This window comes from Carcharhinus amblyrhynchos, chromosome 24, assembly GCF_965287045.1.
Source record: "Carcharhinus amblyrhynchos chromosome 24, sCarAmb.v2.hapA, whole genome shotgun sequence".
Taxonomy (NCBI): Eukaryota; Metazoa; Chordata; class Chondrichthyes; order Carcharhiniformes; family Carcharhinidae; genus Carcharhinus; species Carcharhinus amblyrhynchos.
The window spans coordinates 21,548,079-21,620,167 of NC_137347.1; the positions used below are offsets into that span (position 1 = coordinate 21,548,079).

At 40.2% G+C, this 72,089-nt stretch overlaps 1 protein-coding gene across 1 annotated transcript; it reads right to left on the bottom strand.

The window, feature by feature from the left end:
- Positions 1 to 13,085: 13,085 nt before the first annotated feature.
- psmb2 (proteasome 20S subunit beta 2) lies at positions 13,086 to 49,331 on the bottom strand. The gene is made up of 6 exons (XM_080211129.1): positions 49,156 to 49,331; positions 42,585 to 42,707; positions 36,803 to 36,873; positions 15,686 to 15,848; positions 14,152 to 14,201; positions 13,086 to 13,271 (listed from the first exon to the last, which is right to left on the bottom strand). The coding sequence occupies exons 1-6, from the start codon at positions 49,244 to 49,246 to the stop codon at positions 13,170 to 13,172; spliced, it is 600 nt and encodes a 199-aa protein (XP_080067255.1). The 5' UTR covers positions 49,247 to 49,331; the 3' UTR covers positions 13,086 to 13,169.
- Between the last annotated feature and the right edge of the window lie 22,758 nt (positions 49,332 to 72,089).

Below are 72,089 nucleotides of genomic sequence, written 5' to 3' on the forward strand. Positions count from 1 at the left end.
TTCAAGCTTTTAGCTTCATGAGGAATTGGGGGATTATAAATTAAAGACCTTATAAATACAACATTGATACCTCAGACATTGGCTGTAGGAGCTACCTGTAATTCTGAAAAGATACAGCGTGTAACGTCAATAATTTAAGAACCGATACATTTCTGGGTGATCAGTGTTGTCAAAGTTACATTACTCAATTTTATATTTCCCCTGTGCTAGCGGGGGGGGGGAAGGGGGGCAATAAGATCTCCCACAGCAAAATAAACACAGGGTGCAAAATAAGTTTCATGTGTGGGTTAAAAATGGGATAATTTGGCAAGATGATGTTCAGGATTTTTTTAAAACTATATTTTATGTGTTTTTAAAATCTATTGAGCAAAATACTTTCTTCCAGTGACCCCCTGAGGTCCATTCCTCCTCTATACTGTCATGTTAAGTTCATTATTCCAACACCATTGGAATCACGAGAGCATTTATTTTTTATTTGATTTATTATTGTATTGGGATAGAGTGAAAAGTACTGTTTCTTGCGCGCTATATTGTTTATAGAGAAGGAAAGGAAGGTGCAGAATGTAGCGTTATAGTTTTTGATGTAATGTCGGCGGCAAAACAATTCACCTGAATGTATTATCATAGTACTGTGCACTCACCGTGCTGCATCTCTACAAGGTGGGCATATCTGGTGTGGGATTTTACCTTCAAACGTTTATGCATGAGTAAATCGTGATGGTGTGTATATTTTTGTTCCTGAAATAGATCCCTTGATAGATTTCTTTCAGTTCTGGCTTCTGACAATTGTTACTTGTGTCACAGGGTACAGCTACAACTTTCATTTACAAATACGATGTACTTATTTAACTGACAGGACTAATCAGATAAATTATTGATGTTTTTCTCTCCCCCCCTTCTTTCCGTCCCCTGCCCTGTGCCAGTTTCTGACTGCCTTTCATTCTGTTTACTTTTCCTGGCAGGGGCAATTCATAGTATCACAGCTTTCTCCTGGTCGGAGTATTGGGCTCACTCATGGCCCCAGCAAACCCAGTGATAGTTTTTCTTTTACAGACGAGACGTTCTAGAAACTATACCACAAGGGGCTGACCAAGAACTGGTGAAATCCGCTGATGGATAAGTAGGATGTCTCTGGAGTCAGGGTTAGCTTTCCAATGATATGCTTGGAAAGGTCAGAACGGAGTGCTTTCTTCACGGCGGACTCAGCAACCTTACACTTGACCAAGGTGAGTCTGCAGTAATACAATGATTCAGCAGCAATCAATCTCATCAATGGGGGCCAGAGAGGTTAGTCCAGACCTCTTTGCAATGTCGCTGAATAATTCTGCAAGACTAATGGGTCTTGCAGTAATTGGACAAGCATCAAAAGCTCACTAGCAATACGCATGTCTTTCATGAAAGATAGAAACTAGAAGCAGGAGTAGGCCATTCATTTTGATCATGGCTGATCATCAATATCCTAATCCCCCTTCTTCCATATCCCTCGATCTCTTTAGTCAAGTTGGCTAAATTCCAGTAGTGGTCCTGCCTGCACACACTTGAGAATCCGAAGTCTTGACCTTTGCCAACGTCTCCAAAGTTCCCTGGCCATAAATACCGGAACAAGATGAGAAATGGGGTACAGAGTATGTACTCTAACGGGTTAACGCACTTTGGATTAGAAGATGACGAGGCTCCATACATAACGAAAAGAGGAACCGCTTTACTGATGCTGTGCTTTTGATAAATAGAAATTCTCTGATAGTGACTGGGACTTTCTACCGGCCAGTGAACAGGGAAATTAAGTTCCATATAGAGGAGAGTGATGTTCTGAGGTTGCAGGTTTCATCTGAGTGCTGGTGTTCTGGACCACGGTATAAAAGTGGGTTGACAATAATATAATCCTGCCGAGTATAATGTACAGTATTCATTGCCTCCAACCAGCGCAAATGATCTAAGCTCCTCAAACGTGGAAACACATATTGTCCCGTGAGCTGCGTTAAACGCAACACAGAGCAAGACAACAAGGGGAATTGAAGATTTATGGCGTTGATAGGAGGACGGAAGGAGAGAGGGCGGCAGATCTTCGACAAAGCGTCACCTGGACTCGAAAAGTCATTTTTCTCTCCTCACAGATGCTGCCAGACTTGTTGAGATTTTCCAGCTTTTTCTATTTTGGTGGGAGATCTTCCCTAAATATAAAGTAGATTTAAAAACTGGGAAGTCAGGTTTGGAATGAGAATTAGATTTGTGCTGATCCCATCAGAGTTGGGTACAGACTAAAAGTCCTAAAAGTTACAAAAGGAAGATGGGTTCCAACATAGAAGTTTATTCAAGTTCAACTCCAAAATTATGGCCCGAAATGTGCTTTTAACGCTTAACTAAGACGTTTCCATTTTCTACTGGTTGTAAGTCCTAGTAATCAACATTAGAAAATTCGTTTGCGAAGTTTGAGAGTGACAAGATATTTTCAAGTGAAAATTCTCACTTAGATTTTTGAGTGCTCGGTATTGCAAAGTATTCAGCGAGTTAGAAATATTCGGCTGCACCCTGGACCATGTCATGAGCCGGAATTGAAGGACTCGCAACCAATCTCCCCTCCAGCAAACTCCCTGCAAACCCAAAATGATCAGTTAAATAAAATGAGAGAAATTCACTCCTAAACAAATATCCGCACAAGTTAAAAATTAATTACATCTTAATTTTGTACTGTAGATTTTTTTTATTCACCAATTAGAATGTTATTTGCATTAAATGTACCATATGGAAAAAAAACAAAATATAGGCTATGACTCAGGCCCTGTTTGTTTCATGACATCAGATTATTGGCAATTAATCTCTCTGAAGGCAGAAGCTCCTGTAGAGCGTTGATTTGGAAATAAATATTTGGGGGGTTGGGGGGACGTTCCTGTGACAGGGCCGCCAAGAGTGTTGGCAATGAATGGTGAACTGTGACAGGCCAGGATTACCCTGTCATTCTGTGCTTGATTAAACTGGTAATAATAGAGGTATTGTCAATGACCGAGTACCTCTGACCTCCACAATGGGGAGAGGCAGCTGACGGCTGCAGCTGTTTCCAAACACACGCACACCCTATCGAGTTCTAATCTGTCATCAACAATGCTATTTAACTGAAAAACTTCAGCGTTTAGAAAAATAGCCTAATGCTTCAGGACCCAATGAATTTAATGTGTATAATAGAATTAAGGGACACAGTCACACGAGCGTTTAGTTGGACTATTGAATCATTTAGCATGGCACTCCCCCTTAAACCAAGTGCCTTCTCCCGGTCTCCATTAACTTGACCTCGGATTTCCTCATGGTTTGTGAATTAAACATATGGTGCTGATTACAAGAGAAATCGAGGCAGCAAAGGCCAAGTATTATTGGTAGAGAAGAGCTAAATCTTTGTAAAAAGTAAATGATCGGTGCTGTTAACTATTTGAGATCTGAAGAATGTCGAAAATGAGTTTACATCGCCTTTCCTTTGTGCCATTTACACAGAAGGAATAAGGAATAGTAGACGTTTTGGGACATGGAACTATAAACCAATCGCTATACAGTACTAGCAGCCAGAAAATATTTCATCTCCCGATCTCTGCTGAGTGAGTGAGCATTTTTCAGGACAGCGATTGAGGTGTTTGTCCTTAGTAACACTGGGTCGAAAAATCATCCAGAGTTCTGACTCCTCATTGCTACCAATGATGCTCTCAGCTTCCATAGAATTATATCCTACCCTGTATCCAGGGTAAGAAAACATTATAAAAAAAAGCAAACATGAAAATGTTACCCCAGTTTAGGGTTGCGTGAAATGAGCCGACGGAATAAGGTCCTTGGGTCTACACATAGATAACACACAGACACAAACCCATTTTCTTCAGAGATTGCTACATTTCACAACAAAGCAAATCAGTGAGTTTGCATGTTAGTCAACATGAAGCATTTATGGAGATCATTCGCACAGTAAAGATACACTGATTATTGAAACACTTTATGGCGATTTTAATAATGAAACTGAATGAACTATGTTGTCTGAAGTAGTCTCACTTCCTCACCTTTTCCGTCCAAAAGCTTCTTTTGTTCATTTTTGACATATCTTTTGGGAGCTACTTAAATTTTTGCACACTTAGTGGATATAATCTTGGAGCAATTGAGGGAAATCCTTTTTGTTTCATTTGTGTCGCTTGTCCTGCAACCGTTAAAAAGATTAAAACATTTTGAACATATTCTAGGTTTTTGGAGTACAGATACACGGAATAGAGGGGAAATCAGCCTGTCTGGTCCCTGTAATCAGCCTTCTCAAATTAACAGAAAACAAAAAAAAATCTATTTATATAATTGTAAGAAATCTGCCATGGACTGGTTCTCTCACTGTGATTCAATGAAAGTACACCTTATTTGGTAAGGATGTGTAATTTGTTATATGTGCAAACGGATTATGTTGCGGACATTAAAGATAAATTGCTCAAAGCATCTGTTGAAATAGCGGACTGAGAAATATCGTGGGAACGCTTTAAGCATTCGTCCACTAGTAGCCGGTGGATAGTTCCAGCCTCTTGTCTATTAATTGCCTCCTCCAAAAAAAGGCTGATTGTGTTTGCAGACTGTTGACAAATCATGGTTTAAAAACGAGTTATCAGCTCTAGTTCGAGTCAGACATTAAGAAACTCCGTTTGCTATCTGTTGGAAATTTGGTGGGAAATAATTGCAAAATCAAAAATAGCCAACATCAAATAGATTGGAATAATGGCTTCCACTTTTTGCTACTTCACTTCAAAACAGTCAACAAAGAGATTCCCACCAATCATCCCAAAATGAATTTGTTTCTAGATTCATTCGAATGTCAACAATAAAGCACAATTTCAACAAAGCCCATCCAGATACAACACAATGCTTTGTGGGCAACCTAAAGAAAACAAATCGATTGTTACTTAGTACTTCCAACTGCTACTAATATCCTCAAATGTTAAACCTGTATTGTCACAGATACTCCTGTTAATTCCTGAAAGGAAGGTAAATGTCCCACAAAAACAAAATACTGCAGATGCTGGAAATAAAGGGGGGGCAGTTCAGAACGGAGTTGAGGAGGAACTTCTTCACTCAAAGGGTGGTGAATCTCTGGAATTCTCTGCCCGTTGAAGTGGTGGAGGCTGCCTCGCTAAATATTTTTAAGAAGCGGGTTGATGGGTTTTTGATAAGAGAGGGGATTAAGGGTTATGGGGAGAGGGCGGGAAAGTGGAACTGAGCCACGACAGATCAGCCATGATCTTATTGAATGGCGGGGCAGGCTCGAAGGGCCAGATGGCCTACTCCTGCTCCTATTTCTTATGTTCTTATGTTCTTAAATCGGAAATAAAAACAGAAATGCTGGAAATACTTGATTTGATTTAGATTTATTATTGTCACATGTAATAGTAGATAGTGAAAAGTATTTTTTCTTGCGGGCTATACACACAAAGCATACCGTTCATAGAGAAGGAAAGGAAAGAGTGCAGAATGTAGTGTTACAGTCATAGCTAGGGTGTAAAGACAGATAAACTTGATGCGAGGTGAGTCTATTGAAAAGTCCGATCGCCTCCGATACTCACTCAGCTGGTCTGACAGCATTTGTGGAAAGAAATGGAGTCAGGTCGTGATGACCCTTCATTAGAAAGAGTCTGAAGTAGTTCCAAGAAATTTTCAGTTGGATGACGATATGTGGGGGGTGGGGTGGACGATAAACGTGAGTTCAACTTTAGCGTTAAGTTCCAAAATGTAATTAAAATATGATCCTCGCGCAGTTTCAAAGATAAAATGCATTTTGCTCCACCGTCCAGTATGGCAACGGATATCTAGTGTGCCTCATGTCATGTCGAGTCCCATTGGCTTCAATGGAACTCGGTACCAATTCGGGAGAATGACAGTCTCAGAAACATCATGTTGTAATTCACATTGTAATGGTCATTCACTTTGTTATTTATAATTAAATCTTATTGCACATTCGTATCAAAGTTTAACTATGCGGGGAAGTTTGACCATTTTATGCGTTCATACAAAACGTTGGGAAAGTGTCTGTTTCTATGCTGGCGACGTTGTGGCTGCAAAGTCGCCAGACTTTGAACCGTAAGAGCAATTTATTAAGAGAAAACAATGAGATTATCGTCCCAACTGCCTGGACAGTAATATGGTAGGACAAATTGCCTTTGCTTTATAGAATATGCATCATTTGCATTCAATTGATGAAGGTGAGTTATTTCATCCACGCTGCCACATTACATCACAGACCATAAAGCAGAAATTTAAACTCCACGCTTGTCTTTATTTAATAGTTACGATTGATTTTCACATGTTAATCATACACACAAACGGTTGCCTTATTTACAGCATTATATCAGTGCCAATCTGAACGCTAACCTGAAATGACCAAATTCTGATGAAAAGTCCTAATAGAATAATGTCTTTCTTAGTTGCTGAATGACCTCTTGCCTATTTGCCTATTTAAAAACCGCACTCTATAAATTTTAATCAGTTTCGAAAAATTGAAGACTTTGGGACTGATTTAATTACAACTTCGTTGTGTAAAGTCAACCAATTGAGTGAACCAATCCAGTGCATCAGTTTTCTTCCATTGTGATTTTGCAACGCATTGGAGTTCCATCCTTCTGCACTGGTTTAAAGTTAAAGTTTATTTATTAGTGTCACAAGTAGGCTTACATTAACACTGCAATGAAGTTACTGTGAAAATCCCCTAGTCACCATATTTTGGCATCTGTTCGGGTACACTGAGGGAGAATTTAGCATGGCCTATGCATCTATCCAGCATGTCTTTCGGACTCTGGGAGGAAACCCGAGCACCCGGAGGAAACTCATGCAGACACAAGGAAAATGTGTAGATCCTACCTAGACAATGACCCAATTGAATCGAACATGAGTTCCTGGTGCTGTGAGGCAGCAGTATGAACCACTATGCCACCCTGCTGCCCTTAATCACCAAAAGGATACAGAAATGTTCAATTCCTTAATAACGTCTTTATTTAATGGTGAACGTTAAAAAGATCTTAACTTTGAATATAGATCATCAAACCAAGTTGTAAAATATACCTTGATGGTCAAAGATATACAATTGATCCAAAGTAGCATCAATTCTTTTTTTGAAAAATGTACCTCCTCTTAACTGTTAACCTTGCCATCTGCTAAAATTCCATTTATTCTCTGTTTACTTCTAACCAAGAATGTCCCATTGAAAATTAATGAATAGGTTTTAAGGGCTTTGACACAAGGAGGTCCAACTGGGCACTTTACAGCTTCTGTCCACAATATTGAATTCAACAATTTTAGTTCATAACCTCTGCCCCCATTTAGCTTTGTGTTTTATTTTTGGTTCTGTTTCTCTCATTCCTTCATTTTCTTTGTGTTTGGATGGCTGTGTCCTGTTATTTCCAGCTCACCCACTGTTTGTTCACTGTGTTGATTCCTGGAACGAAAGGGTTTATTCAATGAGGAGAGGTCAGGCTGTATCCATTTGAAGTTTAGGAGAATGAGAGCTGATTACGTTGAAACAGATCAGATCCAGAGAGGAGTCAGCAGGGTGGATGCTGTAAAGATATTTCCCTTGTGGGGAAAAAAAACCCCAACTGGTTCACTAATGTCCTCTTAGGGAAGGAAATCTGCCATCCTTACCTGGTCTGGCCTACATGTCACTCCAGAGCCACAGAATGTGGTTGACTCTCAACTGCCCTTGGGCAACTCGGGATAGGCAGTCAATGCTGGCCAACCAGCGACACCCTTGTCCCATGAATGAATGAAAAAAAAGAACCAGAGTGCAGAGTATTGCTGCCTCAGAGCACCAGGAATCTAGATGCAAACCCAGCATTGGGAGACTATCAAGTTTTCACATTCTCCCTGTCTATGTGTGGATTTCCTCCGGGTGCTCTGGTTTCCTCCCACAGTCCAAAGATGTGCAGGTTAGGTGTATTAGCCATGATAAATTGCCCCTTAGTGTCCCAAAATGTGTGTAGGCTAGATGGATTAGTCATGATAAATGTGTGGGATAATGAGGATAGGGCCTGGGTAAGATGCAGACTGAATGGGCAGAATGGCCTCCTTCTGCAATGTAGGAATTCTATGATTCTTGGGGCAGTTTAGAAATAGGGGTTTCCTATTTAAGGTGGGGAGAATTTTTTCCTCAAGTGAGTCGTGAATCTATAGAATTTCCCCATAAAGTGGTGGAGGCAAGGTGAGTGAATAGTTTTAAGATCGAGTTGGATAGATTTTTCATTGACAGAGGAGTCAAAGGGTATTGTGGATAGAAGGAAAGTGGAGTTTAAGGCACAATCAGACCTGCCATGATCTTAATGAATGCTGGAATTGGCCTGAGGGGTTGAATAGCCTACTCTTGCTCCTAATTCATGTTTCTTGTCCCATTACTTCTTCCTTGGTCTTTTGTATCATGAAACCATTTGTCATTTAATCTGTCCTGTTCTCCACCTGACTGTAGACCTTAACGTTTTTTGTTCTTCTTTTCATGCTCCCTTTCTCTTACTCATTTCTAAATTTTCTCAGCTCTGATGAAAAGTCAGATACCATTTCCCTACAGATGCTACCAGACCTGTTTGCTTTTTCCAACCTTTTCTATTTCTTTTATTGGATCTGCTTTTTATTTCATCCACTGCCATCAAGAGCATGGATGAGAATTTCTGCAGCAGATGGGCTGAGGCGGCTGGATGTTGAAATGTGCATGGAAACTGAAGCTATGTCGACACATGATGTTACCAAGCAGCAGCTTGTGTATGAAGAGGGGGGCAAAGATGTATCCATGGGGAACTCCAGAGGCAACAGTGCAGGGGAAGGCAGAGAAACCATTGTTACAGATGCGCTGACTACAATTGGTTAAGTGAACTGGTGAAACCAAATATGAGCAGTCCCAGTAAAACTGGACATGGAAAAAAAGCATTAGGGGAGGTGGGGTGTGTTTAGACTGTATTTCAGGAGGCAAATATCGAAGGGCAGTGATTATTCTGTTGGCAGTCCAAGGGGGCAATGGTAGGTGGAGGAAGTGGGACTGGAAATAATTAGCACTCTATACAAAACTAAACAACTGCCATCAGTATGCGTCCTGTATAAATAAGACAGCGACCATTTTAGGTTGCTTCAGGCTACAATTATTACCATCCTTTTCGTATCAATGCAAAGTGGTTCTGAGTGTGCATCAGTCCGAACGTGGCAGCACAACACTGGTGTCAGGCTTGCTTTTGACTGCACAAGATCCCATCTGGATGCTTATCGTGCACTTGAGATTCTTAGCAGGTGGAACTTAACTCCACTTCAGTGTGAACACAATTTCAAGTACTCAAAGGTCCTTTATGCCAGTTATAAATATCATCTTTCTTCACACTGAGTCAATTGATATTGGAAATATTGAAAAATGAATTACAGCAGTGAGTTCTATGCACATTAACTGAGCACTATTCTTGTAGGTTGGACACAAATAATAGCAAGGCACAGCCTGTATTGTAACTCCAGTTCTGCTTGTGTTTTGCATTTTGAAGTTGATAATACATTTCGCAAGACATCTGCTTGCATTATTGGCTCCCCATGCACAAGTTTCATGCAGCACATTCTAATATCAGATTGTACCAGATTGGCTAAGCCTGATGGGGATCTTCATGGTGGATGGCCTAAATGAATCTGGCAGGTTTACCATCAACCACCAAAGCAAAATAGATCGATATGAAAGGTTAACTGTTTCCCTTCACAGTTCCTGCCTGACATGCTTTGTGTTTTCCATTTCCTAGGTTTACTTTTGAATTCCAGCAAGCAGTGCAAGATCAGTATGTAAAAAAAAATGATGCTTAGAGATCTTGCATGGTATGAGTACAGCTTTATTTACCAGATTTATTTCAGTAATTCTGAATATCTGTATCCTGTGTGTGAATCAGGTGCATAGACAAAATATTCTTTGATATAACATTGGGAACAGAACAACTTTTGCCTTGCGTACCTTTTAAATGTTCAAGTTTGCTCCATGGCAGTTATCACCTCATAATTCCTCCCTCTGAATTAGCACCAGCTTTTCAGATATCTTCATTTATGAGTTTCAATAAATAATTCCACATTTAGCTTTGGCGCATTGTTCAAAAACTTTGGTTTCTACATATATTTTAGGTGAGTATCAATGATACTGCTGTCACTAAATTATTGATGCAAAATTGTAAAGCTTTGGTTTGAAACAGGTATTGGGAACAGGAGGCCATTCAGCCCCTCAATTAGTCCATGGCTGATCTGTACCTCAACCCCATGCACCCACCTTTGATTCCTATTACCCAAAACATTTATTGTCCCCCAGTCTTAAAAGCTTCAGTTGACCCAGAATCCAGCATTATCTGGGAAGAGTTTAACTTGCACAAAGCTTTGTGTGAAGAGGTGCTTTCTGATTTAATTCTTGAATGGTCTGGCTAATTTTAAGGTTATGCCCCCAGCCATGGAAATATATTTCTTTTATCTACCCTATCAAATCCTCTTATCTTAAACAACTTCCAAATGCTTTTTTTAATAAAAAGGTTTATACAACGACCTCAATCAAAATATTTTCTCCGTTTTAGACTTTGAATGCCATGAAATTCTCAATGAAAGCTGCTGGCTGGTTGTGTGTCTGTGAAGAGTGCAGTAATACCCTTGCTGCCTTGCAGCCTCTCTCAGCGGGGAAGCCGGAGGGTCTCCTGCCTCAGGCGAAACATATGTTACTTTCAAACTGATTAATACGAGTTTATTTTGGAGCAATAATTATCAAATGTCTATTAATCACCTCTGTGCACATGAGCACCACTGAATAAAGATCACCTCATTGAGACAGAGGCACAAAAAAAAACAAAGGAACAGGTGAACAGGCAGAGAAGAGAATTTTGTTACATCTCACCATATCAGCAATTGTGTCATTCTACTGAGCTGCTTAAATCAATTTAATGCAAATATAAACTGGAAAAATAAGTTTTGTTTCACATTTTTAAAACCAGAAAAACTTTAGTACATGTCCACTCCAATTAGCCACATTAATTAGATACAGTAGATTCACACAGTGACCTTTCCTTTAGTGACAGGTTCAAGCCACAAGGCTAGCTGCTAAAGACTCAATTTATCAGAGTAAAATGCTAGAACTTTCAACAGATGAAATAATGGAGCATTTCAAAGAGGGAAGGAACAGAACAGCACAGCCTGGTAGAAACCATGGTTCTTACTAACTGAAATAAAGCAGCCTTGGTATAAGTTATTGCAAAGTCCATGCTCTTAGCAATGGGAGGAGTTTAAGAGGGTCATGGGGTTAATGATGAATTATGAAAAACTATGCTAATAGACAGGACAAAGCAGCAATAAAATCCTGACTGCTGTGTCCTATAGATATGGGCAGCTGAAAATGTGATCGTTGGTTCAGTTTAAAAAATATGGCAAAAACATTACAGCTTCAACTATAAATGAACTATAATAACTACACTGCAGTCCTATCAGCAAGTCTCGATTATACTGCATAATCACCAGTAATGAAAATGAGTGGGGGATTGAAAGCTCCACATTTTCCACTTTCAGAATGAAAGTTCATAAAAGAAAGCCCTAAATCTCTGAGCTATGGATGGCATTGTGGCACAGTGGTTAGCACTGCTGCCTCTCAGCGCAGTGACCTGAATTCGATTCCAGCTTGGGTCACACACTGTGCAGATCTGCACGTTCTCCCGGTGTCTGTGTGAGTTTCCTCCTGGTGCTGTGATTTCCTTCCACAGTCCAAAAGACATGCTCGATAACTACATTGACCATGCTGAATTTTCTCTGTGTACCCAAACAGGTACTAGAGTGTGGCAACTAGGAGACTTCCACAGTAACTTCATTGCAGTGTTAATATAAGCCGACTTGTGACACTAATAAGTAAACTTAAAACTTACATGATGATTTTGTCATGACCCAATGAATGTTAGGATTACGCCAGTTCTGCATATTGATTTACATTAAATGATAATTTTCTTTAGTAATGTAGAAAAACCACAGTTTATAGATTGGCTCTTGACTGTGACTCGGAATAATTTCACTTTACTACTTATAGGCCACAAAGCTATTAAGGCCAACCTTAAAACCTTATGCAAATTAGTGGTGAACTGCAGTATTAACTGACCACGATTGTGAAAATCTTTCAATAATGACTAAGTTTGCTCATGGATGTATGTGATGCAATCAATATTGTTACTCTGATTAATATTTTATTGTAATGGCAAATCAGAGGGATCACTGCACAGGAAGAGACCACTGTCGGTCATGTCTGTGCTGGCACTTCACAATGACTAATTTCGTTCAGAAAATAAGAATGAAGTAAAATTTATTTGCAAGAATTCAGCACATTTCTATTAATCAGCAGAACAAAAAAAAACAAGTGTATAACATTTTATGAATTTCAGCTAACAGAAAATAGGTGTCCGGAGTTTCGATGTGGGTTAGATCACTGCAAACTGGGGAAATTGGGACAGGGCAACACAATTCTATCCAGACGCTGAGCTTTTCAAATTTAAATAAAAATTCTGTTGCCTAATATGGCGAGTTTCAGTTTCAAAAGTTTTTTTTCTAATTATATGAAAACAGTTTCCAGTTGATTACCTAAATATCTGTGATAGTGGTCGAGTATGAGAACATTTTTTAAATACATTTGGGATGAGTTTTATACAAGTCAATGTTCAGCATGAAACATTACTATTGCTCACATCAAATCATCAGGCACCCCCAAGTCAGGTATGACTGCATGGATCAGATACAAGGTTTGTATTGCTGCAACATCACTTAACACAAGAAATGTGGAGTTGCTCATAAAATGAGCTGAATAAAGTATCCCTCTTCTCTATTAATGTCAATTCAATAATTTAACACAGAATTCAATAGATACAGTAAACCTCTCCCCACAATTAGTTCCGAAACAATTCAATGCATAGTATTTCAGTAATGTTCAAATTTCATATTTTCCATCAATTCTTTAAGAACTTTCTACTTTCAAGGTTCACATGGCTAATTAATATTGTACCAATATAAATGCGAACTATACGCAAGTTTGCATGAGAACCACATTTTGAAATAAAACTTATTAAAACAAGTTCAAACTTGGTGTGAATCTCAGCCTTTATTCTGAGCTCATATACACAAATTTTAGAAAGTAAAAAACAAAAAAAAGCCCAAGAGTGAAATTATAAATCTGCCACAGAAATCTGCTCCAAATCATGAACACCGTTGTTATCAATGATCCGAACAGTGAAGGAGGGGAGATTCAGAATAAATCGTTTTTGAATCTGAGAAAAGAAACAACAAATAAGTGAATTCAATTAACGAACATTTCAGTTGATGAGGATAACATTTGAAGCATTTATCCTGCACAGGTTCATCAAGGAAATAATTTAAATAGAAAACATTGCATAAACTCAGCAGGTCTAGCAGCATCTGTGAAGAGAAAAAAATGTTTTGAGAAATGTAGAAAATTCAGATGGACTTGAAACGTTAACTATTGTTTCACCAGAGATGCTGGCAAACCTGCTGAACTTATCCGCATTTACTGTTTTTATTTCAGTTTTCTAGCTTCCGAGTAGTTTGCTTTTATTTGAGGGAAATTGCTATTGTAATCTCTAAATTTAGAGAGTAACAGGACAGAGGTTCATACTTGCTACTCCTAATGTCAGTTGATTTAAAATGCTGAGGATACTATAAATGTAATTCTTTTAAAGCAGGAACTTTCCTTTTGTGCCTCATACAGATACTCTAGAAAATTTGTTTATAGCAAAAATACAGCTAAATTCAAAGAGGAGTTCAGGTCAGGTGGAAACCCACATTCCCACTCAACGGTGCCAGAGAACACTTGCATAAAACGAAGGGTGAACACATTGTTTCTTTCTTGGATGCCTATCAACAGCAGATGAATTTCGAAACTCAGTAACTGCCAGGCAGCACTCTTAAAAGAAAGCAAAATCTTGCTCTGTGATGAACACACCTACTGCTACGTGATTAGAAAGCAGCATACAAGGGAAATGTCGGGACCAGACTTTCATATTCTCATCTGCTGATGTCGTGTGAGAAAGTATAAACATATGCATCCATTTTCAGAAATCCCACAGCTGAATACTGTTCCTTGTATTGAACAAATTTTCCTAGACAATTTTGTTCAGATTTGGACCTCACCTCTTGCAAGCACTTCTTCAAGAGCTCCACTGCCTCTTCGCGTGTGAGATCTGCAAACACACATTGTTTCAATTTTTGAAGTCTTCTCAAATAAAAACAACCCCCCACCCCACAAAATTAAATAAAGTCCAGACTTGAAAACAGAAGTTATCTGACTCACAGCTGAATACAGTCCATATGTAAAGCAGGGTTCTTAAACAGAGTCAGCCCCACTCAAGCCACAAGCTGGAACGAATCAATTAGTTTTTGGAAATTGAAGCGCATCAGAATCCGCCTCCTTTTCCTGGTCCGAACTCAGGAAAAGGACAGGCACCTCAGATTCAATTTATTACAAACAGTGTGAAAATGAGCTCCATCTGCAGATGCCGGCTGCAGTTAGCGCACTTCTTTCACTAGCCTCCTGCTGAGCACTAGATTCATCAATGCGTGTGACACGTGCTTTTTACTTCTAAAAGTACAGACCTGTGCTTCCTCTACTATTAATATCTGTGATACAGTCAATGCCACTCAAAACACAGAGCAAGTATATTCGTCAAGCACTTAAAATAGCTTAAAAATTAACTGCAAAGTTTTTAAGCCCTTTAAACACTATTTGTTTTAAATGGAGTGCAAAAGCATGAACTTGGGTGGTTAGAAGTCCAGTCAAAGTACAATTCTTGTGATTCCAAAATTGTTTAATTGGACAAAATCTTTTCTGTATATTTTCTTAGCCAATACAATTGTTTTGGTCACATATGTACATTCACTAAACTAAAAGATACTTTTTAATTTAAGGCTGCTGTAGGATTCTAGGTCATGAACATTTTTAAAAGCGTTACACATATTTTAGAATTTACAAAGAAAGATGAAAATCTAATATCAAGGGATTGGAAGTTGCATACAAGAGGGGACTACAGCAGGAGAAGAAAATGCTGACAGTATATTTTAAATTTGCTCTCTCTCCCTAAAAGGCAACCTTCTATGCTCTTAACGCAAAGACATCTAAACGTCAGCTTCAACTGAACTGCAACCAATTCACTAAAACATTAACCAAATGATTACTTTTGTCCCAAATTTAGATAACAGTTTAAGCATTGTTAAATTATTTGGTACATAAAGTTAATTTCTATCAGCTTTTCACAGGTGATTTCAGGAAATGTACACAGGATGCTCCAGAGGAAAAAGTTTACTTTTCACTAGAGTCTGTCTGGACCAGCTCAAAGTTAACAGTGTCCAAGGGCAGCTTAGTCAGTTAATATTAAAACCAGGCATAAATCTTGACATGAATCAATAAGTGGTAGTAGACAGATTGTCTTGTTGCATCAGAGTGAAAATTAACCAAAGTGGTGTATGTAAATAAGAGACTGAAGGAGCAGTGATTGCAAGTGGCAAAATGCAAATATAAACAGGTCAACTGTGCAATATTGAAGTTTAAATTTAGGCTTTCACATGGCCTGAAAGCCACTCTCAGATACAGAGTAACTGGGAAATAGGGCAAGCACATGAGAACCTGCATCATGACTCCAAGGTTCTTTCCACCACAAATTACACCCACCTGGTTTGTAGTATCGGTCCAAGATACTGACAGTCAGAAACGCTCCATATCCATGAGCAGCAAAAGGGGCTTTAGCCAGAGCTGCCAGGTAGTCCATGTAGTACAGTGCAGGGCCCTCATGCTCATCGCAGCCAGCTAAAAGCATATTCACATGGTAGGGTGTCTACAAAGTAAAATGGGTCAGACTCATGAGGAGGGAAATCACTGCTCAAAAAACAAACCGACAACTCTTCCAATAAACAGCACTTCTTAATTGTCACTCAATTCTGAATGCATTTCTTGCGTCCTGCCTAATGATTAGCATTTGAAAGCAGTTGAAATTAACTAAAAATTGAGGATTACTATGATTTATTATCCGACAGATTAGTTGGTGACCAAAACCAAGACGCTGTTGTGCAAGCAAATAACCACCCACTTCAATTAAGTGGATGAGTTGAAACTGTTATGCAAATACCCATTGCTGGCTTAAAGTATCAATGACATTCCTTACCTTTGAACATTTTGATATGTATATACTTATTGTTTCTTTGACCCCAATTTTTTTGTGTGTTTAGTTCACGAATATTTTGACACCGTATTATTCAGGCATAAATAAATAAAATTGAAGCACTGATTTTCCTTTGATACGTGTCAATGTCTGGCAAACATATACCTAATTTCCTGTTAATTCATTGGAGGTTAATCCTTATATTGAAGCTGACTCACGAATATATTTTAAAAAATACAATTAATACAAAGATTAACAAATACCTAGCATTTAGAAGACTTTGGAACACTTGGATTTTGTTAATAATCATTTCAGTTTGAGCACAAATTGTGCTTAAACATCTGGCCTCTCGTTTTTTGGAAGAATGGGATAATTTTTAAAATTCTATTCAAAAGATGGATTAGGAGCAAACTGATAACATGGCCCAGATTATCACAAAATACTGTGGATGCTGGAATATGAAACAAAAATTGAAAATGCTGGAAAGTCTCAGCAGGTCTGACAGCATCTGTGCAGACAGAATAGTGCTAATGTTTCGAGTCAGGGTCATCTTTGCCCCATAAATGCTGTCAGATTTGCTGAGATCTTCCAGCATTTTATGTAAAGGGTCCAGAGTTGTTTTAGACATGTATATCGACAAATGGCACAGCTACTTTTATACTTAAAAAAATCAGAAAGCAACAATCTCATGCTTATAGAACTGAATCTCAATGCACAGTTGTTTTGCATTTATCCTTGCTATTTTCCTGCTCTATCAAATGGCTGATGTGGGACCACAGGAACATGGATAACTTGGGTTTGTCAGTCATTAACAGTGGGGTTGTATTGCTGGCAGTGTAACTGAACAATGCATTTTTTTGCAGAACCATAGTTATACTGCATTTTGCAAAAGACAGTATATGAATGATGGTTAACTAAATAATCTTTGAAGTTTAAGGCACTGTCAATTGAAACTCAAACAAGGATTGAAGAGAATTGCTGTTATATCCAAATCCTATTGCATTATCGGAGCATCAGTTTTGGGACAGTTTTATTTCTAATGAATTTGTCACAGGCAGCTGTAAATAAAAAAAGCTTCAAAACTGAGCTGTTGAACATATTCAGTTTTAAAACAAAACACCTTTTCATTATCAATTCTTTAACAAATGCAAGATTTATTAGGCTTGGTTAAAGAAAAAACAAACACTAGTTATTAAAAGTTAGCAAGTAAACTGTGCGAACACAGACGCAGTAACAAAGCTAACAGAGTTTAATAAAGAAATTTAAAAAAAAAGGAAAAAAGAGGCAGGTTACTGACGAGATTCTCTGCGACATCTGGTGAAACAAGCTCACAGTTCGGGCAGAGAGCAGAGAGTGAGGAAGTATCCTACTGAGCAGCGGAGCAGGAGCGTTAATCTCATATTGGACCTCTTCCAAACCCCAGCAGCCATAATTAAATCTTTAGAAACTTGCACCACAGCCGGCACAACTTGAGAAAGAATAAAATACTGAAGAGGGAACACTCACTGACTGACTTCCTGACCAATTGCAGCAAAACAATTCAACGTTGCAACAAACGCCAACCTGTGCCAACCTATACCTTCTTATGTAACTCAGTAATCAAACCTTTGTTTAAAACAAAACAATGGCACATCAGATCTTTATCCACTGCCTTTTTTGAAGGAAGAGAAAGGGAGAAGAAATATATATCATAAGCTCAAGTTCAGGGAAAAATAATTGATTGATGACAGATATCTGCAGCTGCTGGTTCACTCTGAACAGAAGTTAATGATGAAAGGTTTGAAGGATTGGTTGATATCGGCAGAAGAATGAGAATAATCATCTGAAATAAGCAATAACAAAATTGCCATTTTAATCCAAAGCCTGGGTTACCTATCGACATTATTCTTTTGGTTAAAAAAAAAACAGGCCCAGGTATATTTAACCCGTGAAAACAGTCATTATCTATTGGCCAACTAGCTAGCAAGAATACCCTAATGTAGTATCTAAGAAGACCAGCCTTCAGATATTCAGGACAGGTAAAGTTATCTCCATGGAGAAGTTTGAACAAACTTCATGTTAAAATGAGATCTGAAACCAGACATTTTGTTTCATAATCAGCAAATATCTCACCTTTTGCCCCTCAATCTTTGATGGGATAACAGGACGTAAATCAAACCTGATGTATTCTAATATTTTCTAGATAAATGCAAGTAACTAAATTGCTTAAGACCCATACTAATTTGGAAAAGCATGCATCCCGTAGTGGACTGGAAGCTCAATACAAAACTGCAGGGAATCATTAAAGAGCCCCTAAACACAAGTCTTCCTGGCAACTAGCTTTAATGAGTCCTTGCAGTGTAATATTTGTCTTACAGCCAGCTGCACAAGACTTGAGCTTCTGGGAATCTGAATCTGTGACACTAGCAAACCACCTCCATTTTCAGCAGAGTTTACCAATTATAGTATAGTTATTGTACAATAATCCTTTCCCGGATGAGAGCTACTTCTGTCACTATTTGAAATGAACACACAACAGTTACAATGGGTTCCCTGCACTAGAGCCAAGGCAGATACAAATGATCAATGTCCCCTGTAGGCTGCATGAGAGCGCAATCGGGCAACAACCCAAAAGGTACCACGCAGACAGTGCAAATGTTGTCCCGTTTAATATACTGCATGTTCATGGTTGTGTGCAAAAATATTGAAAGGTATTGTGTATTCAAACACACAGGGTGCACAGAACATTAAAAAGGATATTTGAAATCACCTGTAGAAGCGTGACCTTCCTTCAGAGTCAGAACACATGGTGATATTGGTGTGAAGAAAGCAACCATTGTAAAATGTGAACAAAGTTGATGCTATTTATTATTGTATAATCATTTTTTCCATTCTCCACGTAAGAACCCAACCACATTTTGTTATAAAAACCCAACTTTTACTATTAGGGAATCAATATTTCTCTTTCTCCATCAATTCCAGGTTGTTGAGATGGGAAAATGATCACAAATTGGACAATGAAATTTACAGAAACACACCTGCATACACAAGTTAACAAAAAGCAGTACAGCACAGGAACAGGCCCTTCGGTCCACCAACTCTGTTCCAACAGATGCCTCTCTAAAATTTTCTTGCCTCTACATGGTCCATATCCCTCTGTTCCCTGCCTATTCAGGTATCTATCCAGATGCCTCTCGAACATTGTTATAGAATCTGCTTCCACCACCTTCTCCAGCAGCATGTTCCAGGCATTCACCACACTCTGAACAACTTGCCCCTTACATCTCTTATAAACTTCCCCCCTCTCACTTTCAGCCTATGCCCCCAAGTAACTGACCCTTCGACCCTTGGAAAAGGACTCTGACTATCCACTTTACCCAAGCCTATCATAATCTTGTAAACCTCTGTCAGGTCCCCCCTCTTTCTCCGACGCTCCAATGAAAACAATCCAAGTTTGTTCAATCTTTCTTCATAGTCTACTGTCTTCAATGCAGACAGCATCTTGGTAAATCTCTTCTGCACCCTTTCCAATGCACCAACATCCTTTCAGTAGTATGGCGACCAGAATTGTGCACAATACCCTAAATGTGGCCTAACCAAAATCTTAAACAGCTGCAACATGTTTTCCAATTCTTATAGTCAATGCGCTGACCAATGAAGGCCAGCATGCCATGCGCCTTCTTGACCACCTTGTTGACCCGAGTTGCTACCTTCAGGGAACTGTGGATCTGTACACCTAGATCCCTCTGTCTGCTAATACTTCTAAGGGGGCTACTATTTACTGTGAACTTTCCTTCTGCAGTAGACCTTCCAAACTGTATCATCTCACATTTGTCTGGGTTAAATTCCACCTGCCATCTTTCTGCCCGGGTCTCCAGCCTATTCATATCCTCTGACAATCCTCCTTGCTATCTGCTACTCCCCTAATTTTTGTATCATCAGCAGATTTACTAATTAGACCACCTACATTTTCCTCCAAATCATTTGTACATACATTACAAACAACAGAGGCCCCGGCACTGATCGTTATGGAACACCGCTTGTCAGTTAGAAAAGTACCCTTCCACTGTTACTCCCTGCTTTTTATGCCCACACAGTTTTGTATCCTCCTTAACAGCTCAGCGCAGATCCCACATGACTTGACCTTGTGTATCAGCCTGCCACGATGAACCTTATCGAAGGATTTGCTAAAATCCATGTATACAACATCCATTACCCTGCCCTGGTCATTTTTTTCCTTGTCGCTTCCCCAAAGAATTCAATCAAGTTTGTGAGACACGACTTCCCCTTCACAAAACCGTGCTGTCTATCACTAATAAGCATATTCTTTTCCAGGTGTGAGTACATCCTACCCCTATGAATCTTCTCCAATAATTTCCCCACTATCGATGTAAGGCTCACAGCCTGTAATTTCCTGGATTGCCTCTTTTGCCCTTGTTAAACAGAGGAACAATATTAGCTACTCTCCAGTCCTCTGGTCTCTCACTCGTGGCTAAAGAGGATACAAGGATTTTGGCCAAGGCTTCAGCAATTTCTTCCCTTGTTTCTCTCACTGTTCTGGGATAGACCCTATCTGGTGTTGGGGACTTGTCCACCTTAATGCTTTTCAAAACCTCCAATATCTCCTCTCTTTTTATCTCAAAATGTCCTAGATAAAAAGTTCTTATGCTTATCCTAGAATTTGAAGAATTAAATAAATTTAGAACTTTTAACACCTTTCCTCTCTCAGAACGAGTTGAAGTAAACAAATACAGAGAAATGAGAGGTTCAGAAGAGTTTTTACAATTTGGAAATTTACATATTGTCCATCAAAAGGAAAATCTTTTGCTAACAGCACAAATTAATTTTATCAGTGCTGGGAAAAAACATTTCAAATTTGAAAAACAAATTCTAATGAATGAAAAAGGAATCTAGACAGTGCAGGAAGAGTAACTGGTACTGAGTTAACACCTCTCTAGAAATGTAGCTAATTGTACTTTACTCCTAAATAATTAAGCACAAGGTAGTACCGGCCTAGGTCATTCTAAAAGAACAGATGCATCTCAGAACTTGTTCCCAGTGGTGATGTACTGCAATGTGAGAGTTTTCAGAATAGAAGATCTGTTGAACCTCAATTAGTCTGGAAGTTTTTTTTCAAAAAAATCAGAAATGTTGGGCAGTATGGTGGCATAGTGGTTAGCACTGCTGCCTCACAGCGCCAGTGACCCAGATTCAATTCCGGCCTTGGGTGACTATGTGGAGGTTGCACATTCCCATCATGTCTGTGTGGGCTTCCTCCAGGTACTCTGGTTTCCTCCCACAGCCCAAAGATTTGCAGGTTATGTGGATTAGCCATGCGAAGGTGCCCCTTAGCATCCTGAGATGTGTAGTTTTGGGTGTTTAGTGGGGTAAATGCACAGTATTATAGCGATAGGGTGGAGGTCCTGGGTAAGATGCTCTGTCAGGTAGTCGATGCAGACTCGATGGGTTGAATGGCCTCCGTTTGCACTACAGTGATTGTAGGATTCTAAAGTTTCAAATATGCCTCTGGTAGCTGCTGAAACAAAAGATGACTTCAAGAAATTGCATTTGGATACTGCCAGACAAGTCAGATTTTCTTAAAAAGCAAGCAAATGCATGCTTTATCTTTTACAATAGCTGCATTCAAGAAAGAGTTGCAGAAGCAGGAGAAATGATGCACAAAGCTTTGCAGGTTGAGGAACTTGTGTCCCTGCCAAAAACTGCTGCAATTCATAATGCTGCACCAGTTGTATGTAACAAACAATCAGGGCCGTATTGAATACTGTACAAGGTTAGATTCTGAAGGGAGGAAACTATCCTTCCTGGCCTTTGCAGCAAGGCAACATTTCACACAGACCTTAGCTCCATGTAGAGTGGGAAGATATTGGAGGTGCAGATAATGGACCTTCAAAAGCATTTTATTATAGACCTCAATATATTTACCTTTATGTTAACTACTGTACAGGCATTAAATGAATACCCATGCAGCATCAAATCACACATCCAGAGGTATGACCATTTCTCCAGTTAAATACTATTTCACTTGCTCTTAATTAAAATGGTTATACTTAGTGATTCCATTTGTGCCATAGATTAAAGGCGCAATGTTACCCCAATATTTTACACTTACCATTTGCTGTGTAAATCAAAATGGTTAATTTCAGCAGTGTTTTGTAAGAGAAAAGGGGCCAAGTTAATTAGTGCAAATTTTGTTGTCTATTATTTCCAAGATTCCAAAGTAAAGATTAACCGTCAAAAGATTAACCTGTTTCCGACAATGAAATAGTCTTGAGGTTTTGAGCCAGATTCAAAAATGAGATGAATACATCTGAAACAAAAACAGGAAATGCCGTAGAGTCTCAGCAGGTCTGACAGCATCTGTGGAAAAAGAATAGAGCCAACATTTTGAGTTATGATGAGCCTTCATTCGACCTCTGACAAAGGGCCATCCAGACTCAAAACATTGGCTCTATTCTCTCTCCAAGGATGCTGTCAGACCTGCTGAGATTTTCCTGCATTTTCTGTTCTTGTTTCAGATTACAGTATCGGCAGTATTTTGCCTTTATCTTATATGAATACAGCTGAAGCCTGTTAACTGGGACATAGAGTTTGAAATTAAACAAGTCTGTATCAGTCATTGTTAAGTAAACCCATCACTGCTAATTTGAGGTTATGGGATTAAATTTATTTTCACAACTTCTAAATTTAATAATTAAACTAAACTTCTATGTTTTGAAATTACCTGCTGGAAGCTTTGTAAAATCAGTTGTTTGACTTTTAAAAACAAAATTTCCTTGGCATTTACTGTAACTCAATAGCTTGAAATTTTATTTTATATTAGTGTACTCAACAGCTTCCTTTGAAGGGTCCAAGTAAAATATTTTACAACATTTTGGAGTCTTAAAAAAACATATCAGAGCTTCTTGCAGAAGCTGCAATGCTTTCTTCCATTTGTGCCATATAAAATAGGCTATTCATACAATCCATCAACTGTAAATAGCTCTCATTTTTCCAAATCAGTGATGTATGTTTGGCAGTAGAAACTGGAACACCTTTCCCATTCAGTCCTTCAGTTCACATAGCTATATCCCTTTCCCCAGCTCTGCTCCAGCTGTAAGTAGTCAGAAAGCACAAGGAATTTAAAGCATCAGAATTCAATATGAATACATTTAGACATAGTAAATTTAAAGCCATCAGTTGCCACACGGAGAATAAAACCCACGATCACGACATTCCATAGCCACCCATAAAAATAGTACAAGTGCTACAAAGTGCCAAGTACTGGTTTCCTGCACAATTCCACTTGCAGCCACATGCATTCCTAATACTTCTCCACAGTGGTTGATGATCTTAAAAATGCATATTTTCTGAACAAGCTATTAGGTTAGCGATTCACTGCTGAATGAAGTTCTCTGTGGGTCTCAGACTCCCCATGCATTTCATATGTAAGCGCTGCCTTCCATCATGAAAATCTCCTGACCTGAACTCTGAAGGCCCAAAAAGTAGCTCAGGGTATTAATAGTCCTTGGCAGTCATATAAATTTGGAAAAACATTAATAGTACAAAAAGTTCAATATGTAAACGTGCTGCAAATCACATGAAAATTGTGTTAATGGATTGTAATAAAGTGCTGAATAACTGAGTGAAACTTTTAACAATTTTTGCCCATTTCTCCTTCAAGCTGGAAATCTTGTAAAGGATTGAACTTTACCAATAGTGGAAAATTGAAACCTGAAACAACCTCAAGATTGGCACAGTGGCACAGTTGAGTGGCATAGTGGCAAGCACTGCTGCCACACAGTGCCAGGACCATGGTTCAATTCCCGGCTTGGATCTCTGTCTGTGTGGAGTTTGCACGTTTGCCCCTGGCTGTGTGGGTTTCCTCCAGATGCTCACATTTTCTCCCACAGTCCAAAAATGGTTTGGTTGATTGGCCACGATAAATTGACCTTTAGTGTCAGGGGGACTGGCTAGAATAAATGCATGTAGTTATCGGGATAGGGCCTGGGAGGGATTGCGGTCGGTGCAGACTTGATGGGCCAAATGGCCTCCTTCTGCACTGTAGAATTCTATGTTATCTATGATTTTTCATATATTGAACTGGTATGTAGCAGAAATGATGCTAAAACTGAATTTAAAAGTAGTCTTCAAATGAATGCTTAGATGGTATGGAGAACGTATGAAGTATATAAATTAACTGATAGCCAATATTAAGAGTACAGCCAGAAACAAGTGCAGCATCAAGGTATCTCAAGTGAACATGGTATCTATGTACATAAAAACTGAACAATTTGCAATGAAGTCAATGGGTAGTGACATCTGCTACCACTAACCATACAAAGAGCAACTCAAAGATGGCAATGCGCTCAAGGAGACAAATCTACATAGTGGAACAACCTTGAGTTGGAGTTCCCAAATTGGTCCGTGGGAATGGGATTTGCTTATAGCAAAATTAAACAGCAGATACGGTAGAATATCTGTTGACTATGCAGTTCTGCTGCTTTTTTGATATTGCTATCCGGTATGGATTTGTGCCTGTCCTTGGGGAAGGCCCCAGCCACAATTACAAAACTGGGAATTCAACTCAAACTGCACATGTATAATTGCTTTATTCATGATCTCTGAGTAATTATACCATTGTCAATTCTGTTTTATAGGGCCTTTCACCAATGTGAACTTGCACAGTAACAGAACCATTTTGGAAACGATTCCATTAAAAAAAAACATCTGGTTCACTAATATCCTTTAGGGGAGGAAATCTTTACCATCTTTATCTGGTCTGGTCTGGTCTCCAAGTGACTGCAGACCCACAAAAATGTGGTTGATTCTTTAAATGCCTTAGCAAGTTACTCAGTTCAAGGGCAATTAAGGATGGGCAATAAATACTGGCCCAGCCAGACATCATTGCCCTTGAAAGAATAACAAAACAAGAATAGCTAAAATTACATTACATTCTATCATATAGATGTCAAATAATAGATTTCACATGTTATAGCATTAGAAAAAAGTTTTGAGTCGGCTTACATAACCAGGCCTTCAGATTTTAAATATTCAAGGAATCAAATGGTACCAGAGGAAAAATATTGCAAATAAAAACTATCCATCTATTTGGAATCAATATTTTCAGTAAAAAGGTTTCATGCTCCAGAAAGATCACACGGAAAAACGACAAGTATTAAATATCATTCATGAAATAATTGGGATAAGTATGCTTTCCCTTAACAATACATTTGGAGATATAATTTTCATGTCTTAAATCAAAACATAGACCTTTTGTAGATTTATAAATAGGAGGCAAATTCTTCAATTAATGTCTAGTAAAAGTCAATTTTTCTCTATTATTTAATTTAAAAACAGTGTACAGCAGGCAGAGATTACAATTTGCCATTGCAAAAAGACATTATTCAAGTTTTACTTACATTCCAAAGTAGAAGAATGCTTTAATTTCTGAGTAGTATTCAGCAATGTGATTGACTCTTAAATGCCCTCTGGTCTAGCAAGCCATTCAGCTTATCAAACCATTATGAAATTTTTAAAATGAATAATGAAACTGGATAGACCACTGGACATTGATCTCGGCAAAGACGACCATAATGACATACCCAACTCTGCTATTCTGCCAAAATCCTCCTAACAGCTCGGGACTTTGTGCCAAAATTGGGAGAGCTATACCACAGACTTGTCAAACAACAGCCTGGCATAGAGATATTAATGAAGTCATATCTTACAGACCGTCCCACCATCCCTCGGTATGCTGTTCCCCTCCGAGAGGTGACAGCACAATGTCAGTTTACAGGGAGTTGCCCACGGATGACTCAACATCGATTCTAGACCCCATGAAGTTTCATAGCATCAGATCAAATATGGGCACAGAAACGTCCTGCTGGTTATCACCTACCACTCCCCCTCAGCCGATGAATCAGTACATCCCCATGTTGAACACCTCTTGGAGGAACCACCAAGAGTGACAAGGCAAAAAATGTACTCTGGATGGGGGACTTCAATGTCTATCACCAAGAGTGTCTGGGTAGCATCACAACTGGCTGAGCTGGTCAAGTCCTAAAGATGTGGAGATGCCAGTGTTGGACTGGGGTAAACACAATAAGAAGTCTCAACACCAGGTTAAAGTCCAATAGGTTTATTTGGTAGCAAAAGCTAATAGCTTTCGGAGCGCTTGCTGCTCCTCTGTCAGGTGAGTGGGATTTCAGTTCGCAAACAGGACATATAAAGACACACACTTAATTTACTAAATAATAATAAAAAATAGGCATACTTTTGTAAATTGAGTTTGTCTTTATATGCCCTGTTTGTGAACTGAAATCCTACTCATCTGACAAAGGATCAGTGAGCGCTCTGAAAGCTAGTGGCTTTTGCTACCAAATAAACCTGTTCGACTTTAACCTGGTGTTGTGAGACTTCTTACCAAGTCCTAAAGGACACAGATGCTTAACTGGATCTTGGGCAGGTGGTGAAGGAACCAACAAGAGGAAAAACATACTTGACCTTGTCCTCACCTATGCATCTGTCCATGACTGCATTAATGGGAGTGACCACCGCAGTCCTTGAGGAAACCAACTCCCATATTCTCCATCATGTTGCTTGGCACTATCACCGCGTGAAATGGGATAAATTTCAACCAGATTTAGCAACTTAAAATTGCTTAGCCATGAAGTCTGTGGGCCATCAGTAGCAGCAGAACTGAATGCAAACACAATCTGTAACCACATCTCCCTACATATCCCCCACTCTAACATTACCATTGAGCTGGAGGATCAATCCTGGTTCAATGAAGAGTGCAGGAGGGCACACCAGGGGCAGCAGCAGGTATGACTGAAAATGTGGTATCAAGCTGGTGAAGTTACAACACATGACTTGAACGCCAAATAGCAAAGACAGCATGTGATTCCACAACCAACAAATCAGATCGAGGCTCTGCAGTCCTGCCACATCCAATTGTGAATCGTAGTGGATAATTAAAAACTAAATGAAGGAGGTGGTTCCAAAAAATATCCCCAACCTCAATGAAGGGGAAGCACATCACTGCAAAAGAGAAGGCTGAAGCATTTTCAGCTATCTTCAGCCAGAAGCACTGAGTAGATGATCCATTTTGACTTTTTCCTCATGTGCCCAGCATCACAGATGCCAGACTTCAGCCAATTTGATTCACTCCACGCTATCAAGAAACTGCTGAAGGCAACGGACTCTGCAAAGACCAAGGGCCCTGATAATTCCAGTAATAGTACTGATGATTTGAGCACCCATAACTAATTGCCCTTAGCCAAGCTATTCTAGTACAGCCATTACACTGGTATCTACATGGCAATGTGGAAAATTGCTCAGGTATGTCCTGTTCATAAAAAGCTGGATAGACCCAGCCCATAATTACCACCCCAGTATACTCCTGATTATCAGCAAAGTGATGGAAAACGCTGTCAACAATTTATCATGCGGCACTTAACCAGCTCCGTGGCTCTTAATTTGGGTTCCACAAGGGCTACACATATCTTGACCTCAGAGCAGGCTTATTCCAAACATGGACAAGAGAGTTGAACTCCAGAAGTGAGGTGAGTGACTACTCTTGACATCAAGGCAGCATTCTACTGAATGTGGCCTCAAGGAGCACTGGCAAAATAAATGGGCATCAGGGAGAAAACTTTCCACTGGTTAGAGTCCTAGCCCAAAGGAAGATGGTTGTGGTTTCGGAAGTCAAACATCTCAGTCTTGGGACATTACTGCAGGAGGTCCCTAGTGTGTAGTGTCCTAGTCCCAACCATCTTCAGCTGTTTCATGCCACCATCTCTCTCATCATAAGATCAAAAATGGGGACAGACATTGATGACTGCACAATATTCAGCACTATTCGCAACTTCTCAGATACTGAAGCAGCCTGCTTCCAAATGCAACAGGACATGGACAATATTTAGGTTTGGGCTGATAAGTTGCAAAAAACATTCATATCTCATAAGTGCCAAACATAACCATTACCAAGATGAAGGAATCTAACCATCTCCCCATGACATTCAACGGCACAATAATCACTAAATCCCCAGCTATCCACATCTTGTGGCTTACCATTGACCAGAAACTGAACTGGACCTACCATATAAATACTATGATTACAAGAATAGGTCAGAGTCCGGAATACTGCGGGCAGTAACTCACTTCATGACTTCCCAAAGGTATCCACCATTTGCAAGGCACAAGCAAAAAGCGTGATGAAATATTTTCTACTAAACTGGAGGACTGCAGCTCCAACAACACTCAAGGAGCTTGACACTATGCCTGGTAGATTGGCACCCACAGACATTCACTTCCTCCACCAACGACAAGATGCAGTAACTCTACAAAGCTCCTCGACATAGTATCTTCCAAATTTGCAACTTCTACCAATTAAAAAGTCATGGTCAGCAGATGTATGGGACATCATCACCTTCAAATCATAAACCATCTTGACTTGGAACTATATCAGAGTTCCTTCACAGTCACAGGTAAAAATCTTGGAACTCCCTTCCTAACAGCACTATGGGTCTTCCTACATTATATGGACTGCAATGGTTGAAGAAGGCTGTTCAGCAACACCTTCTGAAAGGCAATTAGGAATGGGTGTGCACATCCCACGAACAAGAAATAAAAAATAAACACAGCAAATGGTGTAGTAATGTTCCTGTTGTGTTCAATATTGGTGTTGAAATCAAACACTGCTAAAATTTAGTCAGAAGTATTAACAATTGGGATTTTGGTCATCTAAATACAAATCAGGAGGTAACAGCTTCACCGGTTCAGACTTAGCTTAGAGATGCTATTTAATTCATATTATTCAAGTAACTAAGGTTTTAGCTTTTTTTTGCTGGAGAAGTTTTGGGGAGGGAAACTAGAAAACAATTCATCCCCCTAGTTAACTTTGTCACCTCAAATGTTCTTTTCTTCCAGCAGTTTGATTAATAACATAAATCATTGAATTCTCCAGTGCTACCATCAAAACTGATTTCTATCCAATAGGAAGCATCTTGGTAGGCAAGATTTGTTTATTTTTGAGTCTCCTAAAATGAGTTGACCAGTTAGTACGGCATGATATAGACAAACAAGTTCCAATCAAACTTGAGAGTCGAGACAATTTATTTTAAGGAATGGCACAGATTAGAATTTTACATGGTCTTTGTATGAGGTTTAGTGCTCTACCATTCAACAGCCATTTGCCAGTGTAGTGATTTCTCAATAGCACTTGTTATCTTATGTTTAAACATTCAATGGCAAATACACAATTAGTTTTTGGCCAAAGAAGCCATGATTTTCAGATATGATCACCCAGCATTCTAATCACAAGCAAAATGTTTCTGGCCAGCTGTGGAACTCCGTTACCTCAAAGCCCTGTTCGTAAAAGGAGATGCACAGGGCAAGTTTGCTGCACAGATTAAAATCGAAGTCATTGGATGAACTCCAGGAATTTAACTTTACATATGGGAATTTAGGAAAAAAAACGCAAACATGCTCATTACTAAATTTAATATTCCAGCCCCATGAAGATGAATTTGGAGTTTCAGTTAGCCATCGTAATAACAATGGATTTAATTTTAATGGAGAAGACACAAACTGCAAAACCGCAACATTCTTGATTATGCCTCTCTGATTTGAGAAACAATACTTTCAAGTTATGTTTGACGGAGTGATTTTTATTCCCCACAATATTTCCAATGCACGACAACATGAATAAACACCTTTCACACTATTTGCTGTTCAAGATTCAGTTTTGACAATACTATTTAAATTCACCTAAATAAAGATATAGAAATCTTTTGCCCAATTCCCTAAAGGAAAACCACAGATATTCTGGCCCGATTCTGGACTGAGACTGTGTCTATGTGTCTAATCCGGTTGCCACTGAGGCAAAATAACAAAATGAACAATGACATGTTTTTAACTACAGTGTATTAGCTGGAAGATTGACATACGTATGAACTGAGTAACATAATCTGAACGAGCTGGGACTTGTTCAGCCTGATGTCATCATGTTACTACTCACAATTCTGAGTGCACATTTAACGAGCGGCACTCTGTCAACAGATTCATGAAGTCCAAATATTTCACTGTTCAAATAAGGAATGGAATATTTAAGTCATAACTGCCAATCATCTTCTCAGAAAAATGTTACCACAAATAGTAAGTGAAAAATAGCTTTCACATAGAATCCACAAAATTGGGTAATTAATATGCTTCTTAGGGGAAATGTATAGTGCTCAGATATTAATAATATTTCAAAAACAACTGCAAAATGGTGATGTCTTTAATCATGCTTACTATTCCAAAAATATAAATTTAAGACTCCGGAGGTTAAGGCCGTCAAACATATTAAGCATAATGAATTTTATCATTTGAGGAGGTGGGGTTTAGTTAATAACTGCAGCGTGTTGCGGTGTCTAGAATCCAGGACAGGCAGCGACCGCAGTTCTGGGAAATAAGTGTCGTTCCACCCTTTAACTCACTTTAAACACATTCTTCCATTGACAGCACTGTTCCAATCCACTGGGGAAAATTAAACAGCTGGCTAACTAAAAACGTTAGGTGTCAAGGGAGGGCAAGGTTCAGTGCCAATACAACATCATCAATTATGGATAATTTAATTGGGATGTTTTGCCCACCCTTCTGTGCAAAGTGCAAAGGGGGGGCCGATGAGACGAGCTGATTAGGTGTCTGACACTGATCATGTGATTAACAACATATGGCACAGGTGAATGCTGCGAATGGTTGAGTCTGTGTTCCCTTGCCAGAGCACTGCAATTGTGACTTGCTACAACTGATTAAAATAAATTCAGTAATAAGGTAATTAACAAGTTTTGGTTAGTGGAGGTTGCAAGGTGCAGTAGAGTTCCCCAGTGTTTGATCCCCGCAGTCTGCCCTTGCCTAGACTTGCCCAACAGCCTGCCTGCTCCAGGTGGACTACACAGCGGAGAGAGTACTGGCATGGGCAGATGTGCTGTTTGGGGGGGGGGTTTTAAAAATACTTGCTCTTGCAGATGATACCTTGCAAAAGTCTACAGCAATAAAACTAGCAGTCACTATACCACAAAGGCCAATCACGAAATAAAGGATCTCCCATTTAAAAGAGAGATTGGGAGGTGAAACTTCTTCTCTGAGGGTCATTAGTCTGTGGAATTCTCTATCTCAGAGCAGTGGAGGCTGGCTCATTGAACGTTTTCAAGGCTAAATTAGACAGATTTTTGGTCCAGAAGAAAATTGAGTTATGGGGCCATAAGATGATCAGCCATGATCTTATTTGATGGCGAGCCAGGTCTGAGGAGTCAAACTGCTCCTATTTCTTACGTTTTCACAACATTTCACCATTTTAAAAAAATCCAAAGTTTTGGAAGAGAAGACACAAACATTCCATATTTTCACTGAGTACTTCTGAATATCAAAATACTGACAGTAACTTAATTTTTGTACAAGTAAATCTAGGTTTTATAATAGTTAGTCCTTGAATATACCCTTGGCACTAAAAGCACCAAAGAGTACAAGGGGCCTACTATTGTTATTCACGCGGAGTTTTCCTTCTCAAATGATAAGGATCTTCCACGTGGTATACAACAGAACCTCTCTACCTCTTTAGAAATCACCTAATGAGCGTGAAAATGAAAGTGAAAATATCGTCATAGAAAATGCAGCACGTGATCATCTTCCATGTCTAACAAAGCCTTAGGATTAGTATACAACTGTATTAGTTCATTTTAACCCAGGCATGAACCAAAGACCACTCGAGTATAATTTTTCCCGCCCAAAAAGCTAAATGCCTGCAGGGTTGGAAGGGGAAAATTATGCATGGAGGTTGCGCATTTCTCGAAAAAATGAAGATGACTCTAATCTGTCTTTTTTGGCATCTGGCATATATAATAGTGTATCATCAGACAATTTTAGGATTACAGAAACCACTAAGTGCCATAAATATTTTACACAGTGATACATGAAAAGCAACTCAATGGCTTTTGATATATAATCATATGGGTGGCATGCTGGCACAGTGGTTAGCACTGCTCAGTGTCAGGGACCTGCATTTGATGCCTGGCTTGGGTCGCTACCTGTGCGGAGTCTGTACGATCTCTCCATTATTGCACGGGTTTCCTGTGGGTGCTCCAGTTTCCTCTCACTGTCCAAAAAGTGTGCTGGCCAAGCTAAATTTTCCCTCAGTGTACCCGAACAGGCATTGGAGTGTGGCGACTAAGAGATTTCCACCATAACTTAATTGCAGTATTAATGTAAGCCTACTTGTGACACTAATAAATAAACTTTAACAAAATGTACCAGTTTACAGTAAACTGGCTGATGAAAATAATTAGTGGGGTAATACTGGAAATAACAATCTGGAACAGCAGTGAACAATTCCATACAACACAGACCAAAATGTATTGACATCCCTAATAAATTTTTAGTCGTTGGGGGGAATGGAATACAAACATAAAACAAATTAAAGATATTATTCTTGAAGAGATTATCTTCCAGCGTGGTTCATTCTAGGAAGTTCAATGATCTAATCCCATAGCATTACTAGATATATCAATATTGCTTCTCAATCATCACCCAAGACAGCGTGGGACATTTTACTCATCCACTTTCACTCACTTCCTCTAACAAATCATGCACCATTACCAAAAATCAGCTCTCTGGGGAAGTAGGAATATGAATGTTGGAACTATATCAGCACCAGGTACTGTAACACTTGATCATCCTTGCTACCAGTCAGTCCATGCTGTAGCACTGTAGGTAAATAAGGTTGCTTGAGCAATTCTGTGAATTCCCATAGGTTCACACTTTATGACAAAATGGAAATTAAGAGCTTAATTAGCCACAAAGCCAGAAAGAAGGAATGGAACCCCTCTACACTCAATATTGAATCCAGATTAGCTGATCATTAAGGTATGCTTTACCTACTCAAAACCAAAGTAATACCCCAAAGCAAGATCCTCGAACAGTTTTTCCTAAAGTTACATAATATCCAAGTGTCTTCTTATAAAATTCTATCGCCCATGTGCTGTTATAACATTTTCCCTTTACTTTGCAGAATCTAGAACAGCAATGCGAGTTTGACTTCTAGGCTGGCCACAATGGCATAGCTTCATTTGCTTAAAAGAGAGAGATTTTAGCCAGCAATTACAAGGTCAAATTTAAAGGTATTCTTATATGCAGAGATTTATAAGAAATGGATCTGAACATACAGATAACATACACTGCTTGTCTGGGTTTTAGATGATGCATACATATATAGGAATAAATAAAAAAATCATGCAGTGTTTCAGAGGTTGAATAAGTGAATACCTGCAATTGCTCACTTGGCAAGTTCATAAGTACACCAAATAGAAACCAACTGTTACATTTATGAAAAATCAGATATAATGCACCAAATGATATGAACAATTTTTCTCGTCATCAGCAGCTGATGAGGTGGAAGAGTCTGTCAATGCAGTTAATGACGAAGTAATTTCAGCTTCAAGTCCTGTTTACCCATTACTCCTGTCCTTGCTTCTTGTTATCCCAATGTCTAGTAAATTCTCATCCTGGTATTTAAAATCACGTTTTTATTCCTCCTCTGATTTTCTCCAGTCATATCATCTCTGGAAATTCCACCATAGACACCCCCCCCCCCACCAAATTCTCTCCCTCCTCTAAAACCCTCCCAAAACCAAACTTCTTGACTAAGCTTTTCATCATTCCATCCATTATGTCCAGCTATGATATTTATGTCCATTTTTTTCTGATTAAAATAAAGATGCAAGAATGGCATAAAGGAACTACATAAAAGTTATTGCTGATGATTACATATTTTAAAAGTGCTGCCACTTTATCTGCAATACGTAGCACATAGTGAACAGATAAGCTTGGCATGTGAAGGCTGCCTGGTATCCAACATAAAAAAAACATTTTAAAATCACTTGATAACCTAGAATTTATTTTGACATTTCTCATCTGGTTTTATAAAGTGAACTACATCATAGAATCCCTACAGTGAGAAGGAGTCTGCACTGACAACAAACCCACCTAGGCCCTGCAAACCCACATATTTACACTGCTGATGGCTCTGACACTAAAGGGCAATTTAGCACGGACAATCAACCTAACCTGCACATCTTTGGATTGTGGGAGGAAACCCACGCAGATAAGAACATAAGAAATAGGAGCAGGAGTAGGCCATCTAGCCCCTCGAGCCTGCCCCGCCATTCAATAAGATCATGGCTGATCTGTCGTGGCTCAGTTCCACATTCCCGCCCTCTCCCCATAACCCTTAATCCCCTCGCTTATCAAAAACCCATCAACCTGCGTCTTAAAAATATTTAGCGAGGTAGCCTCCACCACTTCAACGGGCAGAGAATTCCAGAGATTCACCACCCTTTGAGTGAAGAAATTCTTCCTCAACTCCGTTCTAAACCGCACCCCCCCCCGCCTTTATCTTGAGGCTGTGCCCCCTAGTCCTACTGTCCTTTCTGAGCGGGAAGAGTCTCTCCACCTCTATCCTATCCATCCCATTCATCATCTTATACGTCTCAATGAGATCTCCCCTCATTCTTCTAAACTCTAACGAGTACAAGCCTAGTTTATTCAGCCTCTCCTCATAGCTCAACCCCCTCAACTCTGGCATCAGCCTAGTAAACCTCCTCTGCACTCCCTCCAAGGCCAAAATATCCTTGCGTAAGTACGGCGCCCAAAACTGCACACAGTACTCCAGCTGCGGCCTCACCAATGCCCTATACAGCTGCAGCAAGACCTCCCTACTTTTATATTCAATCCCCCTCGCTATGAAGGCCAGCATCCCATTAGCCTTCCTGACCACCTGCTAGCTGGGTTTTTGCAACTCATGCACAAGGACCCCGAGGTCCCTCTGCACCGTCGCCTGCTGCAGTTTTTCTCCACGTAAGTAATAATCCTTCCTACCATTATTCCTACCAAAGTGGGCCACCTCGCACTTGCCAACATTAAATTCCATTTGCCAGTTCCTGGCCCATTCGCCCAGCCTATCTAGATCCTTCTGTAGACTCTCCACACCCTCCGCGCAATTTGCCGTTCCACCAATCTTGGTGTCATCAGCAAATTTCAACACCATACACTCGGTTTGCAGAGCGAATGTGCGGACTCCACACAGACAGTAACCTATGGTTGTAATTGAAACTGGGCCCTGGTGCTGAGGCAGCAGTGCTAATCGCTGTGCTGCCCATTCTTTTCATCATCTTCAGCTTACATAAAAATGATTAAATGATAATGTGCATTGTTCTATTTTTTTGAAAAGTTTTTTTTGTTAAGAGACTGACAACTATTGCTCCACAATATGTAGGTTTAAAAATAAAATTCCTCACAGAGAGGGGAAAATCACATCACATCATTGTTGACTCTCCACTTAATGGCCTTTTTTTGGAACTGTACAGGTTTTGGAACAGATTGTCAAATATCAGATATTTTTTCCAATTTTTATGTTGTCACTCCAGCTCTGTCCAGCAACTGGTTTTAGAGCAATGTCGACAAAAAAATTAAGGGTCTTTTTTTTGGCAACAAGGTTCTAGATGGTGCATGAGGGTGGCTGCAGGTAAATTGTCTCTCTCCTCCTTCAGTTCCTACTCAAATGTACTTGGGACTCTATTTCAGGTCTTCCCTGTGAATTCTTCTCCTAAACTCAGTGCTTGGGATGCAAATAACAGGCACGTCTATATTTCAATATGTTATGCTGCAACACAATGTGATCAAGAAGAATGTCAAACCTTGATGTATTATATTAAAATTGTACATTTTACCTTAAGCTAAATAATGCACTTGCGTTTATAACCTCCAGTTTTTGGGAAAGATGGTGAAATAATGCTGGATTTATAATATTTTCTAAGTAACAATTTTTAAAAATTAATTTACTTCCAATAACAATGGGGTCATGGGGAATCAGGGCAGTTTAGTAGTAAATGGTATATTAGAATGACTTCAAAAGACAAAGGGAATATCTGTAAAATGGGCAACATGTGAAAATTAAGTTGGAAAAATGAAAAGATATGCGTTTTTAAAGTACAGGACAGAGGTATCTTGTTACTCTGGCACATGGGCCCATAAAAAGTGGCAGCTCCAGTAGATCAGGCTAGAACATAATATTATAATACTTGATTTTGTATCTAAGAGATTGCTATAAAAGAAATGGAAAAAATGGGGGAAAACATTACAATTTTGAAGAGTTGAGAAATAAGGCTCTTCCATTAGTATCGACAAGGTTTAGAGCAATTTGACGGAAGTCTTCAAGATTATGAACTGCTATGGTAGGTTAAGCAGTGATAGGATGTTCTCCCTAGCTGACAAAATATTAACAAGGACACAAAATTAAACTAGCAAAAAAAGGAGAATGAGGATGTTGAAATTTTCTGATATATTGGTTAAAATTGGTATTCTAAAGAGTCATTTTGTTAGAAATTGGATTTTAAAGTTGCCTGTAAAAAGGGAATATTAAAGGGATGGGGAACAAGTCGGAGATTGTGATTATAGACCAAAGTTCCTCACGGGCAGAAAGACACCAGCACTGATGTGGTTGACAAAATGGTATAACATAATATCATTATGATGCATCTCCATTAACAAAAGTCCAAAATCATTTTTAGATGAAGTCCATAATGCCCTGCAAGCTGCCATATTCTTTCACTTACCCGGCTTCGGAGGTACTCTGCCAGGTTTTTGCGAGTGAAGTTGGCAGCTGCCGTAGGGGACAGTTCATAACCTGTAATGATAGAATAATGATGAGTGGTCCCTAACTTGTGATAAAATATGCAACGTGTAATGTGACAAGCTACACTTGAAACTCATTTTTTTTCATATACACACTCTCCAGTGGCATTATTCATAGTAAACTGAAAGGGACAATTTTTATTATGAAAGCAATGTTAAATCATCTAAAGCACTATTAAATAGTAAATGGAGAATTGTGTCTGGATAACTTAGTTGTAAAACACTCCTTCCTGACTGTTCCAGAAGATTACGGGTTCATGCCCTATCCTGGTTCTTGAACATCAAATTGGTTGAAAGTTTTATGCAGCACATTGTGATTTGGATGAAATGTTAAACTTATATCCCCTCTGGCTGTTTGGGTGGATGTAAGGGTTCCATGGCATTATTCAAAAAAGAGCAGTGTCTTAACCAATATTCCTTCTCCTGACGCCCTGGCAAAAAAGGATTATAATTATCTTAGAGCAAGAGGGCAATGCTAAGACTCAAACTTATAGCCAGAATAGTAAATAAGTATTTCAGGTCCACTCTCAATCAGGTATTGCGCCAAATTCATGAATGCCTAAAGAAACAATTTGTCCACACACAATTCACTAGCTCACAAATCTGAGCAGGAAGTTTACAACGTGGATGTACAATGCAGCTTCAATATGTAATGTACTAAGGGATTCCCACAGGCCTCACTTAAGTTTCATGGACAGCTACTTGATGTTTTGCAGAAGTGTTGTAAAATGATCGCTGAAGTGCAGAAAAATGCTTTATTTTGGTACAAAAGGAGGAATTCATGGAAAAGATAAAATTAAAATAATGCAGCTATTGTACACATACGTTTCGGTCTTAATTTCATGTCTCATCAGAAAGACAAGTTCAAGGATGAAACTGATTCTGAAAGAAGATTTATCAATAGGGACAAAAACACATAAGAACAGGAACAGGATAAATCATTAAAGCTAACTTTAATTTACCACGTTCACACAAATTTGTATTTGAACAAAATGATTGTTGGTGAAAATTATCTCTGACTTCTACTTGAATGCAGACTCAATAGAATCATAGACTCCCTACAGTGCGGAAGGAAGCCATTCAATCCATCAGGTCTGCATTGACTCTTGACACAGCATCTTGCCCATGCTCACCTTGTCCTATGACTTTAATCCCACGTATTTACACCACTAACCACACCCCGCCACCCCCCCCCCAAACTACACATCCTGGGACATTAAGAGGCAATTTAGCATGGCCAATCCACCCAACCTGGACTGTGGAAGGAAACTCACAGACATGGGCAGAATGTGCAAATTCTACAGACCCTAGGCTGGAATCAAATCTGGCACTGTTGATGTGAGGCAGCAGTGCTGACCACTGTGATTTATTTTCTTGCATAGGAACGTCACTGCTGTGGTATTCCATAAATTAAATGCATAGAAAATATATAATTCAATAGGATATTTCAGTGGATAGAATAGCTGCCCACCACGACTGAGCTATGGACAGCTATCCATTTACTAGAAACTCTCTCTGGCAAATATCCTAATCTGCACTGATACAAAAAGAAACAAAACAGGAGACAGAATTAAGGAGGCAACAGAGTGACAAACAGTTGTTGCTTAGTTGAATGTGGGGCTAAAGGGATTTGAAACAGGTTTTTGCAAACTAATTCTATCCAGCAGCATGGAAAATAATCAACTTTCAAAGTTGATTTCACAAAACTCAGTGCTGTTAAAATAGTTCAGTATCTGCTAAATTCGTAAAGAGAATTATTACATTGTAAGACGTGGTTAGGTGCATTGACCCAAACAGACGCCGGATTGTGGCGGACTAGGGGAACTTCACAGTAACTTCATTGCAGTGTTAATGTAAGCCTTGTGACTAATAAATGCTTTTTATATGAAAAGGAACATTTTCAGCTTCCTTGATGAAGCTCACAAGCAATTTTTATTTCATAACTGTGGTGTACATTTAAATCAGACTTGATGACCATCATGCAACCGTATGCAGTGCAGCCACATGCTGTTTCCTCCCCCTCTGAAAACACTCATGTCTTGGGAAACCCTTATATGTTAATAAACTTTGAAACAGAATATTGCTAGCAATTTAAAAAACCTGACCTTAAATACTGACAAAGCTAATATTTGTTCATGGCAATACGAACACAACATGTAAATACAAAAGAATACTCGCGATTGTAACATACGTTGCCACACTTCATGGCTGAATTCTTTTTCCTTGTTATAATTAATTAATTTTGGATAAAATATATCAAAAATCATTTCCTCCATCAAGATTGGGAGTTATTAAAAAAAGTTTTGTCCTGAAAATCCAAAAAAGGATTTTGCATCCAGACTAAAATCCAAAGTTTTGACTACGATTACATGGCTTTTTACTATAAGATATGCACTAACTTTCTACGTGCATTCAAAATTTGTACAGTTTACATTGAGTTCAGGAGTCAACTCAGCTATTTAACATCCAAAGCCAGCAAGCCCAATGTAAATTTCCCAGCGTGTTCCTTTAATTTGGCAAAAGATGAAACATGCTCATTTTTCACAATTAAACACCGTACAATCAAGTCAATCAGCATGGATGCACAAACGTATGCGCAATTTGATCATTTTTAGGCATGTAAGCAGCAGTAAATAATTTCATACGCTGATTTTTTTAAAACAACAAATCTTAGTGCATGTGTCTACTGCATCATCAGCCTTCATACAGCTATTCAACAAAAGGATAAACTTTACACTGGAAATTAAGATTTAAAAACTTAGTGAAGAGAGATCAGGAGGTCAACAAATCAAAAATCACTCACGATTACTTAGCCTCAAATTTATGACTGACCAATTCTGATTTGGTTGAGATAAAGATGACGTTGTATAACAAAAATAATAAACACACATCATGGAATGGATTTAATACAGCCTGTTGTGGTGGAAACGACCGCAGACAAGTGTACTTTTTGGGGGAATGGCCTGACATAAATATACAGGCTGTCCCAGAGTGTACAAGGGACACGTGGGAGTCCAGGTCACCAGCAGAGGGACATCAATATGCCCTTGAGCTCAATACAATTTCATAGCAGCTCAGGGATTTTAGTTTCATGCACGTAGCTTTCCTGCACTATCAGAAGGCCACTCAGCAAGCTCCAATGGGTTTGAGCTTGCCAGTGGCCTCTGGAGGAGTGGTGGTATGGGGAGGAAGGGTTGTGTTTGCAGACAGACACTCCAGGCACAGGCATCCCAAATCTAGAAAATCCTGCCCGAAGTCAATGAGCTTTTGCATGGCCTGCCCCCGCATAATTCCTATGGCAGACGGGACAGGATCATTATCTCCTACAGGGACAAGGCATTGGGAAAGTCGGGGATTGGGGGTCTGTGCTGAAAGTTATATTCCTGCTCTTGCTTCCAATCCTCCCGCTACTTCTCCCAGCCTTGTCCCACTTCCATTTACCTTTGGTCTAGGGCCCCATGGTGGTGCTGGGCCTCAACACCAGCTGCCAGCATGTCTGATAGTTCTGGTGGCATCAGAAGCTGTCAGTCTGTGATTTTGGTTGGTAGGACATCTACCATTAGGGACCTTAGGCCTTGATAAGGCTCAATGATGCCACATAAGTGCATGAAGGGCACTTGATTCCTCTGGACCACCCCCATGAAACTGACAGGGCCTAGCTCAATAATCAATTAATATTCAATTACTAAGCTAATTGGCTGGTTCTTTCCTTATTTCAAATCCAGTGCATAGCAGCAATTCCATTTAGAATAAAGTGCAAATGTGTTAATAGAAACTTAATCTCTCAACTTTCAGTTACTGTGTTGCAATGAACAATTGAAACAGACTTATTACATCAGCATATTTCAAAACTGAGCAAATCTTTATATTTAAGAACTAAACTAAAATGAACACTAATAAAAATAAATTACTAGAATTTTGACATAAAATATTTTGTTGCATGTTCAAAAGATAGAAAACATACTGTTGCATTCCATTATGGCAGGTTAAGACATAAAATATCTTATTTATGCAATGTATATATAATCTGAATCAATTATTCTGTAAATCCTGGCTGTTAAGAAGTTACATTACAAAATGTTTAAGAATGAATAGATTTCAATGTAGTTTTAATAACAAGATACAATTAGATTTGACATAAGAACATAAGAAATAGGAGGAGTAGGCCATCTAACCCTTCGAGCCTGCCCCGCTATTCAATAAGATCATGGCTGATCTGAAGTGGATCAGTTCCACTTTCCCACTGTTTCCCCATATCCCTTAATTCCCTTGTCTGTCAAAAACCTATCTACCCGTGACTTAAATATATTTAGCGAGGTAGCCTCCATCACTTCAACTGGCAGAGAATTCCAGAGATTCACCACCCTTTGAGTGAAGAAGTTTCTCCTCAACTCCAATCTAAACTGCACCACCACCTCCCCCCCCCTTATCTTGAGGCTGTGCCCTCTAGTCCTGCTATCCTTTCTAAGCAGGAAGAATCTCTCTACTACCCTATCCATCCTTTTCATTTGACAATTCTAAGATACAGTTTAGTTAAAGCTAATTCAAAGACAACGAAGAATGTTTTCTGTGGCTGGTGAGTCTAGAACCAGGACTCTCAGCTTCAGAGGCCATTTAGGCTGAGGCGAGGGGGAAGTTCTTCACACGAGGTGGCGAATCTTTGGTATTGTCTGTCCGAGGGGACTGTAGAAGCTCGATCAATGAGGATGTTCAAGACAGAAACTGACAGATTCTTTGCTGTCATGAAAAATGGCAATAGTGGGAGGAAATGGCTTACAGGCAGATATCAATCATGATCTGTCTGTTTGGCAGAGCAGGTTAGATGGGCTGAATGGCCTACTCCTAATAAGAGGAAAAGTAGTACACCTCAGCAGTGTAGCTCAGGAAGTTACTGATGATGAGTATTAACTCCTGAAGCTTTACAACAGCAGAAGTGGTCAAGAAATAGGCTCTCTCAAGTGACAGAAGTAGTAGTTTAAAATTCTCAATAGAAAAAGAATCAATTGAACAAAACCACAGCAGGCTGAATTCTGTGATTTGTTCTTTGACGGATACCCAAAAGTGACAAAATTGTGCATGCAATGTTTCAGTGCATCCATATTGACTGGCTTGATGGTAGGATGATTAATTTGTTGCTTTATTATGGAAAATGAGCATGTTTGATCTTCTACAATATTACAGAACATGTTGGGAAATTTACATGTGGCTTGCCAGCTTTGGGTATTGTTTGATGTCAAATGGTCAGAGCTGAGATGTGAACTCAGAATCAATGTAAACTGCAAATCTGAAACACTTGTGGAAGGCTACAGTGATCAGCTTGTACTCAGAGACAAAAATATTATCAAAGCTTGCAAATGTGGTCCTTTAAACAGACAGAAACCTTAAAAGGGAACAGACTGATGCCAAACTATGCAGATTTTTAAAAAAGTCTGTCTGAGTTTTGACAACAGTACAGATTCCATTGAGGGTACTGGCTAAGAATTAGTGAAAAGGTTAAACTCTCATTTTAGCGCTTAAAACATTGGAAAAGCTCCATACAGACCACGTAGTTGTAGGCTAATTACAAAATAAACACTAGCAAAAAAAACCACTGATCCATAAATATTTTAATTGCTCTCTGTCAAATACACAATTGCTGATCATTTTAAAAAATGTGATCAAAATCACAACTTAAGTCCTCAAAGCAGAACACCGGTTACCCACCATTTCTCATTTTGTAAAGCTGTACATTTTTCTGAATGTATTCTGCAAACTGGACAGTGTCTCCAGCTTCTCCGACACATAGCAGCATGATCTTCTCACTCAGTTTAAACATTTTATCATAATCTAAATGAAACAAGGAAATGAAGGAACGTGGAAATTAGAAACCATGAAACAATATATGACAGCAGAACTTAGAGATCCATTCTTCTAAACCTAATGATTTTAGTGAGAGAACAACTATGTCACAGAAAGATACAATATATGTATGCAGTAAGTACAGAAAGTCACTTACTCAACACAAAGCACTCTTCAAATTACGACAGGTCAGTTAATCATTTCATATGTATACAACAGATACTGACACTTGAAATGAATTACTCTACCGGACAATTATATGACTCCCATATTGTTCAAGATCACTGGGTTGTTAAGCATATCCTAAGTCAAACTGAATAGCAAAAAAGAAAGTCAGAATAATTCTGATTCTCTAGCATGAAAACAGTGCCTGATCAGTGAGAAATTGCTATTAACACACAGACGTAGGGCATCAATAAGCCTTTTATTCATTAAACATACTGGTTGTAGATGATGGTAAACCCTACAGTAAATGACTCCTGGGTCCGTCCCATGATTATGAGATCCACACCAGAGATTAGGAACAGCAAAGGGAGGAAGACGCTGGTGGGTGTCGTCTATAGGCCCCCGAATAATGATCTGGAGGTGGGGCGGGCTGTTAACGCGCAAATAAGTGCGGCGTGTAGGAATGGGACGGCAGTAGTTATGGGGGATTTCAATCTGCATATTGATTGGTCGACCCATGTTGGACGAGGTGGGCTCGAGGAGGAGTTCTTGGAATGCTGCCGGGATAGTTTCCTGGAACAGTGTGTGTTGGAGCCGACGAGGGAGCGAGCTATCTTGGATCTGGTGCTATGTAATGAGGCGGGTAGAATTAGGGACCTTGAGGTGAAGGATCCTCTTGGAGAGAGTGATCATTGTATGGTGGAGTTTCTGTTGCAGATGGAGGAGGAGAAAGTGGGTTCCCGGACACGTGTCCTTTGTTTGAATAGAGGGGAGTATGGTAGGATGAGAGAAGAATTGGCGAATGTGGACTGGGGGAGTGCGTTGGAAGGTAGGTCTGCTGAGGAGCAGTGGAGGATCTTTAAGGAGATCTTTCTTGGTGCTCAGCAGAAATTTATTCCGATGGTCAAAAAGGACAGTAGGAAGAGAGGTAATAAGCCGTGGATAACGAAGGAGGTGAAGGAAAGTGTTAAATTAAAAGCGGAGGAATTTAGAGTAGCTAAGAGCAGTGGGCGAGAAGAGGATTGGGAAAGGTTTAAATGTCAACAAAGATTGACAAAAAAGTTGATAAAGGAGGGTAGAAGAAGCTATGAAGCTGGGCTAGCACTTAATATAAAAAAGGATAGCAAGAGTTTTTATAAATATATAAAAAGGAAGAGGCTGGCTAGGGTGAACGTTGGTCCCTTAGCGGATGAGAAAGGGGACCTAGTGGTAGGGGATGGGGATATGGCTAAGGTCTTGAATAACTTTTTTGTTTCTGTCTTCACGGAGGAGGACGTGAATAATTTGCCGGGTGTTAGCGATGGAAAGGTGGTAGGACTGGAGGGTCTTAATGACATTACTGTTACTAGAGAGGTGGTGCGCGACAGACTGGAGGGGCTGATTGTGGACAAGTCCCCAGGACCGGATGGAATGCATCCGAGGGTTCTGAAAGAAATGGCGGAGGTGATAGTGGATGCCTTGGTGGTTATTTTCCAGACGTCGCTGGATTCCGGGGAAGTGCCGGAGGATTGGAAAACGGCTAATGTTACGCCGTTGTTTAAGAAGGGTGCCAGGCAAAAGGCGGGGAATTACAGGCCGGTTAGTTTAACGTCTGTGGTAGGTAAAATGTTAGAATCCGTCATTAAGGAGGAAATTGCGAGGCATCTTGAAGGGAATTGCTTGATAGAGCAGACGCAATACGGTTTCATTAAAGGGAAGTCGTGTCTGACAAATTTACTGGAGTTCTATGAGGATGTGTCTAGGGCGGTGGATAGAGGAGAGCCGGTGGATGTGGTCTTTCTGGATTTTCAGAAGGCGTTTGATAAGGTACCTCACAAGAGGTTACTGCAGAAGGTCAGAGGACATGGAGTTGGGGGTAGGGTGTTAGCGTGGATAGAGGATTGGTTGTCAAATAGGAGGCAGAGAGTGGGGGTCAATGGGTGCTATTCGGATTGGCGGTTGGTGACTAGTGGAGTGCCCCAGGGGTCGGTGCTGGGGCCTCAGCTATTTACCATTTATATAGATGATCTGGAGGAGGGAACCGAGTGTAGGGTGTCGAAATTTGCTGATGACACCAAGATTGGGGGAAAGGCAAATTGTGCGGAGGGTGTGGAGAGTCTGCAGAAGGATCTAGATAGGCTGGGCGAATGGGCCAGGAAATGGCAAATGGAATTTAATGTTGGCAAGTGTGAGGTGGTCCACTTTGGTAGGAAGAATGGTAGGAAGGACTATTACTTACGTGGCGAAAAACTGCAGCAGGCGACAGTGCAGAGGGACCTCGGGGTCCTTGTGCATGAGTCGCAAAAACCCAGCCTGCAGGTGCAGCAGGTGGTCAGGAAGGCGAATGGGATGCTGGCCTTCATAGCGAGGGGGATTGAATATAAAAGTAGGGAGGTCTTGCTGCAGCTGTATAGGGCATTGGTGAGGCCGCAGCTGGAGTACTGTGTGCAGTTTTGGGCGCCGCACCTGCGCAAGGATATTTTGGCCTTGGAGGGAGTGCAGAGGAGGTTTACTAGGCTGATACCGGAGTTGAGGGGGTTGAGCTATGAGGAGAGGCTGAATAAACTAGGCTTGTACTCGTTAGAGTTTAGAAGAATGAGGGGAGATCTCATTGAGACGTATAAGATGATGAATGGGATGGATAGGATAGAGGTGGAAAGACTCTTCCCGCTCAAAAAAGACAGTAGGACTAGGGGGCACAGCCTCAAGATAAAGGGGGGGCAGTTCAGAACGGAGTTGAGGAGGAACTTCTTCACTCAAAGGGTGGTGAATCTCTGGAATTCTCTGCCCGTTGAAGTGGTGGAGGCTGCCTCGCTAAATATTTTTAAGAAGCGGGTTGATGGGTTTTTGATAAGAGAGGGGATTAAGGGTTATGGGGAGAGGGCGGGAAAGTGGAACTGAGCCACGACAGATCAGCCATGATCTTATTGAATGGCGGGGCAGGCTCGAAGGGCCAGATGGCCTACTCCTGCTCCTATTTCTTATGTTCTTATGTTCTTATAACTCAAACTCTCAACCCAAAGCAATAAGAATCAGTGAAAAATGTGGAGTTGGCCAATACTTTTCCCCAACTGATTGGAGCAAGCATCAAGTAGTTTTGATAATATATGTTCAACTACATTTTGTCCCTTTGAAATTGTTAGATTGCTGTGCTCATTTATACTTTCACTTTCAATTTGCTCAATAATGCTGAGTAATACTGAGAGCTGAGGTGAAGCCTGAAACACTAAAAACAGGAACTGTAGTTCTTATTTAAATACTGATAATTCTGGATGCTCTGGGATAATAGTTATGACTGTCTTTCATTAAAAACTGAAAATGTTACACTGAGGACATTTTGTAGAACAAAGGACTCATCAACGCATCAAATTAGTGATTATTTCCACTAGATTGACACAATGCCAGTTTAAAATACAAATTAAATAAATTACCACTATCCAATTTTGTAAACTTAAATTAACACTAGAAAAGTGTTCAATGTTGTTTATAGATTACTCGAGACATGCTCCACATATTACTTTCAAAAAGTGTCAAAAACAAGTTGGTTTTCTAAAATGTTTCCCCGCACCTGAGTATAACCTAACATGTACTAATACCATGTGGTTTTATGAATCATGAACAGTAGTAATTCTATTCCTGTCAATGCTTAAAAATAAGTTTTTTGCAATTAATTTTAAATATTCTGAAACATGTGCCCAAAAGAACTTTGAAGTGTGTTTAACAGGACTTATGTTACACTGCATTTGCTAATTAGATGTGAATTAGATTTAAGGTACATTTTGAAGTCACACTGGATTGATAGCCTGCAGGTAATATTCCAATCTGTTTCTCACCATAGTACAGTAAACAGAACAGAGGAAGCTATATGGCATCACTATGATTAGTACTTTAATCTGCTATTGGAAGTGAGAACACTCAGCTACTTAGTGACAATAACTTTGTGACTCTTTTTGGTATCCTCAACGACATGTCTGCAGTTGGCCATTTACTAAATCACAAGCTCATTTCCAGCTCCAAAACCTGTACCTATCTTTCCCAAAACTCTATTGATGGTGGGTGGGTGGGGTCCCCAAAATAATTCTAAGGATGGGATTTTATGGCCTTGCTTGTCCTGAACCCGTTAAATCCTGCCCAAGGTCAACAGACCTTCCCATTATCCACCCAGCCTAATTGTCATAAAAGTCTGAAAATGGAAGTGTTCTACAATCTGATTTTGGGCGAGTTTGGCACTGCAATCTTCCCACACTCTGTTCAGTTCTTCTGACAGCTGGGAGATTTGCACTGGTAACGAGGGGCAGAAGCTAGGTACACCAGGGAAGCCAATTGGAGCGCACTTGGGAGCCATTGCACAGGATGCCCTGATCTCCCAGTGAACTGGGGCAACTTCACCTACTGAACCCCTCCTCCTCCAAGGACTTTGAATCCCCACCCTCATCATCAGCGGCATTGCTAATCCCCACACCAACATGGCTTGCCAACATTGGGTCTTCAGGATCCACCAGATGAGTCCAAACATGCCCATCTGCCTTGCAGAGCTTCCCTGCCATTGTGCCACCCCCAGGCACACTTATGGTGCCTAAATGGGCACTGCCAGACTGGCACTGCCCAGCCATGCCCCCAAACACCTGGGGGCTTCAATGGCTTCTGATGCCCTCAGTGTGGCCATGGCACCTGGTCTCTGCTGGCAGACACCAGCAGGTGGAAGATGCTGTGCAGGAACAAGTCCTTTAACTCTTGCTAATTGGCTTTATGCTCTTCTTGGACACGAAGGCGATCTCGCCAGCAAAATAGGGGAGGATAGCAAACCAATTCATGCCTGTTTTTTAATCCTTGCCAGCAATCTACCCGGCTCACTACGCTGATCAATTGGCACGGTGAGCCACTAAGATTGCGTCCTATATTTGAATCTCTATAATCAGTCTCTACTGACCACGATGAACTATCCTCCTCTTTCTTCTCTACTTGTCTGCAGCCTTTGACACAGTTGACCAACAATGTCTCTCCACTGAAGTCTAGCAAGCAGAGACTGAACTGGATCATTTCCTTATCTATTCAGGTCGTAGCGAAGGACCTTTATCCTCAACACTCTTCCGTTTCTCATCTACATCTTGCTCTTTGCTGACATCATCCAAAAACATTGCTGGTTCTACATGCACGCCGACAGTATTCAGCTCTCCCTAACCACATCTTTTGACCTTTTCATTATGTACAAACTGGTCTGACATCCAGTACTGGATGAGCGAAAATTTCTCCCATCTAAAAATTGGGAACACTGAAGATATTATTTTCAGTTCTCACTACAAACTCTTTACCCTTGCCACCAACTTCATCCTTACTTTCTGACAAGTACTCGAGTCTGAAGGAGACTGCTCACAATCATGGCATCATAAGTGAATGTTACTTGGTCATTAAAGCTGTTTATTTCCACCTCTATAATATTGCCCAACCTTATTACTTCCTCAATTTATTTACTGCTAAACTCTATTCTAGGCCTTTGTTACCTCCAGGCTTACTTACCCTAATATATTAGTGGTCAGTCTCCCATATTCCACACTCCATACAGTTGTTTTTAGCTCACATTCTAATACAAACCCACTTCCATTCAGTAGCACCCATGTACTTGCTGGGTAACAATATCTTGATTTCAAAATTCCCATCTTTGTTTTCAATCCCTCATGAGCTTTGCTCGCTTTGTCCCAGTAACGTCCATCCATACAACCTTCTAGGATATCAGAGATCCTCTAATTTAGCCTCCTGGATGTTCGGTTAGAGCAGCAACCTCAACATTCTCTATCCTATCGCCAAAAATCAACAGAGCAAGTTCCCCACACTCCCCAGAAAACAACTCTCCTCCACCTCCCATAAGTAAAGCAGGTTTCTCATGAACCCCCATCTCAACCAAGAAGCAGAGCTCTATCACCCACCCCCAAAAGGCAGTAACTCCCTCTCAATCCCAACCCCCAGAAGGTAGTAGCTCCCCATTCCTCTCACTCCTATCGAGCAGTTGACCCACCCCCGCCCCCCACCTTCCCCCATCCCCGCCCCCGCCCCTCACCTTCCACCTACCCCCACCCCTCACCTTCCACCTACCCCCACCCCTCACCTTCCACCTACCCCCACCCCTCACCTTCCACCTACCCCCACCCCTCACCCCCCATCTTGCCCTGCTCTCACCCCACTACCGCCACGCTCGCTCGCTCCCTCCATCCACCCCCCCCCCTCCCCCGGTGTCCCCAATGAGAGGAGGCCTCTGATCCTGGGCCTGCCTCCGTGCCGCGTTCCGACGCCTCACCGTGCTTCATGGCGACGATGCTGCTGGCCGCGACCGTGTCGGAGGACACCAAGACGAAGTCTCTGCCCTGAATTCCTATCAAATACTCCATGGCGGGACAGCTCAAACACACCGGCACTCACTCAGCAACGAGCCTGAGACAGCAAATCCAACCGCGCTTGCGCGGGAACTCAGCAACACCGCGAGAACAGCAGCACCATGCGTCACCTCCGGGGGCGGGGTTTAGCCCAGAGAGGGAAAATGTTACAGATATAGACGCAGAGGCAGTGAATGTTATAGAGAGAGAATAGACGAGAGTGAATAAACAGAAGGAATGTTACAGAGAGAGAATAGATAGAGTGAATAAACCGAGTGAATTACAGAGAGAGAATAGACAGAGTGAATAAATAAAATGAATGTTATGGAGAGAGAATAGACAGAGTGAATAAACAGAATGAGTGTTACAGAAAGAGAATAGATAGAGTGAATTATAGCGAGTGAATAGACAGAGTGAATAAACAGAGTGAATTACAGAGAGAGAATAGACAGAGTGAATAAGCAGAATGAATGTTACAGAGAGAGAATAGACAGAGTGAATAAACAGAGTGAATGTTACAAAAAAAAAGCAGACTGAGTGAATAAACAGAGTGAATACAGACAGTCATAAACATCATGAATGTTAGGAAGCTTTTATCAGAAAAAAATTTATTTAAAAATATAGTTACGGTATAACAAGAAGAATTAGCATAAATTTTTACCAATTAAAATACTTAGACATTGCAAAGTATAATCCTTAACAGCAAACTATCTCTGTTCCAATTTAAAGCAATACGTTATAGACCCTCTCCTTTTCTTCTCTATGTACTTTATGAACAGTATGTTTATTCTCTCATTGTCTTTTCACTCTCACTGTAACATTCTCACTGTAACACTGACTGTTTATTCAATTTATTCATTCTGTTTATTCTCACTCTGTAACATAATAAACAGCGAACAAACAGTGAAAAAACATTGAGTGAATAAAAAGAGAATTAATATTAGTGAGACAATAAACAGAGTGAATAATGTTAAGGAATGGTTCAGAATCTCCAGGGTATGAAGTTAGCCTAGACCTTAACTTTTACATTTGGTTTTGGCATTAGGGTGACCATAAAGTATTTCATTCCAGGTATGATTCAAGTGATCCACCAGGAAGCTTTTATCAGAAAAAACTTTATTTAAAAATATAGTTACAGTATAACAAGTGGACTTAGCATAACTTTTTACCAATTAAAATACTTAGGCATGGCAAAGTATAATCCTTAACAGTGAACTATCTCTGTTCCAATTTAAAGCAATGCGCCATAGACCTTCTCCTTTTCTTTTTTCCTATGTACTTTATGAACAATTTGCTTTGTTTAGCGTGCAATAAACAATACTTTTCACTGTATGTCAATACATGTGACAATAATAAATCAAAGAGACATTCACACTTCTTCAGAATTAGTTAGCACAAAAACAAGTATGCTCACATGGTGCTGGATATTCAGATTTTTAACACTTCTGAACAGAGATCCAAACAGCAATTATTGGAGAAAGATCCACTCTCATACAGCAGAATTTCCGAAAAAGACACTTATCTCCTGATAGATTCTTGTTTCAACTTCAGAGAGGGGAAAAGAGAGACACTGATCTCCCTAACTCCAAAAGCAGCATCTAAGCTGGAATATTCTGTGTAACCCCAGCTTCCCCTGTCACATGGCCATACCTGTTAATCATCCAAATCGAGCCTCACACTGTAAAATTCCAGGGGAAAGCAACAACACAGCATCAGTTCAGATTAAGACCAACATTGTAGCCATTAGAAACAATTATGCTACTGCAGCAAAAATGCAGAATGCTGGTAGAGAGAACTGCTCCAACATAAAACCACTGCAACAGCTCCTGCACAAGAACATGGCTCAAATACATTTCTTAAAGACAGCTTATTGGCACAATAAACAGAAAATAAATGTTACAGAGAGTGAATAAACAGAGTGAATGTTAGAGTGAATGAATAAACAGAGTGAATGTTACAGTGAGAGAATAAACAGAGTGAATATTAAAGTGAGTGAATAAACAGTCAAAGTTACAGTGAGGGAAATAAACAGAGTGAATGTCACAGTGAATGAATAAAAAAAGTGAGTTTTACAGAGAGTGAATAAAAAGAGTGAATGTTAGAGTGAGTGAATAAACAGTGAGTGTTACAATTAGTGAATAAACAGAGTGAATGTTACCATGATTGAATAAACAGAGTGAATGTCACAGCGAGTGAATGTTACCGTGAGTGAATAAATTGATCGAATGTTACAGTGTTTGAATAAACAGAGTGAATGTTGTAGTGAGTGAATAAACAGAGTGAATGCTATAGTGAGTGAATAAACAGAGTGAGTGTTATGGTGAATGAATGAACAAAATGAATGTCACAGTGCGTGAAAGAACAGAGTGAATGTTACAGTGTGCAAATAAACAGAGTGAATGTTACAGTGAATGATTAAACAGCGGGAATGTTACAGTGAATGAATTAACAGAGTGAATGATACAGTGAATGAATTAACAGAGTGAATGTTACAGTGAGTGAGTAAACAGAGTGAATGTTAGTGAGTGAATAAACAGTGAATGTTACAGTGAGTGAATGAACAGAGGGAATGTTACAGTGAGTGAATGAACAGAGGTAATGTTATAGTGAGTAAATCAAAAAAGTGACTGTTACAGTGAATGAATAAATAGAGTGAATGTTACAGTGAGTCAATAAACAGACAGAAAGTTACAGTGAGTAAACAGACACACTGAATTTTGCAGTGAGTGAAAAAACATAGTGAATTTTAGTGAGTGAATAAACAAAGTGAATGTTACAATGAATAAATAAAGAGTGAATGTGACAAGGAATGTATAAACAGAGTGGAAGTTACAGTGAGTGAATGAGCAGAGTGAATGTTACAGGGAGTAAGTAAAGAAATTGAATGTTACAGTGCATGAATAACCAGAGTGAATATTACAGTGAGTAAACAGAGTGAATGTTAAAGTAAGTGAATAAACAGAGTGAAAGTTTTAGAGAATGAATGAACAGAATGAATGTTAAAGTGAGTCAATAAACAGAGTGAGTGATATAGTGAGTGAGTTAGCAGTGTTAATGTTACAGTGAGTGTATAAACAGAATGAAAAAACATAGTGAATTTTAGTGAGTGAATAAACAGAGCGAATGTTACAGTGAATGAATAAACAGAGTAAATGTTATAGTGAATGAATAAACACAGTGAATGTTACAGTGATTTAATAATCAGATTGAATATTACAGTGAATGAAAAAACAGAGTGAATGCTGCACTGAATGAATAAACAGAGTGAATGTTACAGTGAATGAATAACCAGAGTGAATGTTTCAGTGAATGAATAAACAGAGTGAATGTTACAGTGAGTGAATAAAAAGAGAGAATGTTATATTGAATGGATGAAAGGAGTGAGTGTTACAGTGAATGAGTAAACAGAGTGAATGTAACATTGAATGGATAAACGGAGTGAATGTTACAGTGAGTGAATAAACAGAGTGACTGTTACAGTAAATGAGTTAACAGAATGAATGTTATAGTGAATGAATAAACAGAATGTATTCTACAATGAATGAATAAACAGAGTGAATATTACAGTGAGCGGATAAACTGACTGATGCACTGAGTGAATAAGCAGAGTGAATGTTGCAGTGAGTGAGTAAACAGATCGACTCTTATACTGAATGAATCAATAGAGTGAATGTTATAGTGAATGGATAAACAGAGTGAATGTTACAGTGAGTGAATACACAGAGTGAATGTTACAGTGAGTCAAAAAAACAGAGCTAATGTTACAGTGAGTGAATGGACATAGTGAACTTTACGGTGAGTGAAAAAACAGTGTGAATGTTAGTGAGTGAAGAGACAGAGTGAATGTTATATTGCGTACATAAACAGAGTGAATGTTACAGTGAGTGAATACACAGAGTGAATGTTACAGTGAGTCAAAAAAACAGAGCTAATGTTACAGTGAGTGAATGGACGCAGTGAACTTTACGGTGAGTGAAAAAACAGTGTGAATGTTAGTGAGTGAAGAGACAGAGTGAATGTTATATTGCGTACATAAACAGAGTGAATGTTACAGTGAGTGAATAAGCAGAGTGAATATTGTAGTGAGCGAATAAATAGAGTGAATGTTTCAGTGAGTGAGTAAACAGAGAGAATGTTATAGTGAGTGAACAGACACACTGAATTTCACAGTGAGTGAAAAAACATAGTGAATGTTAGTGAGTGAATAAACAGAGTGAATGTTACAGTGAGTGAATGAAATGTGTGAATGTTACAGTGAATGAATAAACAGAGTGAATGTGATGATGAGTGTATAAACAGAGTGAATGTTATGGAGAGTGAATGAGCAGAGTGAATGTTGCAGGGAGTGAGCAAAGAAATTGAATGTTACAATGCATGAATAACGAGAGTGAATGTTACAGTGAGTGAGTAAACAGAGTGAATGTTAAAGTGAGTGAATAAACAGAGTGAATGTTAGTGAATGAATAAATGGACTGAATGTACAGTGAGTGAATAAACAGAGTGAAGTTACAGTGAGTGAATAAACAGGGTGACTGTTATATTGAGTGAAGGAAAAGAATGAATGTTACAGTGAATGAATAAACAGAGTGAAATTTATAGAGAATGAATAAACAGAATGAATGTTAAAGTGAGTAAATAAACAGAGTGAATGATATAGTGAGTGAGTTAGCAGTGTTAATGTTACAGTGAGTTTATAAACATGTTACAATGGGTGAAAAGACACAGTGAGTTTTACTGTGAGTAAAAATCAGAGTGAATGTAATAGTGATTTAATAATCAGATTGAATATTACAGTGAATGAAAAAAACAGAGCGAATGGGTGAATAAAGAGATGAATGTTTCAGTGAGTGAATAACGAGAGTGAATGTTATAGTGAATGAATAAACAGAGTAAATATTACTGTGAATGAATAAACAGACTGAATGTTACAGTGAATGAATGATCTGGAGGAGGGAACCGAGTGTATGGTGTTGAAATTTGCTGATGACACCAAGATTGGTGGAACAGCAAATTGCGTGGAGGGTGTGGAGAGTCTGCAGAAGGATCTAGATAGGCTGGGTAAATGGGCCAGGAACTGGCAAATGGAATTTAATGTTGGCAAGTGCGAGGTGGTCCACTTTGGTAGGAATAATGGTAGGAAGGACTATTACTTACGTGGCGAAAAACTGCAGCAGGCGACGGTGCAGAGGGACCTCGGGGTCCTTGTGCATGAGTCGCAAAAACCCAGCATGCAGGTGCAGCAGGTGGTCAGGAAGGCTAATGGGATGCTGGCCTTCATAGCGAGGGGGATTGAATATAAAAGTAGGGAGGTCTTGCTGCAGCTGTATAGGGCATTGGTGAGGCCGCAGCTGGAGTACTGTGTGCAGTTTTGGTCGCCGCACTTACACAAGGATATTTTGGCCTTGGAGGGAGTGCAGAGGAGGTTTACTAGGCTGATACCGGAGTTGAGGGGGTTGAGCTATGAAGAGAGGCTGAATAAACTAGGCTTGTACTCGTTAGAGTTTAGAAGAATGAGGGGAGGTCTCATTGAGACGTATAAGATGATGAATGGGAAGGATAGGATAGAGGTGGAGAGACTCTTCCCGCTCAGAAAGGACAGTAGGACTAGGGGGCACAGCCTCAAGATAAAGGGGGGGGGGTGGTTCAGAGCGGAGTTGAGGAGGAACTTCTTCACTCAAAGGGTGGTGAATCTCTGGAATTCTCTGCCCGTTGAAGTGGTGGAGGCTGCCTCGCTAAATATTTTTAAGACGCGGGTTGATGGGTTTTTGATAAGCGAGGGGATTAAGGGTTATGGGGAGAGGGCGGGAATGTGGAACTGAGCCACGACAGATCAGCCATGATCTTATTGAATGGCGGGGCAGGCTCAAAGGGCTAGGTGGCCTACTCCTGCTCCTATTTCTTATGTTCTTATGTTCTTATAAATGAATAAACAGAGTGAATGTAACAGTGAGTGAATAAACAGAGTGAATGTCACAGTGAGTGAACAATCAGAGAGAATGTTACGCTGAAAGAATAAACAGAGTAAATATTATGGCGCATTAATAAACAGAGTGAATGTTACAGTGAGTGAATAAACAGAGTGAATGTTTCAGTTGTTCAGAAAGCGGAGTGAAAGTTGCAGTGAATGAACAAACAGAGTGAATGTCACAGTGGGTGAATAAAGAGATGAATGTTACAGTGAGTGAATAACGAGAGTGAATGTTATAGTGAATGAATAAACAGAGTAAATATTACTGTGAATGAATAAACAGACTGAATGTTACAGTGAATGAATAAACAGAGTGAATGCTACATTGAGTGAGTTAAGAGAGTGAATGTTACATTGAGTCAATAAACAGATTGACTCTTATATTGAATGAATAAACAGAGTGAATGTTGCAGTGAGTGATTAAACTGAGTGAATGTTACAGTGAGTCCGTAAACAGAATGAATGTGAGTGTTACAGTGAGCGAACAGACACAGTGAATCTTATAGTGAATGAAAAACAGAGTGAATGTTGCTGAGAGTGAATAAACAGAGTGAATGAAACAGTGAATTAATAAACTGAGTGAATGTTACTTTGAGTGAACAAAGGGAGTGAATGTTACAGTGAATGAGCAAACTGCATGAATATTAGAGAGAATGAATAAACAGAGTGAATGTTACAGTGATTGAATAAAAAGAGTGAATGTTACAATGAATGGATCACCAGTGTGAATGTTATAATGAATGAACAAAAGAGTGAATATGACATTGAATGAATAAACAGAGTGAATGTTACAGTGAATGAGTAAACAGTGCAAATGTTACAATGAATGAATAAACAGAGTGAATGTTACAGTGAGTGAATAAATAGAGAGAATGTTACAGTGAGTAAATAAACAGAGTGAATGGTACAGTGAATGAGTAAACAGTGCAAATGTTACAATGAATGAATAAACAGAGTGAATGTTACAGTGAGTGAATAAATAGAGAGAATGTTACAGTGAGTAAATAAACAGAGTGAATGTTACAGTGAATGAGTAAACAGTGCGAATGTTACAATGAATGAATAAACAGAGTGAATGTTACAGTGAGTGATTAAACAGAGTGAATGTTAGCGAGTGAATAAACAGAGTGAATGTTACAATGAATGAATAAACAGAGCGAATATTACAGTGAGTGAATAAATACAGAGAATGTTATAGTGAGTAAATAAACAGAGTGAATGTTACAATGAATGAATAAACAGAGTGAATGTTACAGGACGTGAATAAACAGTGAATGTTACCCTGAGTAAACAAAGTGAAAGCTGCAGTGAGTGAATAAACAGAGCGACTGTTACAGTGAATCAATAAACAGATTGAATATTACAGTGAGTGAATAAACAGAGTGAATGTTACAGTGAATGAATAAATAGAGTGAATGTTACAGTGAGTGAACAAACAGAGTGAATGTTTCAGTGAGTGAGTAAACAGAGTGAATGTTACGGGGAATGAATAAGCAGAGCGAATATTACAGTGAATGAATAAATAGAGAGAATGTTACAGTGAATGAATAAACAGAGTGAATGTTTCAGTGAGTGAGTAAACAGTATGAGTGCTACAGTGAGTGAATAAACAGTGAATAATATAGTGAGTAAATAAATAGAGTGAATGTTGCAATGAATATATAAACAGAGTGAATGTTACAGTGAGCGAGTAAACAGAATGAATGTTAGCGAGTGAATAAACAGTGTGAATGTTAGTGAGTAAACAGAGTGAATGTTAATCTGAGTGAATAAACCCAGTGAATGTTTCAGTGAGTGAGTAAACAGAGTGAATGTTACAGGGAATAAGTAAATGGCATGAGTATTACGGTGAATGAATAAGCAGAGTGAACGTTACAGTGAGTGAATAAAAAGAGTGAATGTTACAGTGAATGGATAAACAGAGTGAGTGTTACTGTGAATGAATAAACAGAGTGAGTGTTACTGTGAATGAATAAACGGAGTGAATGTTTCAGTGAGTGAGTAAACAGTATGAATGCTACAGTGAGTGAATAAACAGTGAATATGATAGCGAGTAAATAAATAGAGTGAATGTTGCAATGAATGTATAAACAGAGTGAATTTTACAGTGAGTGAGTAAACAGAATGAAAGTTAGTGAGTGAATAAACAGTGTGAATGTTAGTGAGTAAACAGAGTGAATGTTAATGTGAGTGAATAAACAGTGAATGTTACAATGAGTGAATAAACAGAGTGTATGTTACAGTGAGTGAAGAAACAGTGAATTTTACAGTGAGCGAATAAACAGATTGAATGTAACAGTGAGTGAAGAAAAAGAGTGAATGTTACTGTGAGTGAATAAACAGTGAATATTACAGCGAATGAATAAACAGAGTGAATGTTAAAGTGAGTAAATGAACAGAATGAATGTTACAATGAATGAATAAACAGAGTAAATGTTCAAGTGAATGATAAACAGAGTGAATGATGCAATGAATGAATAAACAGACTGAATGTTACAGTGAGTGAATAAACAGTGAATGTTACAGTGAGTAAAAACAGTGAATTTTACAGTGAGTTAATAAACAGAGTGAATGTTACAGTGAGTTAATAGAGTGAATGTTACAGTTATTTAATAAGCAGAGTGAACATTACAGTGAATGAAAAAACAGAGTGAATGTTGCAGTGAGTGAATAAACAGAGTGAATGTTGCAGTGAGTGAATAAACAGAGTGAATGTTGCAGTGAGTGAATAAACAGAGTGAATGTTACAGTGAGTGAATAAACAGAGTGAATGTTACATTGAATGATAAAATGACTGAATGTGATAGTGAGTGAATAAACAGAGTGAATGTTACAGTGAGTGAAGGAAAAGCGTGAACATTACAATGAGTGAACAAACAGTGAATATTGCAGTGAATGAATAAACAGAGTGAACGTTACAGTGAATGAGAAAGTAGTGTGAACATTACATTGAGTGAATAAACAATGAGGGGAGATCTCATTGAGACGTATAAGATGATGAATGGGATGGATAGGATAGAGGTGGAGAGACTCTTCCCGCTCAAAAAAGACAGTAGGACTAGGGGGCACAGCCTCAAGATAAAGGGGGGGCGGTTTAGAACAGAGTTGAGGAGGAACTTCTTCACTCAAAGGGTGGTGAATCTCTGGAATTCTCTGCCCGTTGAAGTGGTGGAGGCTGCCTCGCTAAATATATTTAAGACGCGGGTTGATGGGTTTTTGATAAGAGAGGGGATTAAGGGTTATGGGGAGAGGGCGGGAATGTGGAACTGAGCCATGACAGATCAGCCATGATCTTATTGAATGGTGGGGCAGGCTCGAAGGGCTAGATGGCCTACTCCTGCTCCTATTTCTTATGTTCTTATGTTCTAGAATGAATGTTACAATGAGTTGAATAAACAGAGTGAATTTCACAGTGAATGAATAAATAGAGTGAATGTTACAGTGAGTGAGCAAAAGAAGTGAATGTTGAAGTGAATGAATAAACAGAGTGTGTTTTACAGTGTGCCAATAAACAGAGTGCAAATTACTGTGAATGAAAAATCAGAGTGAATGGAGCAGTGATGAACATACAGAATGAATGTGACAGTGAATGAGTGAACAGAGTGAATGTTACAGCGAGTCAGTAAACAAAGTGAATGTTACAATGAGTGAAAAACAAGAGTGAATGTTGCACTGAGTGAATAAACAGAGTGAAGGTTGCAGTGAGTGAATAAATGTCATGATGTGGGTATGCCGGCGTTGGACTGGCGTAAACACAGTAAAAAGTCTGACAACACCAGGTTTTAGTCCAACCTATTTATTCTTGCGAGTATATTATCAAATAAATAGGTTGGACTAAAACCTGGTGTTGTCAGACTTTTTACTGTGAGTGAATAAACACAGTGAATGTTATTGTGAGTGTATAAACAGAGTGATTCTTAAAGTGAGTGAATAAACAGAATTAATGTTACAGTGACTGAATATGCAGAGTGAATGTTACAGTGAATTAGTAAACAGAGTGAATGTTACAGTGAGTGAAGAAGCAGAGTGCATTTTACAGTGAATTAAGAAACAGAGTGATTTTTTCAGGGAGTTAATGAACTGAATGAATGTTACAGTGATTTAATAAACAGATTGAATATTACAGTGAATGAAAAAACAGAGTGAATGTTGCAATGAGTGAAGAAACAGTGAATGTTACAGTGAGTGAATAAATGGAGTGAATTTTACAGTGACTGAATAAACAGAGTGAATGTTACAGTGAATGATAAACAGTGAATATTACAGTGACTGAATAAACAGTGTGAATGTTACAATGAGTGAATAAACAGAGTGAATGTTACAATGAGTGAAGAAACAGTGTGAATGTTAGAGTGAATGAATAAACAGAGTGAATGTTACAGTGAATGAATAAGCAGAATGAATGTTACAGTGAATTAGTAAGCAGAGTGTATGTTACAGTGAGTGAACAACCAGAGTGAATGTTGCAGTGAGTGAGTAAACAGAGTGATGTTACAGTGAATGAAGAAACAGAATGAATTTTACAGTAAGTGAGTAAACAGAGTGGATGTTACACTGAATGAAAAAAAAGAGTGAATGTGACAGTTAATGAAATTTATATTGGCACTTGCTACAGTGCCAGATTTAATAAGCAGAGTGAATGTTACAGTGAGTGAATAAACCGAGTGAGTGTAACAGTGAGTGAATAAAAAGAGTGAATGCTACATTGAATGAAAAAACATAGTGAATATTACAGTGAATTAATAAACAGAGTGAAAGTTGCAGTAAGTGAATAAACAGAGTGAATGTTACAATGAGTGAAGGAATAAAGTGAATGACTAAACAGTGAATGTTACAGTGAGTGAATAAACAGAGCGAATGTGACAGTGAATGAATGAACAGAATGAATGTTAAAGTGAGTGAATAACGGAATGAATGTTACAGTGACTGAATAAGCAGAGTGAATTATACAGAGAATTAGTAAACAGAGTGAATATTACAGTGAGTGCATAAACAGAGTGAATGTTAAAGTGAATGAACAGAGTGAATTTCACAGTGAGTTAATAAACAGAGTGAATGTTTCAGTGAATGAAGAAACAAAGTTAATGTTACACTGAGTGAATAAACAGAGTGAATTTTATAGTGAGCCAATAAACAGAGTGAATGTTACAGTGAATGAAATATATATTGGCACTTTTTTCAGTGCCAGATTTAATAAACAGAATGAATGTTACAATTAGTGAATAAACTGAGTGAATATTACAGTGAGTGAATAAACAGAGTGTTACAATGAATGAATAAACAGAGTGAATTTTACAGTGAGTTATTCAACCAAGTGAATGCTACAGTGAGTGAATAAACAGAGTGAGTGTTACAGTGAATGAAGAAGCAGATTGAATTTTACAAAGAGTGAGTAAACAGAGTGGATCTTACAGTGACTGAATAAACAGTGAATGTTACAGTGAATGAAATGTATATTGGCACTTTTTACAATACCAGATTTAATAAGCAGAGTGAATGTTACAATGAGTGAACAAACAGAGTGAATGTTACAGTGAGTGAATAAACATAGTGAATGTTTCAGTAGCTGAAATTTATATGGGCACTTGTTACAGTGCCGGAGTGAATAAACAGCGAGTGAATGTTACACCAGTAGATGTTTCATGTTACAGAGACTGAGATTGATTACTTTCTTTCATTTTACTCATGCTAATCCCTGAAGCCAAGCAATAGGAAACAGTTGTGATGGCCCCGCTGGTGGGACCACAGGCCATTGAAGCCCCCTGTGTTGTCAGGTGCATGGCTGGCAGTGCCAGCCTGATTCAATGTGGCAACTTGGCACTGCCCACAGGAGCCTGAGGGGACAAGGTCTAATGGAGGCAGAATCTGGCAGTGTGGAACCAACTGCGGATAGGCAAGAGTGAATTCAATAGGGGCTGAAGGAATAGGGGGGACTTTGCATTGGGTAGTGTGGGGTTTGATTGGTGGACCATCAATTGGGGGTTGGAATCAATGGGCTGATGACCGGGGACTAGCGATTGGGAGGTGGGGGAGGGTCACAATTGGGGGCATTATTGGGGGCTGTGGTTATTGGGTGGGTTCTGTGGCGTGGATGGGGGACGATGTCTGTGGGGTGGGGAGTGGTTGACAGACTTCCCAGTGTGCTGTGCACTCTAGTACACAGTATACTGGGAGATGAGAGTGCATATGCAAAGCACCCCTAGCAATCTGCAGATGGCTTCCCGGTTTGAATAGCCTCCACCTGCACCCCACCCCCCCGCACCACTCCCCCCACCCCATCCTGCCACTGGCAGGAATCAGATTATGACCTCAGTATTGCATGGAGTGCTATAAACTCACATAATAACTCATTGGAAAAACTGGCAAGGAAATCTTCCATTTTCTTGCCCTTTCGATACTTAGACTTTTTCTGAGTAAATTTCACCCATGCTTATCAAACAAACTAATAATGTGATATAGAAATTTCAGTGCTGGTGCGGTGTTAGTCAGGTATGTAGATGTGGGACTTTAAACCAGCTGCATTTCCTTTTGAACTGGATTCCCAATGTTTTTCAATGCCCACATTTGATCAACAAAACACTTTTTTTCAATCTTCTTTCCTTCTTTTTTGATGACGTTGACATTTTAATTTCCAGAGCAGGCAGTCGCCCTCCAGTTCTTTACCCTGGATTCAATAGTTAAGGGAAAGCTTTGACATTGAGTGTCAGCATGCAGCCATGGGGTGGGGGTATCATTACGGAACCTGATTCTGCCCTCACCCACTCTCCAAAAAGTGGACTTCTGCCAGGGAGAGCTAGATATGGACTCAGATCAGAAATTCCAGCATCATTGCCTTCTTGATCTGAGGCTACTGTTGCAATGTTACTTCCCTAACTCCAGTAGGCTGAAAACAACTAATCAAACAGATCCCGCTCTATATACTGTACTGTTCAATGGTTAGGCTTGTTGAATGGAGTAGAGGTGAAATTGATCAAGCAGCCATGTAAAATGTCATCATGCTGAACAAATTGCCCGATTTATTCTCTATTGAAGTCAACTTCAAGAAAATCAGGCAGATTGCAACAATTTGATGGAAGTCTGATTTCTCCCACTATGTAGACCTATTCACACCCATAACTTGAAAAATTCAGAACACTTGTGTAGCATTGTCACTAACAATAACACATCAAAATATATACTTCACTTTATTCTCTAATAATGGACACAAGAATCAGTCATTCCTGTTAACCTAACCAAAGTATTTCCCTCACTTGAATATTTTTATGAATCCGTCTGTCAACAACTTTAACTGGGCGATAAGTGGTGGCCATGGTACAAATTGGTTTTGAACTATTTTGTAGTCATTTAATGTAGTAACAGTGTGTCCTATCTCCAAGATGCACTGCAACAATTCACCAGAGATCCTTAGACAACACCTTCCAAACCACAACCACTTCCATCTAGAAGGACAAGGGCAGCAGATACGCTGGAACACCACCACCTGTAAGTTCGCCTCCAAGCCACTTGCCACCCTGACTTGAAATTATATCACCATTCCTTCGCAGTCGCTGGGTCAAAATCCTGGAACTCCCGCTTTAACGGTATTGTTACAGACCATGGACTACAGCGATTCAAGAAGGCAGCTCACCACCATCTTCTCAAGAGCAACTAGGGATGGGAAATAAATGCTGGCCGACCAGCGATGCCCATGTCCCACGAATGAATAAAAAATTATTTAGGGGGATGATATAACATTGAAAGCAAGGGCACTATTTTGCTTATTGACGGTATTTCTCAATATGTTATCACTATAAGCAGTGGCAGAATGATAATCTTTCTCAGTAAGAAGGTGAAAATCACTTGCATTCCAATATAATTTAATGTATCTGTTGTCCTGAATGCAGCACGGAGAATCATAAGACACGGGAATGGCATTACTTCTCTGTCACCTCAAAAAAGGTCAATGACTGCCCAGCTCAATGCGATACAATGATCTCGTATGGCTCTGAATTACCTGCAAAGCTAAGTAGGTAAAACAGATGTAACATTTCCATCTTTATTGTTATTATTGTATGGAAAATGCCTCATAATGAAGTTAATAACTTGAGTAGTTTATACTCTAACATTTATATGGGAAAAGCGATTGAAAAAGCACAATGACCGTCATATCCTGCTTTAGGCTTGGCAGAACCTTAGTTCCTCGTCCTTTCCCTGTATGTATGATATCCCATGGTGAAAGTTTAGACAAAATCATCCAGACGGAAGCTGTATGTTGCTTGTCTTGAAAGTTGCAAATGAAGTTCAGGAAAATGCCAAATGTTTATGCCACAAAGTCTGTTATCCCAAAGTGACGAACAGGATAGGACAGGGGTGCAATCTGAGCGGGAGACTGGAGAATGAACAATAACAGCTTGTGTACACCCAATAACCTACCACAAAACATGTTAAAGTGCATCTAGAAAAATTAATCTGAATGATGCTGTGCTTTAGAGTGTGTGAGAGTGACTGATTACTCTTCACAGCAGTCTGTATCTGTGAAAGAGTTATTTGAGTGTAATATTGCAAAGGGAACAATGAGAAATCGATTTGTATTTGAAGGTGAAAATGGACTGCAACTTGCTATCTGCAGAAACATCCGATGCGATAATCACTAAGTTTCTTTCCAAGCAATTGATCTGCAGGCGTGAATGGAGCAGAACATAGCTGGTAAATCTGGCGAGACTTGAAGAAGAGTGCACCTAACCCCAAACTCAACCAACAGGTCACAAGCAGTCATGAAACGATACCCGCAATTTGAACTTGTATCCGTTGTGAACGTCTTTTAAAATGTATACAAAATGAAATTTAAACACACTCCACTCTCATGGTGTTATCCTAGGGAACAAAATTAGCATATGGCGTATACGTTAAGGTTTATGGGTGCAAAGTTATTATTGTTTATTTATTAGTGTCACAAGTAGGTTTACATTAACACTGCAATGAAGTTACTGTGAAAATCCCCTAGTCGCCACACTTCGGCGCCTGTTCAGGTACACTGAGGGAGAATTTACCATGGCCAATGCAGCTATCCAGCACGCCTTCTGGACTGTGGACCCACTTCTGCCAGTTGTTTGGGTGCTCTGGGTGCCACTTGAGAACTGAAATATCATGCAAACCCCGCATGTGCACACTATTCAATGAGTTACACCAGTGTCACCTTGGTGAGATTGCTATGTGCACACCGATGGTCACTGGAAGAGTATTACTACTCACTGTATAGAGTAGTAATGATGCTGTCAATCAGCATGCAACTCTGGTTTGATGGTAGCATTTTGGAGCTCGGCAGTTCCAGCCAATGCCCTCTCAAGAGCCCTGCACAGTTGGACATTCTTTAAGCAGCAGGATGAAAACCCCATAAGCATTATTTAAAGGGATTATCAACCACTTATAGGTTAGTTGCAGCTTGATCTCAACTGTTTGTGTGATGATTGTTCAACTGTTTGGTGACTTCCATAATTCTTTCATGTTGCAAAAGTTTGCAGGAAATGCTGTGGCAGATGTGGAAGGACATTTTCCTGACTTTGAGGTTTCAGCACTAATTGGTTGTACACAGTTAGTCGGCATTAGTCGGCATTTCCCTTGGAATAGAGCTTGGTTGGGAGAAAGAACAGAGGCCATGAGAAGGACAAGATGTTTGGGGTAGGGAGGAACAAAAGCGCAATGTCCTTCCAAGATATTGATGGAGCAACTCTCCTACATGATGTTCAACAAGAAACAACATCTGTGCTGTCTGCGCTCCACTTAAGGATGTCCTCTCTTTGTCCTCTCTCTGCTTCAGGACAACTATAAGCATAGAACCCGTTGAAATCTTACAGTGCAGAAAGACGCCATTTCACCTATCAAGACTGCTCTGACTCTTTGAAAGAGCATCCCATGCAAGCCCTTCCCTCTGCTCTATTCCATGGCTAATCCACTTAGCTATACATCCTTGGGTGCTAAGTGACAATTTAGCTTGGCCAATCCAGCTAATCTGCACATCTTTGAACTATGGGAGGAAACAGAGCACCTGGAGCAAATCAGAGCACCTGGAGGAAACCCCACGCAGACATGGAGAACACACAGATAGTGACCTGAAGCTGTAAGGCTGTGAGGCACCAGTGATAAACCCGTAACCTCAGAGCATGTATGACTCTGCATTACAAGGGTTGTGAGTTTCTGTGACTGAGATTCTCCCCAAAAAGAGTTCCCAGTGTGGAGAAAATAGGAGTAAATCGCACTGGGTTTTTTTAGCATGATTTCCAGAATGAATCTCTGACACTTTGTTCATCACAAAGTGCCTGATCGAGATTCACTCTGGAAATCTGTGGGCGGGGCCTATTCCTGCTGAAGAGGCTGGTGGGATAGTACTGACCAGCCACTGCTCACGTGCCAATCTGTCAGCATGGAAATCGATGAATGTGCAGTGGCCTTTAATTGCCAGCCTCCAGGTCGCTGGCCAACCCTCACTGTTGGACGACCAACCCCTCCCACCCCCGATCATTGGCCTCCTTGTCCTCCTTGGGCCAGCCCAAATTTCCACACCCACCCCTTCCCCTCCAGCCCCAATCTCATGATCCCCCCAGACAGTCCCTACACACCCTCCACCCCGACAGTCCTAACTCCCCTACTCCCAAACTGGATGACTGGTCCCAATTACCTCCTCCATCCCTCTCCCAGTCATCCCAAAAGAAAGTGGCAGTGGATTCCCCCTACCGATCATGCCCCCAGTAGGCCCTGCCCCAATAGGCCCACTCCTCTGGCCCCACACCTGGCATTGCCCAATGACTGTGGGTAGTGCCAAGGTGCCCTTTGGGCAGTGCCAGCTTGCCCCTGGGCAGTGCCGAAGTATCAGGCTGGTACTGCCAGGCTGGCAGTATCCAACAGTCCCCCCCTTAACCCAAACCTTCTGGGGGGGAGGCCACGATGTCCTCTCTTCCCTCCAGTGGGGTTGGGCAGCCTGTTCCCTGTTAATGGGAAACACGAGTAAATCCTGCTGGAGGGAACCACTCCCAGCAGGCGGTGGGGGGAGACGCTAATGGGCCTGGGGGAGACGCTAGCGGACTTGGAGACTTCAGTCCAGGGCCTGCTAATGAAATGTAAATGCTAATTTCCATACTGAAATCAGCTCTGCGCCGATTACACTGGAAATCTTAGTTTCAGGGACTCACGGAGGCCATGACCCCCAGCGGGAACCCTGCTCAAGCAGTTCAGAGAGCTGGGAGAATCACCCCCTTTGCTCTCTTGATCCTCCTTGGTTGTAGTTGGAGGTATTTGTAGTTTTCCATCCACTGGGTATGGTGGGCGGGGGGAGTGGGATCATGGTGTTCCTCTATTCAATGAGCACTGATTACATTTATGTTTCTGTAACCAGAGACCGAGCAAGCACATGGCTTAAGGTTGCGATTTCAACAAATGGGAATGAAGAGAGGGAGTGGAGAGGAGGCGGAGACCTATCCACTTAACTCCTTTCTAACAGGGCTGTCTATGAAGAACTCACCCTAACATGATACTATTAACTCCTCTGTCATTGACAATCACAGCACTCAAGGCACAGTGGCATACCGTTATGTGGGAATTGCCCTGGGAGTCCGCAACATCAGATCTGGGCCCCCCGAAGAGACTTGGCATCACGGCAAGAGAACTTCCTGCTGATTACTAGATACCATCTCCTCCTAGCTGATGAATCAGCACTCCTCCATGTTGAACATCACTTGGAGAAAGCAGGGTGCAGAATGTACTCTGAGTGGGGGAATTCAATGTCCATCACCAAGTGTGGCCTGGTAGTTCCACTATTGACCTATCTGGCTGGATCCTAAGATATAGCGCTGCTAGACTGCGTCTGAGGCAGGAGATGAGGGAAGCAGCAAGAGGGAAAAACATTCTTGACCTCATCCTCACCACCCTGCCTGCTGCAGATGCATGACAGTATCGGAGGTCTGACCACCACACAGTCCTTGTGGAGATGAAGTCTTGTCTTCATGTTGAAGATACCATCCATCATGTTCTGTGGCATTCTGTGCTAAACGGGATAGATTTTGAACAGATCTATCAGCTCAAGACTGGGCATCCATGAAGAGCTCTGGACGATCAGCAGTAGCTGAACTGCACTCAACCACAATCTGTAACTTCATGATCTGTCGTATCTCTCACCATTACTGCCAAGCCGGGGATCAACTGTGGTTCAATGAAGAGTGCAGGAGGACATGCCAGGAGCAGCACCAGGCATACCTAAAAATGAAGCATCAATCTGGTAAAGCTACAACAGCAATGAATACTCAGAGTTAAGCGATCGCAGAACCAACAGATCAGATCTAAGCTCTGCAGCCCTGCCACATCCAGACATGAATAGTGATGGACAATTAAACAACTCACTGGAGGAGGAGGCTCCACAAATATCCCCATCCTCAATGATGGGGGAGAGTAGCACATCAGTGCAAAAGATAAGACTGAAGCATTCTCAACAATATTCAGATACAAATACTGAGCGGATGTTCCGCCTTGCCTTTTCTGGAGGTTCTCAGCATCACAGATGTCTTACTCAATGTCTTAGCCAATTCAATTCATTCCATGTGATATCAAGAAATGGCTGAAGGCACTGAATGTTGTAAAGTCCTTGGACCTTCACAATATTTTGGCGATGGTACTGAAGACTTGTGCTTCAGAACTTTCAACATCCCTAGTCATTCCAGCACAGCTAGAATACTGGCATCTATCCAACGAAAATTACCCAAGTATGTTCTATATACAAAATGTAGGACAAATCCAACTCAGCCCATTATCACCCCTCAGTATACTCTTGACCATCAGTGAAATGATAGAAGGGGGTCATCAACAGTGCTATCAAACAGCACTTACTTAGCAGTAACCTGTTTACTGATGCACTGTTTGGGTTCCATCCGGTCCCGTCAGCTCCTGACCTCAGTACAGCCTTGGTTCAAATATGGACAAAAGAGCTGGTCTCCAGAGGTCATGTGAGAGAGACTGCCCTTGATATCAAGGCTGTTGTATTCTACCGAGTGAGGTGTTAAAGAGCCCTAGCAGAACTGGAGTCAATGGGAATTAGAGGGAAAGCTCACTGTTGGTTGGAATCATATGTAACACAAGGAAGATGGTTGTTGTTGTTGGAGATCAGTCATCTCAACTTCAGGAACTCACTTCAAAATTTTTTCAGGAGACCATTCTAGTTCAGACAATCTTCAGCTGCTTCATCACTAGCCTTCCTTTCATCATAAGGTCAGAAGAAGGACCTGAACATTGTTCAGCACCATTCGAGACCCTCCAGATACTGAAGCAATCTACGTCCAAATGCAACAAGACCTGGGCAATATCCAAGCTTGGGCTGACAAATGACATTCATGCCATATAAGTACCAGACAATGAGCATCTTGAAACAGAGAGAATCTCACCATCACCCCTTGACATTCAATGACATTATTATCACTGTCAGCATCCTGGGTGGGTGGGGCGGGTGGGTTACCATTGACCAGAAGCTGAACTGCTTTAGCCATACAGAAATTATATCTACAAGAGCAGGTCAGTGACTAGGAATCTTGTGCCATGTAACTCATTCCCTGACTCCCCAAAGCCTATCCAGCAGATGTAAGGCACAAGTCAGGTGTCTGATGGGATACTCTCCACTTGCCTGGATGACTGCAGCTCCAACAACACTCAAAAAGCTTAATGTCATCCAGAACAAAGTAGCCCACTTGACTAGTGTCTCTTCCACAAACATTCAATCCCTCCACCATTGATGCACAGTAGCAACAGTGTGTACCATCTGCAAGCTGCACTGTGGGAACTCGCCAAGGTTCCTTTGACCTTTCAAACCTCCGAACACTATCATTTAGTAGAGTAAAGGCAGCGGAGACATGGGAAATCCACCACCTGGAAGTTCCAAGCTCCTGACTTGCAAATATAATGCCATTTCTTCAATGTCACTGGGTCAAAACCTTTGAATTCCTCCCTAATAGCACTATGGACAAGGGTCCACAAGGGTCATGGGTGGAGGGGGGTACTGGTGGTGTTACGATGGCGGCGCAGGCTCGTCGGGCCAAAGGGCCTGTTTCCCGGGCTGTTTTTGTTCTTTGTTCTTTGTGGGTGTACCTACATCACATGGACTGCAGCGGTTCATGAAGGACATTTAGGGATTAGTCAATAAATGCTGACCTAGACGGCGACACCTACTCCTGTGAATGAATAAGGAAAATCTCGGAGACAATGCAAAAATAGAAATCCATCACAAAATAAACATATCAAACCAAATGTGAAAAGAAGATTATGTTGTATTGCTTACAGAGTAAACTAATTGCTCTTGTGCATCCCTTTAGTGACTGACTTCTTTGTGCCTTTGCAACTCCTTATGTTGCTATTCAGTGCTACCCAAGTGCTAGGGAATGGCTGGTGGAAGGCTGCTGACTCTCATTGGGGAAGTTTTCAGATAGACTAGGAGGACAGCCTTGAGCAGGTCTGGGTTTGGAGGCTCGGCCACAGAGTTTACCATTTTGGCATGGGTGGTAGCAGTCTGGATAGGTGTGCTGTCAGTCAACAGCAAGGGCACTGACAGAATGGCAAAGGTGGGAGGTCATTGAGTCATAGATCATAGAATCCCTACAGAACAGAAAGAGGCCATTCAGCCCATCAATTCTGCACCAACAACAATCCCACCCAGGCTCTATCCCCATAACCCCACATATTTATCCCGCTAATCCCTCTGATCTATGCATCCTGGGAGACTAAGAGACAATTTAGCATGGCCAATCCACCTAATCCGCACATTTTTAGACTGTGGGAGGTACATTGTCACTTTGAGAGAGGAAGCAGATTTATGTTCTGTGGAGCTGCTCCCACTTCCCTAGGACTAGCAGTCCTAATAATCTGTTTAAGGATAGATTGCTGGACTGCTCTGGGACGGCTCTGACACCCTGTGAGCTGTGTTGAATGCTGTAATCTGTAGGCATATAGCAGCAGGCTATATTGCAAAAGTTTGAGCATCCATTGCAGCGCTCAGATTTTGGGAGCTTTCTGCTTGTGCTGCAATGGAAGCTGCAGCATTAATCATCAGAGACTGCACAATGTCTAGGTCCACAATTATGTGAACAAATGTGGCCACCACTTCCATGTGTGCGCAGGGCCCAAGCCAGGTTGGTGCTGGACACATCCATTCTCCTTGGTATTTAACTTATGCTTTCTAGCAGACTTTCCAATGCACCAAGCATTTTGTTGCATAAGTACATATTGCAGTCTTCATTTAGGGGAAAGGCTTCATTACACCACAGCCATGACTCTATCAAGCCTATTATGTTGATGTGATCATGCTGAGATAGTCAGTAACAGAGGGAAGAGAAGGTGTGGGACTGATGGTGAATGGGACGCTGTGCTCACAGTAACACAGTCGAATGAATCAATCACAGACAGCCCAGCCAGAAAGAGGACGTTTTATTTGCAGTCTCTTTTCCTCTGCCTCAGTTAGTTTCATAGAACCATAGATTGAATCATAGGATCCCTACAATGCAGAAGGAGGCCATTTAGCCCATCCAGTCTGCACCAACTCTCAGACATAGCATCTTACCTCACCCTATCCCCTAACTCCACACATTTGCCCAACTAATCTACATATTTTGGGACACTAAGGGGCTTGGCGGCTTGCAGATGGCAAAGGCTTTATTACAAGCAGCAAACCATGACAAATCTGGACACATGTTTTGTCAAGAGCTTCAGGGAACCTCAAGAGCAACCCAGACAGCTAAAGCACTGCTGAAACCTTCCAACTGTCAGCTTAATCACATTTATGTGGGTATTATGGTCTTCACCGTATACATAATGCCCACATGTGTGTGGGTGTGTGTAGCAGAGTCATCAGCCATGTAGCCGACGGACAGCCTTTGTCAGCCAGTGGCCAGCCTCTGGTTTGTCATGGTGGTACAAATGTAGCTCACACAACAGACTGCCAGAGATTGAAGACACCATTACTGCTGCCAAGATACCAGGCATTCATCTGCATGGTACATTGCATATAACTATACTTAAACTGAACATTGAGGAAATGGAATCTCTTTCAGTTTCAGGTTGATAAGTGATAAATAACAATCACATCATGCAAGTGCCAGGCATCACCAACAAGAGAGACTCTAACCATCTCCCCTTGAAGTTCAACAGTTTTACCATCACTGAATTCCCACAGTATTAACATCCTGAGGGTTACCATTGAACAGAAGTTTAACTTGACCTGTTGTATAACATGACAACAACAGCACGTCAGAGGGAGGGGAGTATGGGGAGTAATTCACCTTGTAACTTCACGTTCTCGCCCATTATCTACAGGGCATAGGTCAGAGGTTTGTTGGAATATTCTCTAATTGCTAGGATGAATACATTTAAGATGTTCGACACAAATTAAGATAAAGCAATTTTATTGATCAGCATCCTACCCATTATGTTAAATATTCATTCCCCCCATATCTGATACGCAGTGGATGTACTGTGTAACATCTACAAGATGTACTTCAGCAACTCAACCAAGCCTGCTTTGACAGCTCCCTCCAAACTTACAACCTTTACCATCTGGAAGAACAAGGGTAGCAAACACATAGGAACACTACCACCTCCAATCTCTTTCCAAGCCACAAACTATCCTGACTTGGAACTATACCATTATTCCTTCGCTGTTGCTGGGTCAAAAATCTGGAATTCCTTACCTAACTGCACTGTGTGTGTACATATGCTACATGACTAAAGTGGCAGCAGCTCAGCACCACCTTTAGAGATGGGATACAGATGCTGTTTTTGTCAACATTACTCATTTCCCGTGACAAATTTTTTTAAGAATCAGAATTGGCATGCCGTATCTACAATTTGATGTGACGTGTGTGCGGTCAGTAGCATCGTGGGGAAGCC

Excerpts from the sequence above, each read along its gene's own strand:
- psmb2 (XM_080211129.1), bottom strand. The coding sequence starts at position 49,246 with ATGGAGTATTTGATAGGAATTCAGGGCAGAGACTTCGTCTTGGTGTCC. Across the intron at positions 42,708-49,155 it reads CATCGTCGCCATGAAGCACG|ATTATGATAAAATGTTTAAA; the intron begins GTGAGGCGTCGG and ends TGTTTCATTTAG. Across the intron at positions 36,874-42,584 it reads GCTTTACAAAATGAGAAATG|GTTATGAACTGTCCCCTACG; the intron begins GTGGGTAACCGG and ends CTATCATTACAG.